Source organism: Odocoileus virginianus, chromosome 4 (genome assembly GCF_023699985.2).
Source record: "Odocoileus virginianus isolate 20LAN1187 ecotype Illinois chromosome 4, Ovbor_1.2, whole genome shotgun sequence".
Classification (NCBI taxonomy): domain Eukaryota; kingdom Metazoa; phylum Chordata; class Mammalia; order Artiodactyla; family Cervidae; genus Odocoileus; species Odocoileus virginianus.
The window spans coordinates 21664833-21736284 of record NC_069677.1 but is presented as its reverse complement, the minus strand read 5'-3'; the positions used below and the strand labels follow the sequence as shown (position 1 = coordinate 21736284).

The 71452-nt window shown below is 45.1% G+C and overlaps 1 protein-coding gene and 1 long non-coding RNA gene across 5 annotated transcripts; one reads left to right on the top strand and one right to left on the bottom strand.

Moving 5' to 3' along the window:
* Positions 1-16512: 16512 nt before the first annotated feature.
* BCL6 (BCL6 transcription repressor) lies at positions 16513-68430 on the bottom strand. 4 transcript variants are annotated; one of them, XM_070466259.1, is made up of 10 exons: positions 68303-68430; positions 30481-30519; positions 29497-29668; positions 27637-27858; positions 25081-26052; positions 24360-24544; positions 22911-23078; positions 21695-21825; positions 21438-21575; positions 16513-17731 (listed from the first exon to the last, which is right to left on the bottom strand). In XM_070466259.1, the coding sequence occupies exons 3-10, from the start codon at positions 29655-29657 to the stop codon at positions 17588-17590; spliced, it is 2121 nt and encodes a 706-aa protein (XP_070322360.1). In that variant the 5' UTR covers positions 29658-29668; positions 30481-30519; positions 68303-68430; the 3' UTR covers positions 16513-17587. The 4 variants fall into 4 exon arrangements, with proteins under 4 accessions (XP_070322360.1, XP_020725719.2, XP_020725716.2 ...); XM_020870060.2 differs by lacking the exon at positions 68303-68430 and adding an exon at positions 41034-41104; XM_020870057.2 differs by lacking the exon at positions 68303-68430 and adding an exon at positions 40831-40974.
* LOC139034738 (uncharacterized) lies at positions 33631-49453 on the top strand. Its single transcript, XR_011487249.1, has 2 exons — positions 33631-34150; positions 35054-49453. It is a non-coding gene; the product is annotated as an uncharacterized lncRNA (long non-coding RNA).
* Positions 68431-71452: the final 3022 nt, after the last annotated feature.

Here is a 71452-nt window from a genome sequence, read left to right as displayed (position 1 = left end):
TTGTCCTCCTGCCTTCAGTCTTTCTCAGCATCGGGGTCTTTGCTGCAGTACTAGTACACTGCTGACACGTAAGGGAAGTGACACATTGAGAAAGAGGTGACAGGTGGTCCCTTTGCTTCGGGAGCTCACAGACCAGAGCTGAGAGTCTCACCAGAGTTGGTGAGACAGAATATAACTTCACATGCTGTGAGAAGCATGGTGATAACATTTTAGATTCAGAAATTTATAGACTTGTTGAGCTCATATTCAGTTCCTAATCCCAGGTAGCTGCTGGGGGAGCAAACTGGTTCTGTGCTGACGGCTACTGCTGCCTCCACTGGTGCTGAAAGAGGCAGGCAATAGGATACTCACAGCTCCCTGATGCCCAATTTAAATACGTTTGAGACTAGCAGGGAACCTGGCCCCATATTTGCATAATCCAAATGAAGGCACAGTCGCTGGAGAGAGGCAGCCTCAGCAGAGAAAAGACCAGGCGACCTGGCGGCTGACTCCAGTTCTGCCCCAAGGTCTACATGGCCTTAGAACTCTGTCATTTCCCACAGTGGCGCTCAGTCTTCTCACCCACACAGGGGAGGCTCTGATAGAAGGGCTCTTCCAGCCATAGTCTGGGCTTCTCAGGTGGAACTAGTGGTAAAGAACCCACCTGTCAATTCAGGAGACATAAGAGACTCGGGTTCAATCCCTGGGTCAGGAAGGTCCCTTGGAGGAGGGCATGGCAACCTACTCCAGTATTTTTGCCTGGAGAATCCCATGGACAGCGGACCCTGGGTGGGCTACAGTCCATAGCGTCGCAAAGTCAGACACAGCTGAAGCAACTTAGCACACATGTACACTGGCTGTAGTCACCTTTCGGTTCTTCAGCCAGGAAATTGGGTCACAGAGTGAAGAGCATGCAGAACTAAAAGGAGCCAGAAGGAAAGCTTTCAGTGTTGAACTCCAGACTTGGTCTTTGCCCTGAGTGCTGTTCACCGGTAGGGTCATGGGAAACACCACTGGAACGCCTCTCAGAGGGGGTCGTGTCCTCTACCAGCTGTGTGCTGAAGACCTCTGACTTGGAGACCTTGACTGAGAGCACTAGAGGGGCCCTTTATTTTTTTTAGGGGTGGGGGGGAGGCCTATTCTTTATTTTTAAATATCTGGTTTCCTCATTGAGCTCCTCATCTCTTCCCTGAAATCTCATGATGCTGAATTAAAACTGCTTCTGCCCAGAAATGGAAATGATTTGGCCAAGGAAATTCCTGGGCTCAGGACTGAGCGGCTCACTCCTCGAAGGAGGTGCTCTTAGCGGTGGGTTAGCAGCCAGGCAGGCTGGGGGTGCCCGGGAGTCCTGGGCACTGAATGACTTGAGGAGCTCGTGGCCCAGCCCAGAGCCATGTGCCAGGAGTTACTCTCTTGAAAATACTGTGTCATTGTTCTCAGAACAAATGACAATGAAGAAAAAACAAAAAGAGGGCAGGATTGTCAGGGTTTACCTGCTTGCTTTTACTCAAATGATGCAATCCCCTTAGGCCTAGAATGAGACTTAATTTGAGTGGGAGTACTCTAAGCAGAGACCAATATAAGTCATCCTCCTGTACCACAGTCCTGTTTTCTCTCAAGAAGAAATGCTTGTGATACAACCAAATGACACCTCACAATTACAACCTCACTTGTCTGCAAAGAGCACTGGGTTGCTCCTGGAGCCACAATGTAAGAGCTTGCTAATATAGCTGTGGCCACATCACACACTGGCAGTTTCACTCTGCATGGTGGCCATATTTTTAAAAAAATGTTTATTGGAGCAGAGTTGATCTACAATGTTATGTTAGTTTCAGATGTACAGCAAAGTGAATCTATTATACATATACATATACATATACATACATCCACTCTCTTTTAGATTCTTTTACCATCTAGGCCGTTACAGAGTATTGAATAGAGTTCCCTGTGCTACGCCATAGATTCTTACTAGTTGTTTATTTTATACGTAGTGGTATGTACATGTCAATCTCAATCTTCCAACTTATCTCTCCTGCTTTATCCACTGTTAATCATAAGTTTATTTTCTGTTTTTCACTTTGACTTCAGTTTTATTCCAACTGTAACTTCCAGAGGGGGAAAAATGATCTTTTTTTTTTTTTTTTCTATCTTTTACATGTTCATACTGAACAGCATGAAACACATCAGGATCTTTGGGGGGGAGGGGAACTTGTACTTCCTTATTAACATAACTAATAAAGTTGACAATAGGTTTAGAAAGAAATATCTCTTTTAGTAGCATTTCCAAAGATTGCCATTACTGATGTGAACCAACTATTGAGACTTACAGGGTTCATAAGATTATTTTTCACATCTGTAACTTTATTTCTGTTTTGTAGATAAGTTCATTTGTACCTTTTTTTAGATTCTGCATATAAGCAAGGTCATGATATTTCTCTTTCTCTGTATGACTTACTTCATTCAGTATGACAATCTTTAGGTCCATCCATGTTGCTATAAATGACAAAATTTCATTCTTTTTTATGGCTGAATAGTATTTCATTGTATATATGTACCACATCTTCTTTATTCATTCCTCTGCCACTGATGGACATCTAGACTATTTCCATGTCTTGGTTATTATAAATTGTGCTTTGGAAAACATTGGTGTGCATGTATCTTTTCAAATTATGGCTTTCTTCAGATATATGCCTAGGAGTGGGATAGCTGGATCATATGGCAGCTCTATTTTTAGTTTTTTAAGGAACCTCTATATTGTTCTCCATTGTGGCTGTATTAGTTTATATTCCCACCAATAGTGTAGGAGGGTTTCCTTCTCTCCACACCCTCTGAGCCATTTATTGTTTGTAGAGTTTTTGATGATGACCATTCTGATTGGTGTGCAGTGATACCTTATTATAGTTCTGATTTACATTTTCCTAATAATTAGTGATGTTGTACTTTTTAACCATCATATGTCACTTTTGGAGAAATGTCTATTTAGATCTTCTGAACATTTTTTGATTGGTTTGCTTTTTTTAATTGAGCTGCATGAGCTGTTTGTATATTTTGGGGATTAATCCCTTGTTAGTTACTTCATTTGCAAATATCTTCTCCTATTCTGGAGGGTTGTGTTTTCATTTTGTTTATGATTTCCTTTGCTGTGCGATAGGTTTCAAGTTTAATTAGGGCCCATTGTATTTTTTTTTTTTCATTACTCAAGGAGGTGGATTGAAAAGTCTTACTGCAACTTATGTCAGAGTGTTCTGCCTCTGTTTTCTTCTAAGAGTTTTACAGTGATTGGCCTTACATTTGGGTCTTTAATCCATTTTGAGCTTATTTTTGTGTGGTATTGGGGTGTGTGGTCTCAGGACTTTATGAAGCTCAGATTCTTAATGTCTCATCACAGAAATAATTCAGTGAGAGACAAAGTGATAGGTAAGAAGTGGATTTATTTAGAAAGAAACACACTTCACAGACAGAATGTGGGCCATGTCAGAAGGAGAGAAATGTCCCCTACTTAGTTTTTAAAAGATAATATAGAAGGACAGGAAAGCTTCCCACCTGGCTCAATGGTAAAAATGCATCTGCAGGAGTCTCAGGAGATTTTATTTGGATTTGATTCCTGGATCAGGAAGATCCCCTGGAGAAGGAAATGGCAACTCACTCCAGTATCTTGCTGGGGAAATCCCATGGAAACAGGAGCCTGGCGGATTACAGTTTTGGGGGTCGCAAAGAATCAGACATGATTGAGCAAGTATCACCCATAGGAGGACAGGAAAATCTTAATGTGAACCGATGCCAGTAAGGATGGGAAAAAAAGAATCTGAAAAATAATTTATACTAGAGAGTAAGTTCTGTGATGATAAAGTAGCCAAAGTTGCAAAATTCATTATAATTATTTAATCTGTGTTGCTCTCTGCACAATTAAATCAAGACCAAGAGGGCGAGGGAACTCTAAGCTTCAATCCAGAATGGCTTCAATGTCCAAGGGGACCTATTGATGTAAACTGGTCAGAATACAACACCAAACTCATGGGTAGCTTCAGTTTCCATATGGGAGTCCAGGTCACTCTTCCAAGAGACTTTACATAATGTAAGAAACAGCAGAAGTCACAAACCAGTTCTTGAGACATCAGGAAACAGCTAAGGAAACAATGAAACAAGAAAAGAAACAGATTATTTCTTCACCTTAAAATCTAGTTGGAAGGAAAATTCTGATTAGCCTTGATTATAGTAAAAGTTAATAGTGACAGAGTGCTTACTTTGCATCATGAATTTTTCTTAGTACTTTACATATGTTAATTAATTTAAACACACAAGAATACTATGAGGTTGATAATATAATTATTATCCCCATATTACATATGGGGAAATTGAAGCATCAAAAGTCTAAGTTATTTATTGGCAGTCACTTAATTGATGGATTTCCCCAGTGGCTCAGCTGTAAAGAATCAGCCTGGAATGCAGGAGACGCAGGAGACTCAGGTTCTATCTCTAGGTTCCTCTCTAGGAAGAAGATCCCTTGAAGGAGGATATGGCAACCCACTTCAGTATTCTTGCTTGGAGAATCCCATGGCAGAGGAGCCTGGTGGGCTATACTCCATAGGCTCACAAGGAGTTGGACATGACAGAAGCAACTGAGCTTGCATGCATGCACTTGGTTAATCAGTGACAGTTCCAAGATTTGGACCCAAACAATCTGGCTTACCAATATGTACATTTTATCTTAAAGAAGCTTTTATCTTAAAGAAGATTGTCCCTAGGCTCAGATTTATTAAAAGTAATAAACTCACTATAAAATGTCAAGCAATGCAACAATATATTAAAGAATAGGCCAAAGTTCTACATTCTCTTCTCCCTACCTCTCCCTGCCCTTCACTATTTTGTCATTATTACTGGTGAAAATTTTACTTTATTTGACTATAAAATGTGTTTGAAGTAAAAAGGGAGTGTAACGATTTTAAGTGTTGTATAGCACCGATGTATTTCTAGTCTGGTATATAATGACTTATGAAGCACAGAGTCTTATTCCCGAGCCTGTGTTCAGACACCCCATCTGGCTCCAGCCACCAACCCCTCAGCTGCAGCGTCCCCTCGAGCCTCGCACATGCTGCTGCCCACAGCATACCTTGTGACGTCATTACAGTACTGCCTCTGTGTAAAAATAGACTATCAAAAGCTGAAAAAAAGTGGTTAATTTGTGATATGAGGTCACCCTTTGACAATCTGTGATTCCAGTAAAAGGCAGCAAGCCTTTGTATACATTTCTTGAGTTTTCGACTTCGGGATTCTCGAAAAGTTCAGGCAAATAGTCTCCGGCAATGTGAAGGGTCTGCTCTTGGCATAAACCTTTCTATGGGGAGACAGAGACCTGGATACTTATCTCAAATTGGTGATAACCTCAGATCGATCACTTTCATTCTTGAGTATCTTCTATTTCCAAATGTCAGAGGTGCCCACCTCCCCAGCTCTGTTCACTGATGAGATTTTGGTGTCTAGAGGCACCATGAAAAGCAAAGTGCTCTCTCCAACCCTAATGCAGATGTCCGGTCCTTAATATTACTGTTCCTACCGACCCGTCTGTGTTTCCATGTGCTTTTGCTTCTGGTAGCCCCATAGCTTCCTCCAGCTTTGTCTTATGGATTCAAGGGACTATAGGTATTGAGATCTATTTTTAAATCCATAAATAGACAGTTATTGATTGACTCCCTGTCAATGCAGAGTGAAGCTCTGAGGCTATTGGGATGAACAAAACACAGTCCCTGCCCTTCTAGATTCAGTCTGAGGCAGCACAGAGGTGGCTTTGTGGTCTTGAAACAATCGTACCTTCACTGCAATGACATTCTATCCATGGACATGTGGCTCTCTTGCTAGAATAAGCTCCTTCTCTTCTTCTCTGACCCATGAATTGTTTTAGGGTTTTGTTGATTTTTTTAAAAATTTACAGATAAATGGGATTTTTCCAGTTATCATTTTGTTATTGATTTTTAACTTAATTGCATTGTTCTGAGAGAATGCAGTCTATAATGGTACCAAAGCTTTGGCATTTTCTGAGGCTGCTGTTGCCCTTTCTTTATTGTACTTTTCTGTATTTAGGCTTTTAAATTTTGTATTGAATATATTTTGAGAGATGGTGTAATATTACAGTTAAAACCTCAAATTCTAGAGCCATATCTGTATTTAGCTCCAGTTCTGCCTGTTACTTGCAGCATAAAATTGGATGATTATCTGTCTCCATGTCCATAGAGTAGGGATAGTACTAGAGACTTTGCAATGGTATTGAGAGAATCGATGAGTTCATGCTTATACAAAGCTAAAAGCACATAGTGAATGCCCCTGGCACATAGTGAATGCTCCACAAATGGTATTTATTATTTCACTATACTATATTGCTATTAGTATGTTCCACTTATGAAACATTCTGAAAATGATGAATTTATACAGATGGAGAACAGATTAGTAGTTGTCAGGGATTAGGGATGAAGAGAGAAAGAGGATAACTGAAGGGGTAGCACGAGGGAGCTTTGTGGTGATGGCACAGTTGTGTATCTTGATTGTGGTGGCCATAAATCTATACAGGAGATAAAATTGCACATGGCTATCCACACACACACACACACACACACACACACACACACACACGTGCATGCACCAATTCGTGTAAAACTGGCAAAATATGAATAAGATCTATGGTTACACCATCTGAGTCACCGTCCTGATTTTGATATTGTGCCTGGTGGCTCAGACAGTAAAGAATCTGTCTGCAATTCAGGAGACCCAGATTCAGTCCCTGGGTCAGGAAGATCCCCTGGAGAAGGGAATGGCCACCCACTCCAGTATTCTTGCCCAGAGGAGGCAGGTGGGCTACACCATGCAGTCACAACACAACTGAGAGACTAACACCTTTATAGTTACATAATACTTTACCACTGGGGGAAACTGGGAGAAGGGTACACAGGACCTCTATGTACAACTTTTGTGACTTCCTATGAATCTATAATTATTTAAAAGTAAAAAAAAAATAAGTTTTTAATGATCCTAGAACATTGTGAATATTCATTAAATGTTATTTAGTATCATTATTATTGTCATCACTGTTTTCCAAATTTTTATGCACTTCGCTTCTATTAATTGCAAAATTAAACACACAGCAATAAATTATTTTTAAAAGAAAGATTCTTAGCAGTTATGAATTGTAATTATGTAGGAACTTTAAGCCCCATGGCAACTGTTAAGTAGAGTTTTTGTAAGCCCCTCTTGAACTGTGACAGTAACAGAAAGCTTGACCAGGGAAGCCCCAAAGCCTGGGTGTGTGTTGTTCTCCTGGATACAGAAAACACTGGGAACAACCGATGAGAAGGGGCCAGCCTCCAGCAATTAGAACTCTGGGGTCTGGATGCCTGAATTCTAGTCCTAGGACGCCCCCAGCAAGAGAAATTACCCATCACTGTCTCTCATCTCCCAGTTACATAGGCTGGAAAAACCAGAGTCGTGGTTTCTTGAAGTGGCTTGGGAGACCATCCTGGACTGTCTTTTCATTTACAGCCAGAACCTGAGGACCAGAAGAAGCTTCCTGACCAAGAGCAAAGACCTTGAGTAAAGGCCAGAGCTGTTTGCCTGGGACAGCACTGTGTGAAGTCCACATCAGCAGGGATTGGCTGATGTCACACCCACACCCACACACACACACACACCTACCCAGGGTCACTGAATATGACTAGGAGGGCACAATTTAGGGCCCCTCACTGGGCCCTCGGCATGGAAAGGGAGCAGCTAGGCAGCCAGGCCCCGCCTGATACCAGGCCCCTGAAGTTCAGGGCCACACTCTGACATGAGGCTGCTGTTGTCAAGTCATGCCATGTGCCATGCCATGCCTCTCTGTTTCCTCTCTGTCTTCTTTAAAAGTTTGTGATTTTACATGGAAGAGACTTCTAGTTCTGAGATCCTGAACTCTCTCCTAGCCTGTGTTGTACAGTCAGAGAAGCCTTGCACATGAAGATAGCACAATGACGCAGAATTTATTTTTACCTCATTACCCAGCACACAAAGGTACCGTCTACGTGAGCAGCCTCCGACCGCAGGTTGGAAGGCAGAGTTTCCACTCCCAGCCCAGCGCTTACCCTTCATGTGTTCTCCTCTCTGAGCCTCAGATTCTTCATCTGCCAAATGGATTTTTTCTTGACTGGCAAGATGGCATTGAAGATTAAGTGAGTTCGTGGAAATGAAAGGTCCTGGTGATCTCTAAAGTTAGTTATTCTTATTAGTGTCAACTCCTATGACCACCCCCCCCTCCTTTCCAAGGAGAACTGCAAAAACTAAACTCAAAGGAATGACTTTCTGAGTGGAAATTTACACTCCCAAGTAGATCTCTGAAGGAGAGATTTGAGAGCCAAAGGACCTCAAGTCACATCCCATAGGCCACCAGCCAATTCTGTTGGATAACTTTGCTGAGGAAGGAGGGTCATAGAAAAGGAAGAAGCACAAAGCGTAAGAGGCCAATTAGAAAAAAACTGCACAGACTCATGTACATCTTGGGGGCTTCCCAGGTAGCACAGTGGTAAAGAATCCTTCTGCCAAAGCAGGAGATCCAGGAGACATGGTTGTCTCTGGGAAGATCTTTTGATCTCTGGGAAGATCCCCTGGAGTAGGAAATGGCAACCCACTCCAGTATTCCTGCCTGAAAAATTCCATGGACGCAGGAGCCTGGCAGGCTACAGTCCATGGGGTCGCAGAGAGGTGGACATGACTTGCCACTGAGATACTCATTTACTCTTTCCCTGGAGCCAGTGGCACCTGTGCCCTTCACGGCTTGGTCTACCCTGCCACCTTGTGGCTCTTTGCTAGACTGCAATAATAGAACTGCCTCATATAATCTGGGTGCCTGGAGAGCTATAAAACCAACTGGAACCCTTAATCACATACTCACTCTTTCAGTCTGCCGTTCAAGAAAACTATACAGATGCTCATGGTTTTCTAGGCTGAGAAAATTCATGAATGCATGGTCTTTAAAGAGTTCCCAGGGTGAGGAAAAGGAGAAGAAGAAAAAAAAAAAAACACAAGCTAAGCAGAGGCTATAACACTGCTTACAAGGACACTGAAGACTGGTATGTTGGGAAAACAATGAATTTCTCCATGAGACTAAAAGAGAGGGAGCTCCAGGTAGGAACAGAGGGAGATGAGGTGTAGTCCCACTCTCAACAAATGCTGTGTGTGAACCCCCAAGTAAAAGGGAGGGACACAGGCCACCCCTGGAATGCAGCTCAGTTCAGGGGTACAGAAGCTGTTCATTCTACACAAAATAGCCTCAGACTCATGTGATCATGCTCTGTCCTCTTTTGAGATTCATAAACAGGCCCATGCTCTTGACTCTTCCCATGATCAGAACCAGTGGGATGGGATCTTAGAAAAATCTCAAGCTTGAACAGGACCTTAGAGCGATTTAGTTCAACTCTCCCACAAGTCAAAGTTACTGCCACCTCACTGTGCATTTTCTGCTTCATTCCCTCAGAAGTGAGCCCAGAAGCTCACCTCAAAGCCCATCCCATCCTTAGACATCTATGTGAAAATCCTTCATTCAATCCAACTGAGTTCCTCCTCTTTATAAATCTTGGCTCAAGTTTCGCTCCTCTCAGGCCACACTGAAGAAGTGATGCCATATAGGAAGACATGGGAAGAAGACAGTTATTTAGTGGCTGCACTCAGGTTGTAGAAATAGAAAATCATGGCAGTGATTTTACTGAAAAGAATACTGGTTTAGCTATTGGGAAAGGTGTGTCTGAGTCCTCCTAGAATCTTTGCTTACTGTCACTTGGCATCCTTTTATGTACGGTGAAGGGGCTGGATGAGAGTCGAGATTCTCACCTCTCACCAGGGAGCGGGCAGCAGTACATTTACATGCTCACGATGGCAGAGGTCTGGATTAGGTCACCACCAGGGTCAGCGCAAACTCTCCAGGACTTTTCGAGATACCACCAACTATAATAGTCTCCTGTTCCTGTTAGGGGACTTTTATCAAACCTGTAAAGATCTGTATACGTATTCTCAGAGATCCCTATTCTGCCGAGATTTCGTGGCTCTCAGAGCTTTCTCCCCTCTGCAAACTGGAAGTGTCCTTACTCACTGAGCTTAGTTACTTTGTTTCCTTGTTCTCTTCTGAGATGAGACACACCTCCCTCCCTCCCCTGCAGCCGCTGTTGATAAGAAAGACAGGTGGTGAGAGGGGAAGAGAAGAGATACTGCCCGACTCCTACCAAGAGGCCCCTTGTCTGGGAGAGGTCAGGTGTGCGCCCCTCCCCACTCCCTGCAGTTCTTTGCTGTGACATGACTGAGGCCACCCTGCAAAGCCCTGTGCCCGGAGTCAAGAAGTCCCTCCAAATCTTAGTTCCCTTCACCTCGGACAGTAAAGAGAAAGTGTAAAGAAGACGCGTGGGGAGAGCACCTCACCACCCCCTCCCACGGATAACTGCTGTCATGCGCTGAATTGCTGCCGCCGTGCTGTATGCGCTCAGTCGTGCCCGACACCTGAGACCCCATGCACTGTAGCCCACCAGGCTCTTCTGTCCATGGGGTTTTCCAGGCAAGAATAGTGGAGTGGGTTGCCATTTCCTTCTCCAGGGGATCTTCCCAACCCAGGGATTAAACCCGTGTCTCTTGCATCTCCTGCATTGACAGATGGGGTTCTTTACCACTAACACCACTTGGGAGGCCTATGGGCTAAAGTATGCATCCCCATTTTTATGTTGAAATCCTAACCCCCAGTACCTCAAAATGTGGCCTGATTTGGAAACAGGGTCTTGGCAGATATAATTAGTGAAGATGTAGTCAGTATGGTGGGTGCTACTCCCATTTGATTGGTGTCTGTATTAAAAAGGGAAATATGGACACAGACACACACACACACACACACACACACACACACACATACACACACAAATGGGGAGAATGCCAGGTGAAGAAGAAGACAGAGATCAAGGTGACGCTTCTACAAGCCACGGAGTCACAAGGGTTTCCAGTAAACTAATGGAAGCAAGAGGAGAGGACTGAAATAAGATTCTTCCTCACTGAGCTGCAGGAGACCCCAGTTCGATTCCTGGGTCAGGACATCCCCTGGAGAAGGGGTAGGCTACTCACTGCAGTGTTCTTGGGCTTCCCTGGGGGCTCAGCTGGGAAAGAATCTGCTTGCAACCTGGGAGACCTGGGTTCAATCCCTGAGTTGGGAAGACCCCCTGGAGAAGGGAACGGCAACCCACTCCAGTATTCCGGCCTGAAGAATTCTGTGGACTGTATAGTCCACAGGATTGCGAAGAGTCAGACACTACTAAGTGACTTTCACTTTCTTTTCACTGAGCTCAAAAGGAAGCAAGCCTGCCAACTCCTTGATCTCAGAGTTGTGGGACAACCCACTTCTGAGTCCAAGCCACTTAGTTTTTGGTGCTTTATTAAGGCATCCCTAGCAAACCAGCCACCTCCAGAGATGGCTGCTATGGGTGACATCAAGGAAGGGAGATCTTCACAGACGGAAGGAGGCACTGCAATCCCACAGAAAGGAGGAGGCCTTCACCAGCCCCAGGAGTGCTTCCATCCTGCCCCAGCTCCACGGGCCGCTACCCTGTGCTGCCCTAAAGAGCAGCTTGCCACTCCCAGCATTTTGGAATCCTCAAAGCTGCACCCCTCCCCCATCCCAAGAGTCAGGAACATCATTTTTTAGCCACAATGGCATGTCTCATGTTTCTTTGTGTTTTACTTCCATGTTTGTCCATGTTTTGTCTTTCCAAGTGACCGCACAATCCCTGGAGGCTGGGACCATGTTATAAACCACCTGGGTGTCAGGAGACCTCTTTGTTAAAAATTCTGGGTGTGACCTTACACTTGTTGCCTTTCCCTTGGTTTTGGCACCCATAGACTAAAATCTGGGCTTCCCAGGTGGTGATAGTGGTAAAGAACCTACCTGTCAATGCAGGAGACATAGGTTCAATCCCTGGCCTGGGAAGATCCGCTGGAGGAGGGCATGGCAACCCACTCCAATATTCTTGCCTGGGAAACCCCATGGACAGAGGAGCCTGAAGGGCTTCGGTCAATAGGGTCTCAAAGAGTTGGCCGTGACTGAAGTGGCTTAGCACGCACACAGCCTAGAATCCCGAGCTTCCTGGGTGGCTCAGACGGTAAAGAATCTGCCTGCAATGCAGAAGTCCTCGGTTCATTTCCTGGGTTGGAAAGATCCCCTGGAGAAGGCAATGGCAACCCACTCGTGTCCTTGCCTGGAAAATTCTACGGACAGGAAAGCCTGGTGGGCTACAGTCCTTGGGGTCACAAAGAGTCGGACACAACTAAGTGACTAACATTTTTAATTCTTTCTTCGGGCTAAGATCCTAGTCTCTAAGGCCCATACAGGCTTGCTATTCTTGTGATTCTGATTCTAAGCAAGCTTGTTATTTAATCAACCTGCCTGTTGCTAGTACTAAAGGAGGAGGGACCCAGGAAACTCATCTCTTAGAGGTGTTAACAGAGAAGTTAGTCTCTTGTGATTACATGAGTCAGAATCATTTAATAAAGGGGCAAGACTCCAGGGGCTTCAGTTCAGTTCAGTCTCTCAGTCATGTCTGACTCTTTGTGACCCCATGGACTGCAGCATGCCAGGCCTCCCTGTCTATCGCCAGCTCCTGGAGTTTACTCAAACTCATGTTTCCATTGAGTCGGTGATGCCATCCAGCCATCTCATCCTCTGTCGTCCCCTTCTCCTGCCTTCAATCTTTCCCAGCAGCAGGGTCTTTTCCAAGGAGTCAGATCTTTGTATCAGGTGGCCAAAGTGTTGGAGTTTCAGCATCAATCCTTCCAATGAATATTCAGGACTGATTTCCTTTAGGATGGACTGGTTGGATCTCCTTGCAGTCCAAGGGACCCTCAAGAGTCTTCTCCAACACCACAGTTCAAATGCATCAATTCTTCAGCGCTCAGCTTTCTTTATAGTCCAACTCTCACATCCACACATGACTACTGGAAAACCCATAGCCTTGACTAGGCGGACCTTTGTTGGCAAAGTAATGTCTCTCCTTTTTAATGTACTGTCTAGGTTGGTCATAACTTTTATTCCAAGGAGCAAGTATCTTTTAATTTCATGGCTGCAGTCACCTTCCTCAGTGATTTTGGAGTCCATAAAGTCTGTCACTGTTTCCACTGTCCAGGGACTTAGGGTTAAGATAGTTCTCTGTGGGTTCCAAACCCCATTGAGTGTTCTTCCTAGACTCCAAGACCCTCCTGCTTCAGCGCCTGCCTTTCTGGAAGGCCATTTCCTTAGTGATGCTGAAGCCTTTCCTCTTTCAGTGACGGTGCCTGACCCTGCAGACTGTGCTGCTGGTGCCCACCAGGGCTTGGCAGCTGCATGCCTTTGAGAAGCCTCCTGCCACTGCTTTGAGGGATTGGAGGAACATAGTCTTTCCATGTGGTTACAGTACATTGGGTAGACAATGCTTTGTATCTTACATGGGAGGGATTACAGCAGTCCTTAGCCTCTTACTGAGAACCCTGAACCCAATCTGAGAGCACTGAATGGTCTCCCTGATGACACACACCTCAAACCTGGGTACATGTGTAAACTGTGCTCTTTTGGTTCCAGGAAACAGGGACTCACTCAAACCAGGCCCAGTGTGATGGGTGATAGAGGAGTAGAGGCAGAGACCTTATTACGAAGTGGTGATAAAAGAGATGGAATCTTCTAGAAATCAACCTGGTGGTGGCAGGGCATTCTAGTTAAAATCCTTGCCCAGGGATCTCATTGTGGTGCCATTAATGACACTCACCTTCTCCCCAGGGGATCAGCTTCTCTCTGCATTAGTTTCCTTTTCTTTCCTTATCCCAATTCTCTTAGAGTTTTCCAAACATATCTCTGATAGAACGTATAGTTTCTAGAAGGCACAAAGTGAACATTTTTATTATGAATGATGACTCTTTATTTTTGTTTATGTTGGAAGAACTATCTCTTGAAAGTGAGTTGATTTGAAGAAAACTAGTACGTAAATGTTCAAGGTATGATGCGATAGCAAAATCATGAAGGTGGATTACATATCACCAAAACTGGAGAAACACTGGACTGGCTGGTTGTCTCCAAATGTCACTGTAAATCCCCAGGATATAAGATTCTAGTGGCCCAACTCATCATTGCCTCTCTCAGGCAGCACTTTGCCTTGGGGTCCCATGTCCATCTTTAGACAAATCAGGGAGGCAGGTCATGTGGTATGAGATGTGGCTACCCACTGGGACAAAGGAGTTTGTTTTTTTTTAATTCTGTGTGCAGGTGCAGTTTGATGTGTTATTATGGCCCCTGGTTTTCCACTGTAACTTCTCGAACTACTGCTATTCTGGAGGTTCTGAGGCGGGTGTGTGTATCCCCCCAATCCCCACCCCCGATACCTCTACTCTGAGGAGTAGTTGAGACAGAATGTGATTGCTGATACCAACGTGCTTTGAAAATCCTAAACGCCTCACAAATGCCAGATGTTATTACCGTGTTTAATAGATATATTACTCTGAGTGACACAGAGAGGCAAATGAACCTATATTCCAAAGGAAACAGCCCATTTTTCCCAAAAAAAAGAGGTGATTGAACGTCCACCAACAAGCAATTGTATGAACTCAGATTAGTTGGCCACATCTTAGCTGCATGACCCTGGACAAGTCCCTGCATCAGCTTTCTCATTTCTGCAATGGGAACATTTGTGACCGATCTTCTTTCCCTCCGGGTGGGGTCAGAGGCGGGAACCTGCCCTCCACTCTCTGCCCCAGTCCCTTCCTGGGTCGAGGACAGATGTCAGCGAGGTGATCCTTACCATCCTTCATCCTTTCCAGCTCCGAAGTAGATTCTAACCAATCTCTCCAGGTCCACCCTCCAACCACTACTCTGGTCCTTAGCAACTTTTCCTCTCAAAACCCCACAGCTGAGAGAAAAGCATCAGACACCCTGATTTAAAAGTTATGCATTTGTGAAAAGTTGTGCCACAGTCACGCTTTGGTAATAAAAAAATCTGTATTCCCTCTGCCCCAGCATAACTGCTTAGAGATGTTTGCCTTTTACCTGTTATTGATTGTCAATTGGCTGCAGTTACTCTTTGATCTTCTGTTTGAACTTGAATGCCACCCACACTGTCTGCCCCAGCCTCTCCTCTCTCTATTAAACAGTAATGATATGTAAACAAACGCGGAGGCCCCTGGGGAGCTGAGCAGCCCTGGGACCAGCCTCCCTCGGGCCTGTGAATTGTCATTCCTGAAGCTGTCTGTTTTGTAAGTTCTTCTGCCAAGTGTCCGTGGGAGCACAGGGATCATTTTCCCCCCTTTCAAAGAGCGGGGTGAGCCGAGGCCTTGAGCTGGCGAGTCCTTTCAAGTCATCTTCAAAGGAAACCTGAGCTGCAAGGCCGGCCATGTGGCTGGCAGAGGGGCGATGTGACTTTCTGAGGTTCCCTCCTGGGCTTTGGGTGGTCAGCTCCCGCAGGCTTCCCCGCACGTGCTTGGAGCCTGCTGCAGAAGCGCTGCCAAGGGACGGCAGTAAGCAGAAAGTGGCCTGAGGGCCCAGGGAAGGCTCTGCCTCACGTCCCCAAACCCCACCGCCACCACCACCCAGCAACGGGAGGGAGCTGTGAGGACTTTCTCCTGGGCAGGCAGCCATGACCACACTTGTCTTCACCATTCTTAGCTCCTGTCAGTCAAACTTGGTTTCTGAGGGGGTTTGAGGTAAAATAAAACCGGGTGCCAAAGTAAGCCAGGGTGAATCATGGAATGGTAAACAATCTAGCTAATCCGATTTCCTCAGGGGTGGGTGGGAATGGGACTCAGAGGGGTAATGGCTGTCACCCAGGAAGAGGCAGCCGACTTCCACCACCGAGTTCTTGGTGCAAAGTATGCTTCTGCAGGGATGGGGTTTGGCTTGGCTCACAGGGATTCATAAAGCTTCGGAGTCTATAGATGTCTGTCCATCACCTAACAGAGAGCAAAAATCCTCCGAAGGCACCAAGGGTGAGGAAGGCAAGAGTTGAAGCTGAGGCTTCCCATACTGTCCTTGGACCCCCAGGAGAGAGAAACTGTCTATGAAGCCAGGAGGCAAGATGAGCCTTCTTGCTTCATAGAATGAGCAAACTCTCCAAGGCCCAGAGGAGGAAAGGACCCACACATTGGTGTCAGAAGGGCCAGAACTGAGATCATTCATTTAAAGTTCAGCCTAGAGCTCTGAGTGAAAAATAAAGTGAATGAAGACAGTTTATTTTTTTGAAGACAGTTTTAAAAAAAAACACACAAAAAACCAGAAAGAGGAGGGAACCAGCCAGAGATAAGAGGCAAGAGGTCCATTCAAAATCCCGGACCTGGGCGCCACAGGAGCAGAATCTGGCATCTGTGGTCCATCCTCCTGCCAAGAGCTGAAGGTGGGCCGCGCCCAGCAACCAGCCGCAAACCTCAGCCTCAGTCTTTCCCTCCATGCGCACCGCCCACCCAGGTGAAGAGCTGGGGAAACAGACCCATTCAAGTCCTGACTCCAGCAGAAGGAAAAAAAATCCAGGACAAACTGACTTGACTTTTCAACATTTTATTCTTGTATTTGTACAGCTATATTTTACAACGCGGTAATGCAGTTTAGACACAGCCAAACCCTGTCTCCGGAGTAGTTATAACACAAGCATGATGCAGAATGTGATGAGACAAACATTCCCAAAGAGAGCTTAGTTAGTGACAACTCCAAGTCCCTGTGTCTGCCTACACTTCCAAAAGGGATGGCGCAGTCGTCCCCTGTTGAAAACTTCCATGAAAAAAGGCACCGTAGGACACATTGTACAGGTATATACAAACCGAAAACTAGAACAAAACTACACGTTTTTTCCTTCTGAAGCTTTTTTTTTGTTCTTTTTGTTTGTTTGTTTTAATACACACTTTGTAAATTGTAAACCTTCACTTGCAAAAAAATACAAATACACTGAGGCATTTTAGACAAAATATTTTCTTACTTATACAGATGCAATACTTAAAATAGTCTCTTAAGTGCTCTTTCTCAATAAAGATTCTCAGATCCGTGTCTGCCTGCAGATACAAAATCGAGCCTTTAACGCAGTTTTATATTTTTAATATATCTTTTTTAGGTTTATATATATTTATTTTATATATATATATATTTATATATTTACAACTCTGCCATATATTCCTTCACCTTTGGTTAAAAAAATTAAAGCCCTCTCTTTGATAACATACCGAAGTCTCTTCTTTTAAAAGAATGCACATTTACATACAAAGAAACATCTGATCCCACAAAACATATACATTCCTCATTTTGCAGACTAAGTCAAGTCAGAACGTTTGCGTACTCCCCCCGCTTTGACATATAAAATGATTTTGCTTTTTGCGGACATGGTTTGCCGTACACATAGGAGAAGAAGCAATATTATTTTCTTAAAGTTTTACGGCAGTGGGGGAAGGGGAGCTGCCTTGGCGCCCCGTCCCCCGCCCCTCCCCCCACCCCGCCCCCGCCAGCTATGATTTGCACTAGTGGATGAAAGAGGCACTACATCATGGGATGAACATTGTAAAGTGTTACAGTATCCTTTGGGTAGATTCTGAAAAGGGGCTCGAATGGAAAGCATCAACACTCCATGCTTCAGCAGGCTTTGGGGAGCTCCGGGGGCAGGTCAGTGGCTGACACGCGGTATTGCACCTTGGTGTTGGTGATGGCGCCGTGCTTCTGGCGCAAGTGAAGACGCAGCTGACTTTTGTGGCGGAAATGCAGGTTACACTTCTCACACTGGGGGAGAACCAGAGGCAAACTGTTAAGTCATCCACTCAGGAAACGTGTTATTACTCGAAGACCTTGAGAAGGAGATTCTCCCTTCCAGGGATGGGGCAGTTCTTCCCTTCCCTCCTGTGGGCAGGTGAGAGCCGGCAGGAATGCTGGCTTCTGCTAAGGACAAGTACACTTGGTGCAAATGTCTCTTCCCTGCTTTCCAAAGTCTTGGTCATGCTCTTCCCCTGCTCGAGATTCATTTCCCTGCTCTAAATCAACAAATTCAAGTCTAAACCAAAAATGCAGTTCAGATGCAAACTCTTCTAATTTTTAAAGTTTTCCTGAATCTCTCTAGGGTGAAAATAATTCCTCTTCCCTTTGGCCTCTGTAAGATTTCTAGCCTTGCCACTTAATGCCAAAAAAGCCTTGGCATCCCAAATTTTACCATCCTTCTCAGATGCTTTGATAGTGGTGACTTCTTCTCACTAACTTCGTAATCGTCCCAGTACCTGTGAATATACCTCTTAGGCAATTATGCAATATATTTGAATATATTTGGACAAATGGATTAGAACAGTCTGAATTCTGTAAATGAAAATTCTGGAAATCTCAGATATGCTTTTAAGAGGCAGTTATATTCCTTTAACTTAGTGTATGCATCTTAGAGGGCTTCCCAGGTGGCACTAGTGGTAAAGAACCCACCTGCCAATGCAAGATACAAGAGATTTGGGTTCAATCCCTGGGTCAGGAAGATCCCCTGGAGGTGGGCATGGCAAGCCACTCCAGTTTTCTTGTCTGGAAAATCCCAAGGACAGAGAGGCCTAGCAGGCTACAGTCCATAGGGTCACAAGGAGTCGGACACAACCGAAGTGATTGAGCACATATGCACACACAGACCTCAGATCAGCTAACAAGGCATTATTAGCAAGTAAAGCTGTTTCTTGTTTTGATTCCAAGAATGGGTGATAATAATTTTAGTGGAAAAGTTCTTTGAAAATAAAGTGGGTGACTAAATGTAATGTGGTACCCGGATGTAATCCTGAAACAGAAAAATGTTTTAGGCAAAAACTGACGCTGCTAAGTTGTTTCTGTCGTGTCCAACTCTTTGTGACCCCATGGACTATAGTCCACCAGGCTCCTCTGTCCATGGGATTCTCCAGGCAAGAATACTGGAGTGGGTTGTCATTCCCTCCTCCAGGGGATATTCCTGACCCAGGGATTGAACTTGCCTTTCCTGCATTGGCCGGAGGATTCTTTACCACTAGCACCACCTAGCGAGCCTAGGTAAAAACTAAGGAAGTAAAAATAAAGTACGGATTCTAGCTAATAATAACATACCAGTATGGATTCATTAGTTGTGGTTAATGTACCCTAGTAATAAGGGGGGAGAAGGCAATGGCACCTCCCTCCAGTACTCCTGCCTGGAAACTCCCATGGACAGAGGAGCCTGGTAGGCTGCAGTTCATGGGGTCGCTAAGAGTCGGACACAACTGAGCAACTTCACTTTCCCTTTTCCCTTTCGTGCATTGGAGAAGGAAGGAAATGGCAACCCACTCGAGTGTTCTTGCCTGGAGAATCCCAGGGATGGGGGAGCCTGGTGGGCTGCCGCCTATAGGGTCGCACAGAGTCGGACACGACTGAAGTGACTTAGCAGCAGCAGTAATAAGGGGAAATTGCATACATATGGTAATTCTCAGTGCTATCTTTGCAACTTTTCTACAAATCTAAAACTATTCTCTAATAAAACTGTAATAAAATGTGTTCATATAGAAAATATGTCTTAAAGTAAAAATGGAAATAAACTTAGAAAAAAGTAAAACAGGTGTGCAGTGAGTAGAAAGAGCCCCAATCTTGGGAGACAAGGGCCCCTCATATCTGTGCCACCCACTGCCATATGCCCTGAGCATGGCATTTCTCTCTGAGCCTTGGATTTCCTTTCTGTAAGGGACTGAGTCAATATACTCTGAAGGTCACTCAACTCTGATAGCCTGTGTATCTAAATGTCCAGCAAATAATTATAACAGCAAGTAGGTACTGGACTCTTACTATGCAGCAAACACTGTTCTGAACACTTCAGGGAATCCATTAATTTAACATGACTGTGAGAAGTAAGCACTATTATCAGGCTCAGATGAGGAAATTAAGGTACTGAGAAGATAATTAATTTGCCCAAGAACAAAAGCAAGTGAGAAGATATTCACTCAAGGAGTGATAAACAAGTGAATGAAAATAACCACCTTTTCAGGTTAACATTTTCATATGGGTTAACCATTCTTCCTTTATTCATCCTTGTGTCCATCACTACCTACAGAGATGTCATAAATTCAGCAAAGCCAGCCTCATCTATAACAGTAGTTTCTACGCTTGTAGGACATGGGACTCTTTTTTTCAAATTAAATGGAAATTGGAAAGGGAAAGAGGCTGCTATATCATTCCAGTCCTGCCCTGCAGGGTTTGAGAACCTCAGTGATTGAAAGAGCATAGTTGGAAACCTGCTCATCTACCTCATTCTCACCATTTCATAGAGAAAGAAGACTATGGCCCAGTGAGAGGGTCAGGGTTTGCCCACAGACTTTTGGTCATTGTCAAAGTCCAAATAAGAACCCAAATATCTCAGCTCCCTGGCCAGTATCTTTCCACTTTACGGCAGAGATCAGCAAGCTGTTTCTGTAGAGAGCCAGACAGTAAATATTTCACACTTGGTGGGCCTGACATTCTCTGACATAACTACTCAGCTCTGCATTGTAGCGTGAATGCAGCCAGAGACATACATCAACAAGTGAACCTGGCTGTGTGCCAACAAAACCTTATTTATGGACGCTGAAAGTTAAATTTTATATAATTTGCATGTCATAAAATATCATTGATATTTTTAGCCATGTGAAAGTATAAATACCATTATTAGCTCATGGAATTTCAACAACTAACCCATAAGCCATAGTTAGTCAAGACTCCACTGTAGAACATTGTGATTCCAGTGGCCCGATCATGGCCTCTTGCTTCTGGTCATCTGCAACTGTCTTTTCTCTATTTTTTTTTTCCCTTATATCACCACATTTCTCTGGTTCCCCTCCTAGTCTGTGACTGCTCCTTTTCAAACACTTTAGCTCCTCTGAAGTAGACATTTAGCCCAGCTTAGGGCCAGCTGGAAGCACTCAGTAAGTGTTTGTAGAAGGAATGAATGACTCTGATGTCTATGTAATCACAGTCCAGACCTCTTTCTTAAGGCCTGGATTACCTAGCCCAATACCCTCACTTTCAAGATGAGCAAACTAAGACAGATGCTGAAGCTGAAGCTCCGATACCTTGGCGATTTGGTGTGAAGAGCTTACTCACTGCAAAAGACTCTGATGCTGGGAAAGATTGAAAGTAAAAGGAGAAGGGGGTGTCAGAGGATGATCTGGTTAGATAGCATCACTGACTCAATAAACATGAATTTGAGCAAACTCTGGGATGTAGTGAAGAACAGGGAAGCCTGGCATGCTTCAGTCTATGGGGTCACAAAGAGTTGGACATGACTCAGCAACTGCACAATAACAAACTAAGACTCAGGCCAACCTCAAGCTGGTTGTCTTTGAAAATCAGACTTAAATCTGGTCTTAGGACCATGAGAGTTCAGCGGTCATCCCGCTGCTCGCCTGAGATTGAAGCGAACAGTCCTGTGGTCCCAGTGCTCCACCTTCCCGCCCCTCCCAGGCCAGCCAGTGGCCCCATGAGGCTCACGTACATGGTAAGGTTTCTCTCCTGTGTGGATTCGCAGGTGGCTCTTCAGAGTCTGCAGGTGCCGGAATCGGGTGCCACAGATTTCACAGGGATAGGGTTTCTCGCCAGTGTGGATGAGCACATGGGCACGGAGGTGGGCCACCTGCACGGAAGAGCGAAGAGCAAACAAACTGAGAGGCTTGGTCGAGGTGGGCTGCAGACCCCCGGAAGCCTCTTATCAGCACACTGGGTGGGGGTCCTTGGCCCACGCCCCCTGCTCACCTGGACAAATCTGGCTCCGCATGTTTCGCATTTGTAGGGCTTCTCTCCAGAGTGAATTCGGGTGTGGGTTTTCAGGTTGGCCGGTCGGTTGAACTGGGCCCCGCAAATGTTACAGCGATAGGGTTTCTCACCTGTTGCAGAGAGAAGAACAGGAAAGCCATAATCAGAGGAAGTCTCCACGGTCCCTGAGCCCTAGATTGCAAAGCAACTGGCCTTTCCTTGTGCCACTTCGGCTTTCCTTCCCTTGGAAGGGGTCAGAGAGAGGCGTCAGGGACCTGCCATCCCTACCTGCCACCCCTCTCTCACACACACACCAGCACACCTCACCCATGACCAGGGTCAAGAAGCAGGCGGTGACATGGAGGGGGAGAGACAATGTCAGGTATGGGTCAGGGAGGGCCTGAGGTCCCAGGAACCAGCTTTGTCATCAGGATGGTCTTACTTCGGGATGTGGACATGTTACTCGCCTTTTCTGGGCCTCAGTTTCCCTCTCTGGCACCCGAGGGGTGAGTTGAGATGACCCAGGAAGGCTCTGCTAGCTCTTCCCTTGGGTAAGGCTGATTCAGTAACCCATTCCTCAGAGAAATAACACTCAGGCTGCTCTAGTTTCTGTCGTTGAGAAAAAAACATGCTTTTCCTTTCTGCTTGCTGCAACTACAGCTGGATTCTATTTGCAAGAGAGGTGGGGCCCGAGTTGGAGTAGATGCTCAGACAGAGGAAACCAATAGAAGGGCCACATTTTCCTTCATGGAAAGTTTCTGGGATAAGGGGCCCATTTAAAATGCCAGGAGAGAGGCAACTTTGGACAACAATCAGGTTATGAGATGCTACCTGGTGAAGGAATGTGAGCTGATAAGGAACAAACCCTTGGAGAGACCTGAGAGGCTTTAGCGTTTTTCTGGTTTATAAAAACCAACCTAGCTCTGCCTCTCTCAGCCAAGGTTCATCCCCTGTACAGTGGGACGAACACTTCTGACCCCAGTGAAGGTGGAGAGGCAACACAGAGCCTCTCAAAGGAAAGACAAAGGGAATACAGAGTGGCTGGGTCACTAAGCCGAGACAGGACAGGGCCAGGCCTACACTCAGGCCAGGACAATCCCTGTTCCCTACCTCACCCCACCGGGCTCCAGAGCCCCACGCTGCTTTCCCCAGAATCCTTGCCCCATCCTGCCCCGGGGAACCCTAGCGAGCTTGGGGGTGGGTTACAGAGCCATACCCGTGTGGACGGTCTTGTGGCTGGCAAGGTTGCCCTTGTAGCGGAAGGAGGCCTGGCAGCGGTCACACTTGTAGGGTTTGTCACTGTGGGTCTGCAGCGTGTGCCTCTTGAGGGAAGCCTCCTCAGAAAAGCGGCAGTCACATTCATTGCAGAAGAAGGCCCCATTCTCTGTTGGATGAGGGGAACACCAGGGTTAGCACCTCAAGAAAGGGAGGTGGGGCTCCACAGCCTCTCTCCTCTGGAGCCACTCCCAGGACCAAACTGAGCCCCCAGTGCCCCATCTGCCCATTGTTCATGACAGCCCAGAGCAAAGGGCCTGTGAGAATTCTCTCTTTCTTAGTTTTTAGGGTCTCAGTCATGGAACCGAGAAAGGAGACGGATTCAAATATTAAGGTAGAAAAGGAAACTCACACCCAAGGTACCCACGTGGCCTGCACCAGCTTACATTCATGCACAGAAGCCCTCGGGTGAGACAGCCTCTGTCTGTGTCTCTATCTCCAAAATCAGGATAACAAACCCCTGTCCTGCCTACCTCAAAGGAGCACGTTGTATAACATCAAGCATCACAGGAATGTAAGATACGAATCAGAGTCAAAAATACTTTGAGGTCATCGAAGGAGGAATTAATGATGACTGTGGTCAACTTTGCACCCATCTAGACTTCATGTCTCCCAAGCACTTCTGAGATAGGGAGACAAAAGATGATGGTGGAAGTAGAAACAGAGGCCCAGAGAAAAGGAACTGGAGTGCAGAGCGAACAGCTGGGGAGCCAGGACGGGATAATCCCCGCTCTCCCAACTATTGGCCCATGGCCCTGTGCCAAGTCTCTCAGTGTAAGGAACTCATCTCTTTTTTTGTCTTAACAATTTGGAAATGACATATCATGGTGACTTACCCCTAAAAGAAGTATTACTGGGCCACCCTACTGGAGCCAGAGCTGGAGGAAGAGGGGAAAACTGGGGGTGCCAATCACAAACTATCCAAAAATGTCAATTAACCATCTGCTCAGTGAATCAAATTCAGCTAATATTAACTGAGTGCCTACTCTGTGCTAGACTCATTAGGCCCTGTGGAAAACACAAGCATGAATAAGGCCAGATGCTTCTCCTTCGAGAATGTACAGTCTAAGCAAGGTGAACTAACATGCATGCCATCAGTTTGGGTCCAGAGGGCCTGAGAAGGCTCTGGAAGCTAGTGGTAGCCAGCCCCATAGCTAGTTTTGCTGGAAGGAAGCTGAGTGAGCTGTGTGGTCCTTCTCTATTCCCCAAGAATAACTCAGATTCTTCATCCCTTGCTTTCGTCAGTCTCATTCCTTACATGAGGTCTCCAAGAGTGGGAATCTGGGCTGGTGATTTAAATGCCAATGGACTTCCAATGAGGGGCTCCTTCCAATCAGTGAATGGACAAACAAACTTCTGGAGCAGAGGCCAGGGCAGGGAAGGGACTCACCGCAGCTGGAATCTGAGTACTCAGACTGGGTCTCTCCCAGCTCCTCGGGGAACGTGGGGCCAGCGGCATGCAGGCACATCTCCGCGTGCTGCGGGGACTGCGAGCCGCAGGACGTGCACTTGGGGGGGTGCAGGTAGAGCGGTGAGTGGCTCTCGCTGCTGCTTCGGGGCGAGCCAGTCAGGGACCTGTGGGCAGGAGGAAAGGGCCTCAGCAGATGGAGCAGGGCAGAGCCTCCCTTGGCCTCCATGCATCCCTCTTCCCTGTGCTCAGGGCAGCCCAGAGGCCACTTGAGATCAGGAACCACAGAGTTACTTATCCCAAAGCCTCCCTTCAAACAGCGGACACACCGAGATGGGGGTCACACGGAGCCCAAACCCCACTCCCAGGCTCAGTCTCTCCCCGCCCCCAGTGCTGCAGTCCACAGCCACCCTCCTGTCCAAGACAGCAGGAGGATGCCCTGTGCCATACCGAGACCAAGACTGCAGGAGCTTGGGATTCTTGGAATGCTCATCTACCATGGAGGGGAAATTCTCTATGAAAATACACTGAAGCTTAAGGACCTTCCTTTCTTAGGCAAATTCAGTCAGTAGGCTTTAGCCCACACCTCCAGTACACTCAGCATTTCAGACAAGAGAACACAGTCTCTGTATCCATCAGAAGTGAGTCCAGAACCCTGCTCAGATAAGCCCCGGCCCCAAGTCCCAACTGCCTCTGAAATCACCTGTTGACGATGTTGTTGAGCCGGCTGGCCTGTGGGATGGTGGAGTCCTCCCCACTGGTGCTGAGCTTAGTTGGGGACTGGAGGTCAAGGGTATCAGGCTCCATGGGTGGCTGGCAGGCTGGTGGGGCAGCATAGGCTCGAGGGGAAAGGCGGCCCAGCTCTGCCTGCTCAGGCCCCTCCGGTTTGGCGTTCTGGTTGAGACTGTTGAGCACGATGAACTTGTACTTCTTCCAGTTGCAGGCTTTGGGGTCGGTGGGGCTTTTGGCCGGCGGGGACCCAGAGGTCTGGAGGATGCAGGCGTTCTTGCTGCTACAGGACTCCGTGGGTGAGTTGGGCTGGCAGTCAGACTTCTGGGGACTCTGTGGGCTAACCAGACCTTTCCTGTTCAGGGGTGCATTGGGGGGCTCGAAGTGCAGGGCAATCTCATCCTCCGAGGAGGGCCGCTCTTCCGCCTTGCCGGCCTTGTCACAGGGGAAGTATGGGGCGCTCCGGGCTGAGGGCGCGGCAGGCTTGGGGCCCTCGGCCACACTGTAGTGCATGTCACTCCGCGCCTCCTCAGGAGCCGCCTCCTTGGGCGAGTAGATGGTGCTGTGGCACACGCCGGGGGAGATCTCCATGGCCGGCCGACTGTACTCACTGGGCACTGGCCTGGCACTGTCGCAGGGGAGGGCCCGATCCTTGGGGAAGGGGTTGGCTATAGGCATCCGGGCATCCCGGAGCTCCTCATCAGAGAAGAGGAAGCTGCTGACGGGAAGGTGGCCGTACACAGGGTATGAGGCTGGCGGTGTGGACAGGCCGTTGTACAAGCCAGGGGCAAAGGCTCTGCTCTCACACCCGGGGGCGTTCCTCAGCGGCAGGCTGTTCTCCACCACCTCCCGGCCCCGGTAGGCCATGATGTCCTGGGGCATCAGCATGCGGCTGTTGAGGAAGTCTTCACGAGGAGGCTTGATGGCAGGAACCATCTCTGCTTCACTGCAGGAGGGAAAGAGAGAGAAGACCCCGGCCTCCTAATCAGAACCTTCCAAGTGACACTGGCCTATGAGACCCACACAGGCACGGCAGTCAGCTAGACATAGGCAACGTGGCCCCGGACTAGGGAACCACTTGCAGTTACAAGGCAGTTCTGCTAAAAGTCTAGCAAGCCAGCCCAGAGAAGCCAAGTGAGTTAGCCACACAATCAGTGACTGTTCAGACGTGATTTTGTGTAAGTCCCACATGTATGTATACGTGTGAATCGCTAATTATTCCCCTATTATACAATGGAAAGCTTTTGGAGCCCTTATTTCATTTCACCCCTACAGAATCCTGCAAGGAAGGTTGCGAAGGCATTATTGTTTCCATTTTACACAGGTGAAACCTGAGCTTCGGGGAGGCGAGTATTTATTTGATGCTGGTGTCACATGTTCGGAGGCTCATTATCAAACTGGAGCTTGTGAAGAAGGAACTCACCCTGTAGGATGCCTGGAGTCTTAGGGAAGTTTCCTTTTGGAGAAGAGGCAGCACGTGCCAGGGTGGGAGGCCCTGGCTCTACACCAACAGGACCTGGTTTCTAGTCTCTGTGGTGCCACTGAGCAGCTCTGTGACCCGCAGCTAGTTACTGAACGCTCCCAGCACCAGGCTGGACCCAGGGAAAGCACTTAGAAATGATCCTGCCACCCTTATCACCCACAGGAGACAAAGAGCTCAAGCTGCCTATACTTGAAAGGACATTACATGGGTGAAGAATGGGCCAGCTCCGTCTGATTGCAGTTAACAGAGCTAGAACCAAAGAATGAAGGTGAAAGAAGCCAGATTTCAACTTTCAAACTGTCCAAGGTAGAACTGCATGGTTCTGGGAACAATGAGTTCCTTGCTCCTGGAGATGTTCAAACAGAGGCTGGAAACCTTTCTGTTGGAGAAGGGCTGCTATCACCCTAGAGAAGCTGAATCAAGTGATTCTACAGAAGTCAAGGCCTAGTGTCTGTTCTACTTAGCAAAGCTCTTCACTTTTTTGGCTCTCAGGTTTCTCATCTTTCAATGATGGCCCTATCTCACCAGACCCCAGGTGGGGGTTAGACCCAGTGAACCAAATGTAATTCAATAAATGTTCTCTCGTTTAGGAGCAGAGTGACATAAGAGATGAGTACAGCAGTCCACAGTCTGGTGGGGGAACTAAGTATGTAAATAGTTCCAGTGGAAGCCTAAAGGAGAACTAAAACATGCATGCAAATAGTGAAATAGAAGCAAAGTCTAACGGGAACACAAAGGGCTTTGGGACACAACTGAAGAGCTGTGGAAAGAGCAAAGTGATAACTGCACCAACATCAATGAAGAAGTTGGCATCCAGGCGTGGTCAACAGGATGGGTGGGAGGAAAGGGTCAATCAAATGAATGGACGGAAGCAAGAAGTGGGGATGCATGTGCCATATCTGAATAGCAGGAGTGTGCAGAAGCAATGGAAAGTAGGCTGTGATGTATCACAGAGGATTATTTTTTCCACATGCTTGCGTTATCAAGGGTTACTGATCTTTTGTGATTCCTTCCATCTCCAAGGCCTCCATCCAGGTGGCAGCTCACCTGGCCTTGATGAACTTCCGGCAAGTGTCCACAACATGCTCCATCTGAAGGTACATAGCTGTGGCCATCACGGCCATGATGTTGCCTTCCCGAAGATTGAGCCGAGATGTGTACATGAAGTCCAGGAGGATGCAGAACCCCTCCGGGTTGATCTCAGGATCCAGATTGATCACACTGAGGTTGCATTTCAACTGGTCTGTGAAGATGCTGTAGAACAGGCCACTGTAAAACAAAGGAATGTCTCACTATAGCAGACATCAATTACAGAAACTATCAATTGTTTCAAACAATCAATTACAGTCATCAATTATGGTTAGCAGGGGTGCTCAGCCCCTTTTTCCTGGACCTAGCTCTGGACCTTCCATGCCAGTTAACAACAGCTGCTATTTATGGAGAGTTTACTCAATGTCAGAGCGTCATTAAGCACTTTACATCTACTCTCCTGTGTTTCTCACAACCTTATAAGATAGATTCTATCCTTCTCTCCCATTACAAATGGGGGAACTAAGATCAAAGAGGTCAAGTAACTTTCTCAAAGTCACAGAACCTGTATTACTTTTGGTCTTCACTGCACAGATTACCAGAGTTAAATTTAGCATTCATTCACAGTAACTATTTTTAGTTTACATCTTTGGGATAAGCATTTCCTTTCTTGCTCCACCACATTATCCTTATTCTAAAAATCTTATTGTATTTTTTAGAAGCAAATTGGGTATTGATGACAAACAAATAAAATGATACCTATTTCTACAGTTTACTGATTTTCTAAAAGTCCATAGATTGTTTTCTAAAAGTCCATAGATTATTTTCTAAAAGTCCATCACAAGGTCAATACTCCCAGGAGAGCCAAGTCAGTGTCAAGCTATACCTCCTGGTACCCATGATGCCAGGTTCAGGAAGGAGCATGCAGTGAGAGACCAGAATTCTGGACTGTCATCTGGATTCTACTCTTCCCGAGTGTGTTGCCAGAAGTGAGCTAGATTTACTAGACTTTAGTAAGTAGCTATGAAACCTTGGGTAAGGGACTTCACTTCTCTGCACCTTGGTTTCCTTATCTGCAAATCAGGAATGACAGTGTTTCCCTTACACAGTTGTGGCAAGAATGAAAATGTAAAGGGGGCAAATTGATGCCTGAACACAGTAAGCATTTGGTTAGTGTCATCTATTATTTTAACTCTCTATAAACCTTTCCACTATTTTTTTTTAAAGGTGCTTGTTGTAGATGTTCTATATGTCCTCTACTTATAATCAAGATTCATGACTCTACATCAGCTCACCTATAAACGTCTTAATCTTATCATCTATAAAATAGAACTAATTGTGCCATCCATAATACAGGCCACTTTGAAAATCCAGGGAGGTGATGGAATGTAAAACTGCTCTGAACATTTGAAATACTTGACAAATATGACAAATTAGCCAGCTCACTTTCACCAACTCACATATTCTCGGAAACACCCACGGAAATATAATCATAGTATAAATAAATACAATCACAGAAAAAAAGAGCAAAAGATCTCAAATTAACTTGCTAGAAATATTTAAAAACTCGCTTTCACTTTTCATTTTTTTCCACTGGTTCACTAAAGTCATTCTGTTTGCCCCAAACACATCTCTTCTGGAGACAGCCTCTGATTTCTTCTCCCTCTATTCCCACAGAATGGAAAGGCTTTCTTTTCTAAAAGTGTATTCATTCATTTGCTGCCTGGGAACCCACTCTGCCAGGCCATGTGCTAGGGACCTAGAGACAAATGAGATGTGGCCCCAAACACTGCAAGAGGCCCCCACCCTCCACTCTGGCAGCCAGCACCATCGCTCCCCTTATATCCATCATCTGCCTTCCACTTCCAGACCCCTTACCTGCAGGCCATGAGGACCGTCTTATGGGCTCTGAACTGCTCCCGGCTCACCACTATAACCACATCAGTCAAGATGTCACGGCTCCGGAGGCGATTAAGGTTGAGAAGAACATCACTGGCATGACGGGTGAACTGGATACAGCTGTCAGCCGGCGAAGCCATTTTTTCTTCACCTGAAAGAAAAGGTCAAAATCCTGTTAGTCCTCTAGAACCTGTTTCCTTCTCACCAGGAGTGTGAGAGCAGATGACTCAGCCTGCTCCCTTGTGTTTGCTTTTGAACAATTCATGGCCCACCTCTAGGCATTTCTCTTCATGTCTGTACTAGAAGATTATCATCTTTGCCTGACTTGTTAATAGAAAACCCTATAGGGGAAAGAGGAAGGGAATGAGTATTTGTTGAACGTTTTTTCCACATACCAAACACGCCGCCAGCATTGAGAGGCAGTGAGTGAGTGACAGGGGAGAGAAAGCATGCTTTGAAGGTTAGCACATGGGCCATACCTTTCGCAGGCTATGTAACTTCGAACAGGTTGTTTTACGATTTCTGGGCTTCAGTTTTCCCAAATGAGGAGTACTAATTCCTCTGTGGTGGTAAAACTTAGAGATATGTGCCTGGTCCACACTAGATTCTCAAAAAACATAGCTATTCTCATCAGTATCTCATCTCATCATCCTAGCCACCATCTGTCTCTCCCCTGCTAAACTTCAGAATTGTCAGAATGCAACTGTCAGAACTGCTGGTGCATAGTAGGCAGCAAAATTGATGTGAACCAAGCAACAAGTAAGGGAAGCCCTGGTCACAAGACAGTGTTAAGCTAGTCAAATGCAAGGGCAAAGGGGTGGGGGGGTGTGATGGAGAGGCAATCAGCTGTCCTTTATCTCATCTAAAGAAAAGTGGCACTGTTCACAGAGACACATGCACTGGCAAATTCAGAAGAAACAGTTTGTCCACAAAACTGTAAAGCGTATAATTCAATTTACTTACCCAGTGCCTTGATTCACAGTCCAAAATTTTGCTTAAAACCTGCAGGGAAGAGAAAAAACAAGCAGAAATTGATTTAATGAATGTGAGATTGTCCACTATAGTCTTATTTTAGGACACACATATTTAGTTTTACTCTGATAGCTGCAGCCTGCCAGCTGGTGCAGTTTTACCACAAGTGAGCAAACACTTTATCCAGCTTGGCTCCTACGGAAACAACAGGCACTCGAAGCTATGCGATAAAAATGTTTTTACCTTGAGTACTCAGAATACGATTTCATACATTAATTACATACACATATACACATTTACTTCCTTTTTCAAAGTAAAAAAATGCATGCCATCCAAAGGCCCTTGAGTTTATGGGAAAGAAAAAAAATAAGAAAAGTGATTCTTTCAATATTAATGAACTGATCCTTCAGGGACCTAAAAACTCTGGATGTTTTTCAAAACCTGCTAAAATTCTATCTTTATAACTTAGACTAATTCCACAAGACCAGCAAGGTCAGTATCTTCATCCTTAGTACACAGAGGACAAATTGAGACTTGGCTTCAAGTGGCTTGCCCAGGACAAACAGCCAGGCAGTATTTCCTGACTGTCTGAAGCACTTAAGACTAAATAAGGAATCTGCAGAATCCAACCTGAGATGGTTTATCTACTCTTTTGTTCTTTTTCAAAGTTTCCAATCCCATCTCTCCTGGGTCTAAGATCAGATATAGTGCCACAAACTACCAAGTTTGTGCTTCCCCCTGCTGGTGAGAGATTTAACTGTGTGGTTTAGCTGAGAATTGGCTAGGGAGCGCTCAAGAAATACGGACCCTCTCCAAACTGGTTTCTCCAAAACAAAATCATTTAAAGTCTAGGTGAAAAACTAAGACTCATTTATGATCACAAGTGGGCTGCAGAAACAAAACAATATCTGAACCCTCCCCCAACTCGTCTCTTTTTAAAATGCAGCTTTTCAAAGCTATTTTCCGAGTAAAGGGGCCCGAGGCCAAGGAGGTCATATTGGGCCACATAAATGGTGAGTGACCCAGCCCTAGGTCTTCTGGCTCAAATTCTTGTCCCCTTTCCAAATCAGCCTACGTGCTGTAGAACATGCAAGACAGCACCCTGATGTGGGTGAATCTCATTTTTAAGTTCCTTCCCCCACACAGACACTTTGCCCCCATTCCAGGCTGCTGAGTCTTACCAAATGAGCACTCTAAAATGAGAGGTTTCCTTGAGTCTGTAACCAAACACTCTGACATTTCTCTGTGGTCCCAAGTGCCAGTCACTCAATCTCATCAGCTTCAAGGTTAATGTGTGCATGTGAGTGAGTGGAGGCAGGGAAGGAAATGGGGGAAGGGAGACGATAGAAAAAGACAAAAGAACCTATTTCCTCCTCTCCCCATCCAAACTTGGATAGGCAAAGAGAGATACACGGAATAGGTCCTAACCAAAGTTCCTTGGAAAAGGAATGCTGCAGACACATGTGAGGTTTATTTATAAACCTTCTCCTCTTGCCCTATGGAAGAGATCCCTCAACAACTCTGGAATACTTAAGGCTGTCCTTTAACCAGCTTAAACCACCCTCTCGCTTGTGGATTTCCAGTCACACAGACTCTAGGAACCACAGGAAGTGCAGATTTGCCATTTCACCTTTATAAGTGGCGATGACTCACTCCTGATGCGGAATGAAACAAACAAACAAAACAATCCCCCCTGGGTGCACTGTCAGTGAGGCTGTAGGCTGGGCACTTTCCACTGTAAACCTCTCGGCCTGACTTGACCAAATAATGCACATACACTAAGGCCCCTGTCTTTATTAAGTCCACTCCTTTCCAAGCTACCTTTATCTTAGGAACCCCCCAAAACAATGAGTAAATAGGTCATGGTGGGTGTGGGCAATGATGCCACCCTCTAGATGCTGCAGGTGTGGGAGCACCACTAGCATTTGATTTGCTTTTCACAGACCACTCAGCTGTTTCTCATCCATTATTGTGTCTGATCCTTATTAACAGGCCCCATTTACTGGGAGGACAGTGAGGCTCCAGGGGATAAGACTTGCCCAGGATCTCAGAACTAATTCCAAGCAAAACCCAGAAGAAACCCTGCCTACTAGCTTCAGCCATCCCACCAATGTCAGCACAAGACTCCTTCCACAGAAACAACCAAGAGAGCAGAGGTGTCAAGAAGAAGCTGACATCTGCAAGAGCCCAGACCTTTCCCGACGCCATCCCAGCCCCAGCCGCAGGGACCGCCAAGTGAAAGTTAGACTGGTCTTTTTCACCTCCATACACTTTGTCTCCTTTGGCGTTTTCCCTATGTAAATGAGGCACCTTGAGAAGGCAGACCCTTTAAAAGATTTGATGAAAAACGAGGGAATTCCCCTTGTAAAAGGTTTTGAGGGGGTCAGGTAAAGCAGACGACAGAAAGACAGGGAGAGACAAGGGGTGGGAAGGGCGAAGCCAGCCTATATGAAAGATCCCATCCTTTTCCCCCCACCTCCTTCTCTTGCTCACACGCAAGGGCACAAACTCGAGCCCTGCTGCCGGGCAAGCCGGCGCAGATCGGCAGATTGGCCCACCCCCATCACACCGTACCTGTCTGCTAGGGACCGCCCACCCCCGGGCGTGTTGCCTGCACCGCGGCGCGTCCACCTCGAAGCCCCCCGCAGGCGCGGCGGAGCCCCGGCGACAGCCGTGAATTTGGTTACATTCAAATAAAACTTTTCGTGCACCTCGGTAGCTAACATTGTGTGCCTTTTTTTTTTTTTTTTTCCTGTTACGCCGTCAAGGCAGGGGGCAGTGAGGGGAATGGCACAGCCCTCTCATTCCCGGAACACAGTCGATCTCAACTCAGCGGATTTCACAGAACACTCTCTGCCTATCGCCGGCTCCAACGAGAAGTAACTTTCCAGGAAGCTGCCGGCCCCGACGGCAGCCAGGATCGCTGCCTGCGCCGCTCGGGCCGCCGGGGATTCACCCGGCGGAGGGGGGGCCGCCCGGGGAGGCTCGCGGGGAATACGGCGCACTTTCCCCTAAATCCCTCGTCTGTGCCAGGTCCAGGAGTCTATTAGGGTTCACCTAGTCCAACCCTTCCCCCACAATAATTTTATAAACGGGGAAAGTCAGGCAAGTTAGCACAGCCGGCTCTAAAAGCCAGGATTTCGCGTTCTATCCCAGGCTTGACTTCAAGTTGCCCCATTACGGCGTTTGTTTGCCTGGTGCGTCTTTTTCTCTCTTTCTCTTTGCTTGCCCCTCCGCCCCCGTCCCCTCGTTTGAAAGGCAGTGGCCGGTTGAGGCCTCAAGGTCAAAAAGATGGGAGTCCCTAGAGCTGAGGGTCTCCATCCAGCGCGCCCCAGCCGAGCTGGAGGAAAACTAAACCGAAAGCCCCTTCCGCCTACGTTGGCAAGAAGGAGAGCCCAGCTCGGCTCGATTTCCGCCCAGAATAGAAGCTGCCAGGCCGAACCTGGCTAGATTTCGAAATTTCCGAATCCGATTTCTCTGAAACCATAGATTAAAAAGGTCAGGATTCGGCACAAGCCTGGACTCAAACTCGAGCGTGTTCATGGGCGCGCTCCAAGGTTGCCTTGCCCTCCCGGGGCCTTCCTCGGAGTTAGAACTCTTGGGCGCCATCTCCTAATCGGTCTCAGCATCGGACTCCGAGAGGCACCTGCGGGACCCGGGGGTAGGGAGTAGGGGACGAGAAAGGTGCAGCCTCTTAGGCCGCAGCCCAGTCCTAAAACTGGCGGGTAGCGTCACACTGCGCCGCACAGCACCTCAGCAGCGGGGGCGGGGTCAGTAAAGACTGGGCCCCTTTGGCCTCATAAAATCCCACTTTCTCGTCCCTTCGCCCGGTAGAATAAAGGTGAAAGCGAAGGCTGCAATTTAATGCGGGATGGGGTGAGAATCTAGGAAGGGAAGCTAAAATTCAGTAAATGCATTTATTGGAAATTAGGAGTCCCCGTGGTTCCGGGAGCTCAAACCTAATCCTGTTTTACCGCTGCCTGACACTAGAGAGAGCCCTCCATCAAGGCTTAAAACAGACTCCTCCTTGTCGCCCCGCCCCTCCTTCCCATTGACCTAGTTTAGATTGAGTCTCCGGATTTGGAGAAAGACTTTCCCCCTCCCCCCCCTTCTCTATCCCGGTCGGGTTTTGGATTATTGGTAATCTAATAACTCCAATAACTGGTTGAGAAATCTAGAGGAGAATCTGGAAGTGCCAAGCACTCTTTAGAGACAGGGACGAGGCATTTTAATAAGGCCGGAGCCGCCGCAGTGGAACCCGCATCAGGGCTCTGGCCGCCTGGCTCCCTTTCTCCGCAGCGTCTCAGCTAAGGAGCCGCCCGGGTCGCGTTTCGGGGGTCTGGCGGTTGGGGCGGGGGGTGGGGGTAGGGTCAAACCGCCGAGTTGTTTTTGTTCTGAGGGAGAAACACCCCCTCGCGCTTTTGTCTGGGGGGCGAGAAGGTTCGGACACCGTAGATGAAAGTGAATTTGATAACGCGGTGGCCTCCGCAGTCGCTTTGGGTGACCGAGGTGTTCAGGGACATGATGTCCTGACTTTCATTTCTATCATACTTCCTGCCAACAGCGCTCTTCCAAGCCTGCAAGCTTCTAGGAAATGCAATAAAATAGAGGGATGTGTTTTATCATCAAGATCTGAAGAGGAGCTGCAGAAGGGACACTCCCCGGGCTCCCAGCTCGCGACTGCCTTCCAGAAAGGGCCATCAGTCAATGCCAACAGACCACGAGCAAAGATATTTTGGCCATCCTGGCTGGAGCGGGCTCGGCCCTTGCAAAAAGGCTGGCGGGGGAGGGCAGAAGCGTGATCTCCCCGAGCAAACAATGCCTTTAAAAATCCGATCTGGACAGAAGTCAGCCAAGGTCTTTATTCACGTTAATGAAGATGGAAGGCACTAACTGTCCTTGGAAAACGATGAGTCAAACTTGACCGCTCTTCAAACACGTCCCCAGATTCGTTTCCAACCCGAACAGAAGCGCGTTTCTCCAACGCGGCCTGAAACAGCTCCCGCAGTGGGAGAGGCAGAACTTGATTCCTGCTGACCAGGGCGGTGGAATCTACGGCTTCTCCCGCGGGTGTGCGCGCCAGTGGTCGCTAGGGGCCGCCAGGACGCGGATGCGCGTTTGCCATCTTAAGTTTTGAACTCCAAGCGAGAAAACTTGACTGAGAAGCTGTTGCGGATTACACTCTGCCTGTCCATAGGACCCACGCACACAACTGATTTCTCGCCAATCCCACTAATCAAAGTTTGTAAGTGGGGCGGGGGGGAGTGGTCAGAGCTATTTCAGGATCCAAATGTGAGCCTCCGACACAGTGAGGTGCAATCTCTGCGAGTTTGGGGACGGAGCTTTAATCACGCCCTAACACGCGCACAACCCCCTCCCCAAGATCTGAGGCTCCAACCCCTCAGCGCTTCAGTGGGCTTTTCAAAGTCTGTTACTGAAAATCTTGGGCCATACTTTCTAAACAAGTTCCTCGGAGAAATCTGGGTAAGGAGCCCTTTCCCATTACGGTTACCCAAGAGGTTAAAATTATGGCTCCCTCTGACTTCTGCTGCTTTTTCTCAGCTACCTCGAAGGGGCGGAGACAAACTCGTCTTTGACTTTAAGTCACTGACCTGGAATTCAGAAGCTTAAAATCTGGTTCCGGTTAGGTTACTAACTCACCATTAACCCTCACATCAAGCCTGTTTCCTCACTGTAAAGAGCTGTATGTCCTAAAGCCCTTGTGCTATCCCTCCACTGTAGACTTTGCTCCGGGAAAGGCCACAGCGACTGGGAGGCAGTGTTTTCAAAGGGGGTGCTTTTTGGTTCTCTAAGCAGATGCAGATATCTGCCCGTCGCTGAGCGACAGTGGATGGGGTAAGCATCCTCAGGCCTTCTAATTTTCATCCGCCTTACCAAAACTTTGGAGGTCGGGTGTCATCCTCATTGGAGGGTGCCCTCCATCAGTCCTAGCACCTGGTTGAGCTACTTGGGGACCCGAAGGTGACGCGGTCTAATGCCCAAAGCGGGGAACTCGGCCAAGACCTACCACTAGGTGGCGGACTCAGTCCGTCCGAAAACCGCCGCGCGACCACAGCCTTCCACCCCTGACTGCCCCCCACCTTTCTGCTGTTGTGATGTATTAGGGGGAGGAGATTGCCTCCATAGGGCAAAGCAGGAAAACATTTTAATTTACAGAAGGTAATTCGTTTTTCCCCATGCTCACACCTCTAGCAACCACAATGCAATATCTGAAGCTGCGTGCGTGTATTATACGTAGATTTTTCCAGCCCTAAATGTATTGGGAACAGAAAGAAAGAATGCACTTGTCTTTAAAGAGCAGGATGGCACTCGGCAGTATTGGCAGAGGTTCCTGTCGACCACCAAAAAAGTCGGGAATAAACTGATTCCCACGGAGAAAAAGGACCCTGGAGGCCAAGGGCAGAAGAAGGGTCCCACCCAGTCTCATAGCGTTTGGCTAAATCGGGGATGGGAGAGTGGGGACGAGTTGGTCTTCTGGTGGGGCTGTGGTCTCGGAGTGGGAGGCGGGCAGGTTAGGGAGGAGCCGTTCTGGCTTCCAGTGGGGCGAGGAGAAACCGGCCAGCTTTCCCACAACCCAGCACTCTCGCTCCGATCACTGCGGCAGCTTTCCCACTTGTTGCGCAGTGCAGGAAACTGGCACGCGCCACACTACTTTTAACTCCCAGAGGTCTCCAAACCGGCTGCAGATCAGCCTGCCACTGCCCCTGGCAATCCACAACCCTCCCTCCCCAACCAACCCCCACAGACACCATCTCCACCGCCAGCAAAAACTACAGGACTTCCACTCAGTATTTTTTTTTTTTCACACCAAAACATTCCTCCTTATCTCAATATCAGACAGGCAGCAGAATTCGGGTGCCCAGAGAAGTCAAGTCGGGGGGGGGGGGCTACTTCCGCCTGGAAAACTTGCCTACTTAAAGCCAACCAGGCAACCCTCCCCCCACCACACACACACAAATACACACACACTCGAACTACTTCGCCTATTTTGACACCATCCTAGCTGGAAAACCGTTTTCCTCCCTCCTTTTGAGAAATCAACTTTTTTTTTTTTTAAAGCTAGCTTTATCTCTCCTTCCTAAAGGGAAAAAAAAAAAAAATCTTCATAAGGTCATTTCACAATATTTTTCAAATATTTGACTTTTGCAAATAGATAGTTTCATCCACCGAGGGGTGGCGCTGCCGCACCACCTCCTCTGAATCTCTGAATTTTTCACAACAAAGTGGGTTGTGAGTGTGGCTACCCAGCAAAGGAGAGAGGGAAGGAAGAATTTTGACATCTAGTCATGGCTACCATTTACTCAACCAATAACTGGAACTCTTTAAGGCTCAGCTAACGACAGCTGAAGAGTTTAGAGTCCCATTCCTGTCCCAAACCCAGAATAAAAATGGGACATTTGTTTTTCAAGAAAGCAAGGGGTAGAACCCTTAGAACTGAGCATAGAGGAAATAACCAGTTGGAGAATTCCCACTTCTATCTGCTTTCTCCTTCAAGTTGCTCGGTTTTTACAGATAGCCTTATCATCACTATCAACAGACCCTTAAAATCAGTCAATGCTTAGGCCTGCAGTATTGGAAAGTCTTCCAAGTAGGATATTGGAAACTTCTATTTATAAATGGGGAGAGAGGGGACTATTTCCCATCCAAAGGCTTCTATTTTGGCCTGAAAACTCGACTACAGTCATTTTAGGAAGGGAATGCCCATCTCCTGGTACTCCCTTTCCATTTCCTCCTCCCCCAGAGACACATTATCTTTTCTCCTTAAAAAAAAAAAGCATATATTTTAAAGCGAGAATGTGATTTCACCTCGTTCCTTTGAGCTCATGTTTGCTACCTCCAGGAATAGCGTGTGGACTAGGGCCAGATGAACTTCAACTTGGGCTGCAGATTTACGAGGTTCTGTTCAAGTGCCAAAGGCTCTTGGTAGTAAATAGTGAGCAAAATAGATACCTGTCTCCTGACGGATCTTGCCGGCCCCCCTCTTAATTTTTTTCTTAAGTTATTTATCAAAACCACACACACCTTGCAAAGAAAAAGGGAAACTGGCAGTCTCTGTAGAGGAAGCCAGTGGCATCGCTCTGAGCCACAAACTGTATTTCTAAACAGCCCTTTCCCTGGTTCCTTCTCTCCTGCTCCATTTTTTTTTCTTCTTCTTTTTGACAGTAAAAAAATGCATCTGCTGATATTCACTTTACTTTAAAAGGGGAGGGGATAAAGCATTACAAGATTTTCTCCTGAAAACTATAAACTGATTGAACAAAAAACCCGAAAGGATTAAATCAGTTTCCTGGAGGGGATGGCGAGCTCAGAGAAGAGGTCAGGGACCCAGTAACAGTTCTCGACTTTGAGCGCCTAGTTTGGGGCCGCTCCTTCGGCTGAGCTGTCAGGACCCCCACCACCAAGACAAACATTTCGAGAAAGGGCACAACATAAACAGGATCTTTTTCAAGCTTTTTTTTCCTCTCTCTCTCTCTTTTTTTAATTTGTAGGATTGTGTACTTCTTTTCCATGGGATAGCTTTTAAAACTCAATTATCGCAACACGAGTTCCATTTTTGGCCAGAGTTCCAATAACACGGCATCATAACGGCAACGCAATCTACAGTTCTCAAGACATTTACCACGGTCACTACATCCGGCAGCGGAGTGGCCCCCTCGCTCCCGCGGCTCCCCAGCGCAGCCGATTTCCGAGGCTCCGACTCCCTACCGGCTCCCGCCCCCGGCCGCCGCCGCCACCGCCTTCCCCCATTCCTACTCCCTCGAGGAGAGCTACAGGTTGCAAATCCAACCAACCTCGCAATCCATTTCTGCAAAATCACTCACAAAGATCTCCCCTTCGCGCCCGCGCCCCCTCCTCCCGCGCCAGGTCCCCCAGCCAGGGCCACAAAGTGCCCTTCTCTCCTCCCGGGTCTTGCACGTAGGAACGCGGGCCGGGGCTGTTTGCTTTTTCTCTCGCCCTGTGCAAGGACCTCGGGAATCTGAAGCCTGACGTCGCTACTCTCCGACCCGCAGTTTTGGTTTTGTTTGTTTTCACAAAGCTTGCACCATGGGAAAAATTAAAATTTAGGAAAGCGGGGAAACAGCCATTGGGAGCTAACACCGAGTCACGCAGCGCCCAAAATACAAACACCGCGACCGCCAGAAATCCCGCCACCTTCCCGCTTGGCTGGGCCGTCCTGCGAAGGTTCCCGGAGTCCCCGCACTCTGAACAGCACCGCAGGTGCAAACGCGCACCCCTTTCCCACCCCCACCCCCAAATCCCCATCCCGCCACAAGCCTCTCTCCCCAGGACCGGGAGAGGGAGCGCGCGGGGGTTCCCGACTCCCTAGACTGCAACCAAGAAAGAATAATTTCTAAACTATTCAACATCCCCGCCCCCAGGCAAGCTAAACCTCCCCCAAAACGCAGGGGAAGGGGACACCAAAACGCTCGGATCTCGTTAGGAAGATCGCGGCTCAGAAAGGAAACAGTAGAACCCATACTTCATCTGGGTTTATGAAGGGAAAAAAATAAATAACCACGAGGAGTTCGCTTGCATTTCTCCTCCAAAATCTCGGCTTGGAGGTGGGGAATCTAGAGGACCGAGGCCGGTGGAAGGGAGCCAGCGGGGCGAGCGAAAGGGCAGCCTCCCTCCTCGCCTCCCGGAGTGACCGAGGAGGACGGGAGAGGGGAAGGAAGGAGAGGCGAGGGAAAGAAGAGGGAGGGAGGGAAGGCGAGGCTGGAGCGAGGGAGCAAGGAAGGCAGTTTGCAAGCGAGAAAAGAGGGAAAAAAACACAGCCGCACGAATCCAGCGAGATCACAAGCCGTACGCAAGCAGCAGCATAAAGAGCGAGAGCGCGAGCGCGCGTCCTCTCCGCCGTCTGGGGCCAGACAGCCCCCAGACTTGCCCGAATCACCCCCCAAGCACTGTCTCGTCCTTTCTGCTCCGGCCGCCCCCTAATTCCCCTCCTTCCTCTCCTCCACCTCCTCTTCAAAAACCAAAACAACACAAGGGAGGGTGGCAAAAGCCTCCCCAAACCGGCCAATTCACTCAAAGACAACAAGAATAAAATAATAAAAATATAAAAATCTACATCCTAGAGTGGGAGAGACATGGGACTAATCTTCGGCATTTATTTTAACACCTGACAGCTACAATAAATAAATATATACATTTACATCAATAGATACACATAGGAAACTTGGAGCCAAAGCATTTGGCAAGAGCAGAAAAAAAGAATTAAAAGGTAAAATAATGATCATGAGCAGCGGCGGCGGCAGCGGCACCAGCGGCAACAGCGGCGGCGGCAGCAGCAGCGGCGGCAGCAACAGCAATAATCACCTGGTGTCCGGCCTTTCCTAGAAACTTCTTGCATCACCACTTCTAAGAACCCCAGTTCTAAGAATCAACAGAGCTCAATTCTCGGAATTTGAGCTGGGGACTTTACCACTGCTACGTGGCAGGGGAGGACTCGGTGTCAGCTCTCTGCGACTTTTGCCTCCTCTGGGCCATAAAAAGCCCTCCAAGCCAAAATATTTTCTCACTGTCAGGCAGATTTCGGGGTCCTCACAGGCTGGACGTCTCCGGTTTGGAGGTTTCGGCGCGAGGGTCGAGGGGCCGGAAGGTGGCCCTCCCTCCCCGGCCCCCGGTCGGTGGTACAGCCTGCTCCGCCACCGTCACGTGGGCGCCCCCTCTGTGACGTCGGCGTCTTCGCTGTAGCAAAGCTCGGCCTCTGGAATTCTGAGAACTAATTTGCTATTCGGTGACATAAGAGGGGGAGTGCGCTTCGCTTTCCCGGGGTCTGGGGCTTATTTCTCCTCTCTTCCCCATAAACTCAGCTCCTCCGAGCTCAAAACACAAAAGGAAGCGAGAGGTTCGAACCTTTGGGAAAAGTCTGTTATATATAGTAGGTTTCGGGGCGAGTAAGAGCAAAAAAACAATAAACACCACAGCTCTTTCCAGCTAGAATATTAGGCACCACGAGAAAAATATTTGCCAAGCAGTTTTCGGTGGGTTCATTTGCTTTATTTTTATTTGGGACAGTTTGGGATTTTTTTTTTTCTTTGTTGGTGTGGTGGTTTGGGATTTGGGGTGGTTGTATTATGATGGTTTTCGTATTTTTGCTTCTGATTTTTGCCTTTTGCAACTTTGTGATGTTACGTAAATCGTAGGATCCCGCATCGGTTGGATTTTGTTTTGTTTTACCCCTATGAAATCTCTCAAGCGAATTAAGGAAGACGTGTTATTTTAATACTGATAGTGTTGAAAGAAGGTTGAATTTTTGGTCGTATGTAACAATTCCAACCCCCACTTTTTTCAGGGGGGCGGGGGAGGGTTTTCAATTTTCCTTTTCCCCTTGGACTTTTACTGAGAGAACGCTCTCCTGCACTTGAGAGAAATGTTCAAAGGATTTGTTTGGGTTTGTTTCTTTCCAGGACAGCAAGTGGTGGGTTTACTCTTTCTGTTATTGTTGACTCTTAGGAAAATTCTTGCTGCAAGAAACGTGTGTGTATGTGTACGCGTACGCGTGTGTTCTACAAAATTCTGTGAGCCAAATACATGTTTGTGTTTTGCTTTTTCTTTAGGTCTTGTCTCCCCCCCGCTCCCTCCCAGCTCGTTTCAAGGTCGTTGTTAAAAATCTCTCCTGTCTGTGTTTAAAGAGACCAGCCGGAGGGATTTCTAAAGGCCTGCGATGCCAGTATCACAGATACTGCGTGGATTTAAAACAGACTGTGCTACAACTACAACGCGCTTCACGCAGCACAGTCCTCTTAGCTTTAGAGCTGAGTTAGGAGGAGGAGGAAAAGGGGGGAAATCTTTCTTTCTTCCTTCCTTCCTTTCTTTTTAAAGGCAAATGCAGTGCAGAATCATTTCACTGTGGGCCTTGGTTTGTTTATTCAGAACTGCCAGTTTCCCTATTTAAATGTTGGTTGGGGTTTTTTCCCCTCCTACTCATCCCTGAATGAGGGAGACTCTTGTTTCTTTTATGTCTCTCTCTTAAAAGAAGGGTGTGAGGGGAAAATAATATTTCAGATTCCTCAAGTATTAACCCAAAATGTTTGGACCAGAAGCAGCTTTCAAAGGTCAGGCTGTTCTGAGCCTTGGCTATGAAAGTCCTTCAGGCGGACTCATTAAATTACAGACGAGTTCTTAAAGGTTCCACAAAATTTCTGCACATGTTAATTTCCAATAAAGATATCTCCCCAAATAATCTACCTCTCCAGATTTGGGTTTATATTGGAGAACTGAGCAGAGAGATTACTGGCTGTTTCCTGGGGTATTTGGGGATCTCTTTCCCAGAAGTCTGTAAGAAGTTTAGATCTGTTGCTGAAAATGTCAGCGCAGACCCCCTTTTGAAAAGGCTGTGTGGGAGTTTTTAGAACCAGGAGAGATCCAAAGGGGTCTATTATTTTCCACAAGGGCTGGAGCTTAGGAAAAATGCCTAAGTGTGTCTGTCCCTTTGAAATCTGAATATTTTAATACTTATTGACAGATGGATTACTGCAGTTTCTGCAGAAAAGCCTGTCTTGTGAAGGATTTTTGAAAAATATACATAGGCCTAATCCTGTCATCATTGTCGAAATGAACGTTTTACCCCCGAAGACACACTTTATCGTTAAGTGCAGATTCATTTTGCCAGGAGGCAGACTGTTTTTTAAATTGTCCCCTTCCCCCTGATTTCCAAAGAGTTTTAAAGGCATCCCACCGGATTCTAAGTGACACCGATTTTGCTGAAGCGATCGTCTTTGTGTATTTCTATGGGTGATCATTTTTGTATTTTTTATGAGTATGTTTCTCAGGTGTATCTGTGTGGTTTGGAATGTGAATTGTGTGGTTCTGCCCTGCTACTGATTCTGCAATGTGATAACTTTTGTGATGTGGGGTCCCTTTTCTTGTCAAAGTTGCCATCCAGCCTCCTTGGGTCCTCCCCACCACCACTTTAAACACAGCCTGTCCCTCTCGCGTTCTGTTTGCCACTCCAATCTTAGCCCCGTGGGGGCGCTGCCGAGCAGAGGGAGATCTGCTCTCTCTAGCCGTAGACCCAACCAGAGTGGGGGCTGGGAATGAATTCACCCTTCTAGTGCCTCAGCCCTCTGATTCTCTGCGAGAAATCCTTGAAGGAAGACCCCACCAGGGCTGGTTTATAGATAATTAATCCCACCACCAGGGTCCTCAGACCGTTTCTGGGGCCAAGTGCCAGAAATTAACCAGGAGATGTTAAAAGAAAAAAAAAATTATTGAAAATATTTTAAAGGTAAGGATTTACATTTTTGTAGGTCCCCTTCTCTTTTCCAAATGAATGGTGAGGAAAACTGTACACCCACCTCTCAATCTCTTCAATTACTAGGAAAGTAACTATCAAACTTTTTATGGAATTTCTTCCATAATGTCCTGCCTTCTCTCATTTCTTGATTTCTCCCCATTAGTAACCAGTTGGCATCACTCTGTGAACCTCCGTCACCCCAGTAGTGATAGGATTAAAGAAAGGATTGCCTTGAATATATTTAAATTCTTTCAAATCATCCATAAGAAGCCCTGAAGAGAGATTTCATGTCTGGGGTCTTATGTGTGATTCTAGTGAACTTGGAGGGTTATGTATCAAACCAGTCCTATGATTTAATGGCTTCTGGCTATTAATACTCAGAGTAGAGGATCAAGTCAGCCCGTTTGCCTGGTGGTTTGGGCATGGTAATAGGTTCTTAATCACAGGTTCTGGATAAATATAAGCTTTGTTGCAAAATAAAATAGCTTGGTCTTAATATTACATCTGTTTAAAGAAAGGAACAGATTTTGCATCCAGTTCCCTCACAAACTTCCCCACAATACAGTCACAGCTGAAAAGGAAACTATCCTTGGAGTAAACACTGTCTTGCCCTCTTTCTAAGGGGACTCCCAAGAGGAAATTGGTTTCACCTGTCAGGAACTTCTGGCACCTTGGTAGGTCTTGAAACTGTCACATAAGAGAATTATAGATTTTAGGACTGGAAGGAACTTTGCGGATCACTCACTCAACTCCTCGAGGCTTCCTTCTTTCAAGAGGACAGGAGGGCCATCACTGGAGGCATGCGGGACCCCGAGACACAACTGAAAACAGGTCTTTGTGATTCTATGGTCCTGTGTTAGAGAATCAGGGAGATCTGACTACCTGGGCTTTGAGGTGGGTGTCTTGTTTTCCGACAGAATTGAGGAAAGCAAGGCTGCTTTGGGCTCTGTGTGAATTGTAAACTGGTTCTCAAAACAAACTCCAAGTCACGATGAATATTGAGTTTTGACGGTCATTTGGACTTGGTGGTGCTTGTCACCTGTACTGTGGGACTCAACAACTACTTTTGACGGGTATGGGAGATTTTCTGTACCCATTCATTTTATTTCAAATCCTTCATTTAGAGCTATTGTAAACAAGCACCTTATATTATCCTTGGAGAGAAAAAAGCATTTTCTTGGTATGATTTAGAGAAATTGAGCAGAAAGTTTTGAGACATTTTTTTAAAAAGATGATTTCCAGTCACTACCTTCAGAAAAAGAAGTGTCAACGTTTAATTTTGATCCATATGCTGCCTGCTTTCAGCCTGTATTATTCTGAGACTTTTTTTTTCCTTTAGAAACCTTTTCAGCCTAGCTCAGAGTTTACCCCCAAAACACTGATTTTTTCCATACTTTTCTCACTAATTTAAAATGGAAATAAATATCGGGAGCTTAAAATAGAGAAGTGATTGGGGGTGCATAATCATTTGTTTATTGCATTCAATCACTGTTTTGAATAACAGGGTTTTCACTTCCTTTGAAACCTTAGCATGAGGGAAAGCAACAGCTGGACCAGGAGGGGGTTGGAGGGAGGAAGGCACTGGAGTGTTTGTAAACTCAGGGTGGCTGGCCCACCCTGCCACCGGCTGCCGGCTGCAGTGCTTAGCTGTCTTTACTACCTAAGGCTAGAAGTGGAGAAACTTGATTTGCGTGTTGTGCCTGCATGTTGTTTTTTTTTTTTTTTCCCCTTCTCCACACCGCCCTCTGCACACCTGACCATGCCAAAGCCTATTTGAAGCCGGCTTGATGGCAGGGAGAGCTGGAGAGCAGAAGAATGTGCGGAGGGGGAGGGAGGGAGTACTCGGTACTTTTCCATTCACATCTCCACAGTGGCTTTTCTTGTTTATTTCAGCCTCCACCCGCAGAACCCTTTTGAGCTGCCTGAAATCCGAGTCATTAAACTGTTCCCTGAGGTCAGACCACAGATGCCCCGTGCATGTTTCGTCCATGTCAACGTCTATGTAACACATGTACATACAGAGACACACGCAGAAAACTGTGTGACTCTGCAGGGGCACAGTGTGAGGTAGGGGAAGAAACAAAACAAAACTGGATTTGTTGCCAGAAGACCTTGGTTTCTAATTACAGTTCTGCCAGGAACTCCTTATCTGATGTGGAACAGAACCACTTGTCAGGACTCAGTTTCCTTAACTGTGTGAAGGTATAACCCAAGTGTTTGCAGGATATCTATCAGTTCTAAATTTGATACCTTTATGTCTAAATATATATATCTGTAACTTTAAGATGGAGAGGGGAATGGAAAGGAGCTGAGTATATATGTGTCCCTGGGGTGGGAGAAAGAGTTAAAATGTAAACTTCTAAGTAAAGAAGGCAGTCCCAGAATCCTCACCTCTATCAATTTTTAACCAATTGTAGACCAAAGTCTGAGATTATGCTGAATAGGTCCAAAAGCCAATTGAAGATTTCAAATGTTAAGAGCTGGAAGTGCCAGTTCTGAGACCTTGTACCTTTGATCTGCATTCCTAATCAGATGTGACAGTTCCCAAGTGTCTTTTCTGCACCACAGTCTGTCCCGCCCCACCACTACTTCTGTTTGTTTTTGGAATCCATCCTACTCAATGACAGGAAGGAGTTGACACTTGTAAACCAGGCACACTTTAAGCCACTGGGTCCCATGTGGATGTAAAAAATACGTCATAATATTCATACAGAAGGAAGAGAAAAAAAAAAAAAAAACCTAGATAGAAATTCCTGGTAAGAAACAGAGGTAGCTCAGCCATCACTGCATTAAAAGCAATTATTTGAAATCAGAGGAAATAACAGACGAGGAGTTTGACTTTACCAAAAAAAAAAAAAATGCCTTCCTCTAGCATAACAAACTTAAAGGCAATGAAAAACATACTTTCTACCAATATTTCCTATACTTCTATGATCTCCATTCTTTTAAAAGAAAGGTCTAAAGTTTCTCAGGCCTGATTGTCTAAAGCAAAAGGCCTTTAACGGACCTTGGTATCTTCAGGAAATAATTTTAAAAGTAACTCCTATTTATTAACAGTGACCTCCCCACCACCACCATGCCTCCATTTAAACTTTTTGAAATATTGATGCCTGTTTACAAGGAGAGATGGAGCCAGTTACATTCTCTCAATGGAAAACTATTGAGAGTTCTAATAGGCTAGCACTGGGAAGTGAAAGTGAGTCACACAGTGGTGTCTTGACTCTTTGGGACCCTATGGATTATACATTCTGTGGAATTTTCTAGGCCAGAGTACTGGAGTGGGTAGCCTTTCCCTTCTCCAGGGGATCTTCCCGACCCAGGGATTGAGCCCAGGTCTCCCGCATTGCAGGCAGATTCTTCACAGCTGAGCCACCGAGGAAGCCCAAGAATACTGGAGTGGGTAGCCTATCCCTTCTCCAGGGGATCTTCCCGACCCAGGAATTGAACTGGGATCTCCTGCATTGCAGGTAGCTTCTTTACCAGCTGAGCTACCAGGGAAACCCTCTGTCCTCAGCAATTGTTCAATCCCACACAACTGATTTTGTATCATTGGAAACTGAGGCCCACACAGAATGTATTTTCCATACACACTGGATCAGGCTGAGTCAGATCCAGAACTTTGATGTCCTGGTTCTAAATCTACTGTGTTTTTCCATAGCTTATCATGAGAAGAGGCTAAGGGGTGGGCAGACCTGCTAAAGAGCCATTTTCTGTGGCCTTACATTTTCTGTGACCTTCAGAGAAGTCCCCACTTTTGGATTCCTGAGATGATCTCCACTGAGGTTCTACATCAGTCTTAACAGGACCATGAGAGTCTGCATGTGGGTCCCAGTGTAGGGCGCCCTATAGGAGTCCCCACAGTTTCCTATGGTACTGTGACTTATCACTGTTAATAAACCTGTAATTGTCTTATGAGTAGTGCAGTTGCATTGTAATTGTGTGTACGTTGGTGTTAAAAATGTAAAATTTAATATATTTTTGGCCTAGAAACAATGATGCTGCAATAGCCAAGGGCCCGCCTGGTGCCCCTTCTTGATTTTCGATCCCTTTCTGAAGCAACAGAAAGCAAGGCTCCTCGGAGAAATGGCTGGTTCCAGGCTAGGGCTGGGGCACGAAGTATATACGATATTAGAATGGAATGATATAGCACTGTAAATAAGGAATTGCTGAAAAACAAACAAAAATTGCATCCATGGGGGTACTTCAAAGAGACCGGAGTCACCTGAAGAACTCCCAGTGGCCAAAGCTGGAAAATTTGGAGCAAGAAAAAGAAATCAAATAATATTGGATCACAACCCAGAGTATAAAAGAAATATCCATTAATCCACACTGAGCTAAATTAATTACTAAATAAATTAGCAAATGGGAGAAAAGAGACAAATCTCTTTTGCAGAAGAATTCCGAAGAATTTGTGTAGATATACTGCTGTCAAGGATGGGAATAGGCGGGTATATAACTGCTTACGCCTCAAATGTGAGCTATGGGTAACGACTTCCTTCCAAAGAGTACAATTTAGGAAGGGACAGGGGAGGAAATAATTTTACATGAAGAAATCTGGCAAACACTACACCAGCCACCTCATCAAGATCAACATCAATTATAAGCCATGTTGACTGTGTACCTTTGATATGAGGAATCTGAACATGGCTCTTTAACTCTGTGGTCTGTCTCCCATACCCCAGACTATTTATGAGAAAGGTATCAGACAGATTTCACAGAAGGGCACCCTACAAAAGACATCACCAGTGTTCCTCAAAACTATCGAGGGAAGTCTGAGAAATTGCTACAGCCAAGAGTAACCTCACACAATATGACAATATAATGTAGAGTCCTTGGTGGGGTCATAGAACAGAAAAAGATAAGGTAAACTCAGACAAATCTGAATAATTGACAGATTTTAGTTCATAATATTTTATCAGTGTTGTTTCATTAGTTGTTACAAATGTTCCATTGTAATATAAAATGTTAATGATTATGAGAAAATGATTACAGGGTTGTTCTATCTTCTCAATATTTCTGTTTAAAAAATATTTAGGAGGCATATCTTTTTTTTTTTTTTCTTCAATATGAGAAACTTCCAAAAATGAGCTAGGTCTCTTGAAATCTAGGAGATTTTCTTCTCACTCAGTCATCCCCCCAAAATACAGTCAGGAAAATGAGGGAACCTGCATGTATTCTTCAGTTTACTAAATTAAAAGCAATTTAGCTAATTTCTGTATGTCACCATCTGGACACAGAACTGTCAGAACACTGGAGAAAGCACCGAAGAGCAAGTGTTGTCATGGTGGTGGATGACTCAAGCCACCTCATTAATCTACTTATTCTACATTTCTTTCTGAAAACCCTCCATGGAAACAAGGTCCTGAAAGATCTAGCCTTCAGTCCATACAGGACACACAATACTTAGGAATTCACCACTGAGGTTGGGGGAGCTCCAGGACCTTCCAGAATGTCTGCCATCTCATTGTACAACTCCAAAAGATCTGTGAATCTCATCATAGTTTAACTCTGGGTCTAGAGAAGAATGATGGTTGGACCCCATAACTCTGGAGTTTGTCTTCATTATCTGACTATGACCCCCTTACCTAAACTAGAAGAATCCAGAGAGAGAAATGGTTTGCCAAGACCACCCCACAAATTAGTGGTAGAGTTGATTCCCATCAACCAACCTACCCTGAATAAAGTGTTTTTGCTGCAGTATTCTCTTTAGTAAACTGAGGACTACTATTGCATTAGTATATTAATACATTATTTCAGAAACGCCACATTTATTTCTGTCAGTTATCAGTGGTGTCCAATTCCGATACTGCACTGCATTTTAAGCATCTCTTCCTTCTTTCCCTGTTTTCTCACCTTCTCCCACTTACATCGACCTCTCTGCCACGTGATTATAAGATCCTTGGACCAACATCTATACTCACTATGGAGGCTGATATTTAAATACTTCTTGGTGAAATGAGATGAGACTAAATGCTCTCACAGTCCAATTTGGGTAGCATGACTCTCAGCAATCTATTTCATGTCTCAAGAATCATAAATGTAGCCATGCCCTTTGACCCAGTAATTCTACTTCTAGGAATCTATCTTCAAGGCACAATTCAACATATAGGCGGAAAAGAAATCTTTGAATGAATATATGCATCCAAGCATTATATCTAGCAACAAAAAGGTTGAACAATCTGTATGTGCCATTATGATGGGTTGAAGGAAAGGGATTGAACATAGAATGGTTAAATATAAATGCAGCTAATTAAAAAAAAAAAACAGGATTGGAAAATACCTGTGGTAACAGTTAAAGTGAAAAGAGGTAAAATGTATATGTAGTGTATTTATGCGTGGGTACATGCTAAGTCACTTCGGTCATGTCCGACTCTTTGTTATTCTATGGACTGTAGCTCTCCAGGCTCCTCTGTCCATGGGATTCTCCAGGCAAGAGTGGATTGCCATGCCTTCCTCTAGGGGATCTTTCTGACCCTGAGGTAGAATCTCTGTCTCTTATGTATCCTACATTGGCAGGCAGTTTCTTTACCACTAGTACACAAGGCAATGGCACCTCACTCCAGTACTCTTGCCTGGAAAATCCCATAGATGAAGGAGCCTGGTAGGCTGCGGTCCATGAGGTCGCTAAGAGTCGGACGCGACTGAGCGACTTCACTTTCACTTTTCACTTTCACACATTGGAGAAGGAAATGGCAGCCCACTCCAGTGTTCTCGCCTGGAGAATCCCAGGGACGGGGGAGCCTGGTGGGCTGCCGTCTATGGGGTTGCACAGAGTTGGACATGACTGAAGTGACTTAGCAGCAGCAGCAGGAGAAGTACACCTGGGAAGCCCAGTGTATTTATAACTCTGTTTAAAAATACTATACATAAAAAATAAACTAGATATAAATAAAAGTATACAATTACAAAAAAAGAAACAAACCCCCCAAAACAAAAATCTATTTACCTTGGCTCTCAAGGTAGTAGGGTCATGCATACTTTTTTCTCCTTTGTTTTTTGTCTTCCAAATTGTATAATGTTTATATGTCAGTTTGATAGCTATCTATCTCATAAGCACATACTCAAGACCATGAAAAGCCCTGAGTGAAGTGTTTTAAATGCAAGCAATTAGTCCTGTAATTCAGTTTTGAATGTTTGACCTAAAGTGGAAGCCTCCCACATCTTTGGGGCCTAGAGCAAAAGTGAGAACTGCCTACTCAGTCCTGGAGAAGACCTTTCACTCTGGGAGACACTTGTCTCCACACCAACAAAACATCACCCTTTCTGAGCACATTGACCATAAAGAGGTTGAATGGATCCTGTAAATCTTTGATCTATCTCCGCCCCCTGGGTCTTGGTGTGCATATCTGGTTTGTTGGTGTTTCATAGCATTTGCAAATGTCAAAGGGTTTCCCGGTTGCTTCACTGTCTCTATGAGGCCACCCAGAAAATCTCCTGGTAAAGAGACCTTCTTTGAGATCCTCCTGGGACTATGGGAGATCTGTTTTTAATTCTTATAACCTGCTTGACTAGTGAATTCTAAGGAAAACAATGTAAAAACAAACTCTATCAATTTTTTTTTTCTTCAGAGAATCAGTGTTGTTAGGAAATTCTGGGGGGTGTATGGTTACCGTCGTTTGAATCTCTGGTTCTCAATAAAGGGCATGGGGGGAGATGGCAGGATCTAGGAGGTGAGGTAAGGACCACGTTCTGTTAAGCCCTCTTCCCTTAGACCACTGATCTAATTCCTCATACTCAAGCACATTCATTCACTCATTCACACAACACACAGTTCATTGGGAGCCTTTTGTGGAATAGACACTATTTTCACTGTATACTGGGGAAATAAATATGAATACAATAGGAGACTTTGGCTCTAGGGGACGCATAGTCTACTGAGAAAGCAAAGGCCAAGAATGGTGCAAAAGCTACTCTAGATCATGCAAAAGATAGTCCCCATGCCAGGTTGGGCCCCAGTATCCTAATTCTGAGCCAAATAAAACTCTCTGGCTTCTTCTCAGATGCTGTGTCTACCTCCCACTCCAAACCAGTGCCAGGCACTGACTGCCTCCTTGGGCAGCTTCAGCCTCTGAGTTTTTCATTCAGTATTGATGAGGACAGAATATAACTCAGCTGCCTCAGTGTACCATCCAGCAGTGGTGGGTGCACTATGCAATGCACCCAGTACCCAATGCAGAGAAATCCACAAGAGCCTGAAGCACATGCAGCTTCACCACCCCCAACACCAGGTCAGCTCAGCCTGCAGGCCAGAGCTTTGCCTGGGCTGTGATTTTTACATATTTGCATGCCTGACCAGTTCAACGATGAACACAGCCTCATGCTATTCCAAAGCACACAGCCTTAAGTAACGTCCACAGCCTGGAATCCAGAACCCAGTATCATATCTAACAGGATTTAAACACCTAATAGATCCTGATGCCTTCTCAAATAAGTCTAAGTTTGCCCCAACCCTCTGGGCATCCTGGACCTTTGGGTAATACACTAACAAATTCTAAAACCAGGTACCGGTCCTGCACCCAGACCACTTTGCATAGTACGCTAGTTGCCAAGGCTCAGCCTGCCTGAGGGTTGGACCCATGTCCAGGAGTCATAACCATTTCCTTTCTATGGCCAGGCAAGGCTGAGTTGGTTATAAAGATGGCATAAGAATTCCTGATACAATTTCAACAATCTTCAATTAGGGAAGGTGCATGAAGCAGCAGCTTGCACCTCACCCTTTGGTGGCACTGGCACTGAAATGCTGGCAGAATGCTCAAAAGAAAATAGGACAGAAAAAGATTAATAATGACATTAATAAAGGTCATAATTTGGAAATCTATATTGAGAAGGCTTGACGATGGTGATGGTAAATCAATAACCAAGCACTTTAGGCCCGCAAACTTCTTCCCAGTCTTGTCTCCTGTAACTGTTTTCTACCCCAGACTCTTAGCATTCTCCAAGGACCCAGACACTTACCTCCACTCCACACCCAGGGCTTGATCACTGCCTTTGATAGGCTAGAAGCTCCTCAAAGACAAGAATACCTCATTTTTGTTGTATTGAACTTATGTCCAACACATGGTACTCACTTAGGAAATGTTGATTGAATTCAAGTAGGTAGAACTGAAAGAGAATTTGATGCAAAATCTGATGATCTGGGTTCCAGTTAAAGTTCCACAACTGACTAACTTCTGTGAGTCTCAGTTTCTTGTTCTCTAAAATGGTAATTTCTGTTCAGGGACAACATCACAGGATTCCCATGAGAGTCAAGTACCATGGAGGGGAAAGTACTTTGGAAATTATAATGCATAATTCAAAGTAGTTGTTGACTGTTGAGTGAATGGACAAACTAATGAGCGAATCATCACAGTGAAGTGAAGCCATCAGGTTATTCCATAACCGATTTTGTGATTCAGATTATATCTGGGGAACAATGTGTGTGCAGTGTCCTGCCTTGACTTTTAACCATCCTTAAATATGGTTATTTCACTTCCCAAAATAATTTAACTCTTTCAGTACAGGAAGACATAAATTACTGCAGAGGATTCATACTCATCCATAGAGAATAAAAAAGATCATCAGAAAGTCTTTATGTTCTTGAAATGCAGAATTGGAAATGACCCATTTCCCAGTAATGGGAACTGAAATCCAGTATTAGATCCTCCTTTTCGATACCTTCTTCCTCTTCCTCCTCTTTCTACCTTGGCCCCTCCCTACCCCTCCCTTGCACCCAAATGGAATAAGTCTTTTGTTTTGAGCTAACTTCAGTCTTAGAGGAAGGTATTAACAAAGCACAAATCCATCAGGGCTGTTTTCTAGGAGCAACAAGTTGGATTTCTATAACAGTTTTTAAGTTCTTGAGTTGATGGGTGAGTTGCTGAAACAGGGAGGTAGGATAACTTTCTACCAAAGGCCCAAAGCAAATGACAAAGAGAACCTTGGACCACCTCTGTCCTGTAAGAGAATCCATGCATCTCTCTATCCCTTCTGCCTCCACAACAAACGTAGAACAGAGTTCATGGATGTGACAGTGAATATAAAAAAGATTTAGGAACAAGTGGGTCTTGATAAGGAGGAGGAAACAACACATGAACGTGGGTGCCAGAGAGAAGGCAAGGGCTTCGCTCCAGTAACAAATCAAGGCAATGTGTAAGATAAGCAACAGACCTTTGTTAGAATTAAAAAAGAAAAAAAAAAAAACTACTCGAAAGTCTAGACCCTACTTCTTAGAATCTAGTACAATAGGTACCTAAAAGGAATGAAATACCGGGTGGACTCAGGGGAAATAAAATGACAGTCTTCAAAAGGGCCAGGATGTGTGGCAAGAGAAAGTTCCTAGAACTAGGACCTCATCTGCCCATATTTGCCAGTTTTGCCAGCACCAAACCCATGATGAACAGCTAACTTATTTTTGGATTCCTAGAGGTGGGAAGAAGAGAATACTGGATGTATATGGCATTGAAAAAAAAAAAACCTCCAATGTGGGAGGGCTGGGACGATGTCCAAGCTGTTCAAGGGCAGCCACCTCCTCCATATGGTTCCTTTTTTCCCCTTTCTACCCTTCCTATTCCCAGCACCTCTAACCCAAGCATACCTGTGAAGTTGCATTCCTGCACAAAGCTAAATGTGTGTGTGTTGTGGTGGGTAGGAGGCGGGGGAGGGGGATGGCCCTGGGAGAAAGCAAAGTAACGTAAAGATACTTCCCTTTTCAACACTGAAAGCTGGGAAGGTTCAGAAGAAAATGAAGGAGTGCTGTAAGATTCTAGGAACTAGAAACTGAGAAGATGGAGAAACAGAAAATATTCAACTGTATTCCTTTATTATTCATTTGGTTGGACATTTTTCAACATGGAATAAATATGTGTTGATATTTTCAGGTCTTACCAGTTTACAGCTACAAAAGTAATGAATTGAGCACCTATGCTAAGTGCTAGGCTACACTTTGCACACACAAAGAACAGCTGCAGACCTGCCCTAAGAGAAGCTTGTAGTCTAGTCAAGGAGACAATCATTATACTAGCAAATCCACAGATGAATATACATTATAAATTATGATAGCTGAAATACAGGCATAGGTAAGGTGCTCTGGCATGGGAGAAGGAGGGAACTTACCTAATGTACAAGCCTTTCTATTAAGGTCAACTTTAAGCTGAGATCTGAAAAAAGAGGATAGGTTAGCCAGGTCAAGAATGAGGAGGAAAGTATACTGGGAAGAGGGAACAGAGATCAACAGTCCTAAAGCAAGTAGAACCATGGCACATTCAGAGATCTGAAAGAGGCCAGCATGGCACAGAGAGAGTAGTAAAGATGGATTTGGAGGGAGAATCAGGAGCTACGCTATGTAGGTCTTTGTAGATGATGGTCAGAAATTTAGAGATTAAGTGTGGTGAGAAGTTATTTAATATTTTCAGGCAGGGTGATGCCATGATATGGCTTATATTTTAAGAAAAGCACCCCAGCTCTTGTGTGGAAGGTGACTTAGAAAGAAGCACAAGGAGATGGTCAGAGTCCCAGTGAGAGATGAAAGCAGCTGGGACTGTAGAAGTAGCAGTGTAGGTGGCGAGGTATGGGAAGGTTTGACACATACTTTGATGGTAGAATTGACGAGATTGAAAGAAAGATTGGGTTGAGTAGGAGTGGGTGGTAAAGGAGAGAAGGGTATCAAGAATGAATCCCAAGGGTCTGGTTTAAGTAATTGGGTGAATATATTTCTATTTACTGAGTTAAAAATACTGGGAAGGGGGAGCTTGCTGGGAGATAATTGCTGGAAATCAAGAACTCTGTTTTGAATGTAGTATATTTCAGAGTCTCTGGAGTAGATGTCAAAGTAAGCAGGTGGATATTTAAGATCTGATCTCAAAAGAGATGTCTGGTTTGGAGATATCAATTTTGGATCCATCAAAATAGAGCTAGTATTTGAAGCTAGGAGAAAAAATAGGTTTTCATATCAGACCAGGTGTTGAAAAATAGAATAAAAAAATAGCAAAGGTGGAACATGTCTTAGAAATACTCCAGTCCAAACTCATTTCTCAATTGGAAACAAAATTGGGAACTAAAGTGAAGCCATTGGTGGAAATGGAGTTAACAAGAGACTGGGTCTCCTTTTTGGAGCATCACGTTTTTTTATTTTACAATGTTCTGTCAACATCTGACATCAAAATGATGTAGACTGAGAGACTGTGTGAGACATAATTCTATAGGTCTGGCTCATGGTGTCATATCTCTGTCTCTGCTGGTTCCCTACTTACTGAAAAGACAGTCATCCCAAACGAACATGCCTGACAATTTGCTTAGAGTGGGTACCAAGCTGCTAAAGCCACATTCCTGTGTAGCTCTGTCCTACTCAGCTTTGCACCTGCGGTCCCTGCAATTATTTAGGAACAGGACCATCCCTCCTCCTGAATGTGAGTCCCTGAAGATCAGAAGCTACTTTTACTTTTCTTGTTATATATCTTAATCTCACTCTCACACCTGCAATAAGTAACTTACTCATCTAATACATGTTTTGAATCAGAGGAACCCGATGAATGGAAACCTTCCATCAGATTTAATGCACCTTTTGTTATCTTTCCATTCTTCCAAGGAAATACATTTACAGAGCACATGCTCTACGTCAGGTATGGTGCTAAACGTTACAACTGTGTTCAGTCTTTAAATATAGGTATCATGTTATAGTTGTGATTAGCTTTTGTCCAGTGTATTTAGGCTTATTCATCTGTACGCATTTGTATACCTTCCATCCGATTAGATGAATATTGTGCATCAACCGTGTGTATAGAGTTGAAAAGCCTCTGTCACTCAGGGCTATTAGGCCAGTGCAGGAGAGAGACATACTGGACACTAACAATGTCGAGGGCCATCTCTGAGTTGCAACCAGTGTCCTTGGTTAAATACATGGGAGCATGATTGTTTCAAACTGAGAGATCTAAAAATGTTTCTTGGCGGGATGCAGTTTGAACATAATAATAAAGTAATGTAAAATAATGAACAGATCCTTGAAATAAATATTGAACTAATAAATCTCTGAAATAGTAAGGGTTAACACATATGTGGGACTTAGTACATACTCGTGTAAGTACTTTACATTTGTGAGTGTGTTTAATCCTCACAGCAATCTTTTTTTTTTAAGATTTTTTTTAATGTTTGCCATTTTTAAAAAGTCTTTATTGGATTTTTTATAATACTTCTGTTGTTTATGTTCTGATTTTTTGGCCACGAGTCATACAAGATCTTGGCTCCTCGACCAGGGATCAAACCCACACCTCCTGCCTTGGAAGGTGAAATCTTAACACTAGATTGCCAGGGAAGCCTTCAGTCCTCACAACGATCTTCCTTAATTGGGTGGTGCTATTATTGTTACTTTAGAGACAGGAAACTGAAGCACAGACAGTAACTTCCCTGTGGTCAAATAGCTAACACACAGCAGGGATAGGGATTTGAACCCTAGTGATGGAAGTCTCATGCTCTCCTGCCTTATGAATGAAAGGACTTCAACAGCCAGGTTCAGAAGAAGGGGTGTGGGGAAGGGGAGCATTTCAGACAGAGGAGAACTGAAACAAATGCACAGAGATTAGGTATAACTTAATAATGCGTTATTTTGCCTAGAAAGCTGTCTAGTTTGTAAAGAACTTTCTCAGTCAGTCTTTAATATGCTTGTCCTTGTGACCCTGTGAAGTGTGACGTGATTATTATTCCAATTAGAAAGATGAGGAAATTGGGAGCCAGGACGGGAAGGGACCAGCTGGGCTAGTGAGATATACCGTGAGAGGCAAAACCCAGTCTTTTCTCCTCAGACCAGTGCCCTTTCCCATGTTGTAGTGTAAGCAACTAAATATATTCAGTGTTCCCCTTCCTAAGCAGGCCCCATGCTAGGCTTTTCTTTTTTTAAAAAAGTTTTTTTTTTTTTAAATTTCATATTGGAGTTCAGGTGAGCCTGGCAGGCTGCAGTACATGGGGTCACAAAGAGTTGGACATCACTTAGTGACTGAGCACGCACGCATAGCTGGTTAACAAGGTTGTGATGGTTACAGGTGAATAGCAAAGGGACTCAGCCATACGTATACGTGTATCCATTCTTCCCCAAACTCCCCTCCCATCCAGGCTGCCACATAACATTGAGCAGAGTTCCCTGTGCTATACCGCAGAACCTTGTTGGTTATCCCTTTAAAATATAGCAGTGTGTACATGTAGATCACAGGGGGTTTCCCAGGGGGCTCTGTGATTAAGAACCCAGCTGCCAAGGGAAATATGGGTCCAATCCTTGGGTCGGGAAGATCCCTTGGAGGAGGAAATGGCAACCTACTCCAGTATTCTTGCTTGGAAAATCCCATGGACAGAGGAGCCTGGCAGGCTACAGTCCCTACGGTTGCAAAGACTTGGACATGACTGAGCGTGAACACACACACACAGATCCCAAACTCCCTAGCTGTCTCTACCCCCCATTCTTCCCTCCTGGCAACTGAAAGTTCATTCTCTTTCTGTATATAGTCTAATTTCATCTCCACAATGCCCCTGAGAGGTAGGTGTTATTGCATATTTCAACTCTGCCTCTACGTCTTTTTTTTTTTTTTTTTTGAGAATACTAATGATTCCCTACAAGCATGTTGAGTTTTGAGTTCATGTTTTGTCTACTCTTTGGTCCCTGGGAACCCCTGAGGCTGGAGTATTACCCGTGTGTGAGCCCAAGCAGTGTCTCTAAAAATGGAAAAATCCAATTCATCTCTTTGCCAAAATCTTCCAGTCACTCCTTGCATTTGGCCAACCTTTCCTGTGTGGTGAAAGTCAACATTTAAATATGAATCCCAGCTCAGTTTCCCAAAAGTTTAATTGCATTATTAAGAATTAGTTACACCTGGGCCTTGTGAATCTCTGAGGGGAAAGACTAGGAATGAGGCTGACCAAACCCTCAAGGCTGGCCAGCAATTTGGTGCAATCGTTGAAATTCTTGACGTAATCTGCGTCTGCACTGGTTCGTGGGGCCATTCCATCTCCAGTACCCTTTGTGTAGGCATAGTTCTAGGCCCTCTGGGGAAATATAAATTAGTGGCTAGAGAAAAAGACTGACTGTACCATGGATCCGGTGACAAGTATGTCAAATGCCAAAGAAAGCCGATCAAGCAAGAGCTGGTAAAACTTCACAGCTAGCCCCATGGCCTGAGGCAGCAAGGGCTGGATTCCTGAGCACCAACTTTGTTTGTGCATGTTCAGCTGGAGAATCAGGTAGGGAAGAGGAAAGACTCTGTGTTCACTCCTGTTGCCTTCCAGATTTTATGAAGGCTCTAGGAGAGTCATGATCTCAACCTCGAAGGACAACGTTGAAAAAAGACCAGAAAAAAAGGAGAGATAAAATGGCTAGAGCTTTTAATGCAGGGGTGTGTGGGTGGGGGTGGGGGGGTATAGGGGGTAATGGATAGAGTGAAACTTGCAAGTTTTCACTTGATTTTCAAGGCCAACAATATAATGAAGGGGTTCGTTTTTTAAAGCTGTTGTCATGCCTTTCAAAAGAGTCTTTCCAGCAAGCCGGATGCCAGACCAGAGGTCTAAGATGTCTCTCCTGGTGCCTCTGGCCTTGGTTTGCTGATTTATAAAAGAGGAAAGCAACTGCTACTTCTCAGGTATTCTTTTGAGGATTAAATATGGTAAAGCACAGTAAATGGCTCATTAACATGAATGTGTAGAAAATAGACTGATACCCTGTCCAGCTATCCCATCTGGTGAAAAGCACTAGACAGTTTAGTCTCATTTAAGAGAGACTTAGAAATCATCTGATCCAATACCTGAATGCAGTAGATGAGGAGGGACAAGGCAGTAAGTGCCTTGCTTGAGGGTTAGGCACTTGCCTGAGGAAGTTAGAGGAAGTTAGAGGGGGAGGGGGTGTGGGGAGGAGTGAGCCCCCTGTGACATAATCTAATTTTATAGTGACAGGAGACATAGGCAGGGGTCTTCATTTCATGTCAGACCAGAGGTTCCAAGTGGAAATAGCCTCCGTGAGATCAAAGAGCTAATAAGCAGATGAGGGGGTGGTTCAAAGCCTGGTTGAGTTCAAACTAAAGCCCATGGTCTTGACCTTACACCATCTCACCAGGTTTTCTGTATCCTTGCATTGAAGGAAGGTTTCCATAGCACCTTCAGAAAGCACTGGTGGCTAGAGAGGGGGTTGTTCTTAATTTTTTAGAAGTCTGTCTGTGAATCACGGTGTAACCCTACTTTATGCAGCTCAGTTTTATGGTTTAAATTGTCCAAGTGCACTAGCTGCCCCAGGCCTCTTTCACCCCTAACACTTTAATTGGTGCTTCACACCAATCAGAAAATGGTCCTCCTTAGCCTCCAAATTCAAGTAATTCTTATCTATAAAAATAACTTCTTTAAAATCGTCTCCATATGTTCCTTTTTGTTACCTGAGGCCAGCAAAGAGACATGCCTCTTACTTCCTTCCACCAGTACCCAGTAGGTGCTTAATATACTTTCGGATGCATATGCTGGTAAAGCAAACATTAATTCTAATAGCATCCTATATACTGTAACAGATTTTTTTTCTTTTCTTTTCATTTTTTTGTGTTTCTCTGACCTGAGGTTCCAGTATCCATCCATCTGTATGTCCATTATCCATCCACATGAATTTACATAGATAATTACCAAAATCACACCTACTATATACATGGCATAAATGTGCATGGAAATGCCTGTATATATTCAGTGGGCATTGATTAAATCCCATATGTTACCTAGCTTGAAGTGTCATGGGTTAAATCTAGACTGGATTGTTAACTATCTAAAAAGTCTTTTCTTATACTGTCACTTAAAAAAAAAATTCTGGTACTTAGACCAGAAGACATTGCTATGGGCTATATTATTCTTATGCTCTACTGAAAAATTAGCTCAAAATCCTGGTCTCTTCTTAATTGTTACCATGTACTGCTGCCACACATAGCACGTTCATAGCACAAGGAAGTGGCCTAGAGAAGGGTTTAGATTCACAGGTGGCTCAGGGACCTTCTTTTTCACTTTCTGAATTATGTTTAACAGCATAGTCTATTATCTGCCTGGACCCCTGATGTTAAACTCGTATATTATTCACTTGACCAAATTCAGGAGACTAAGGCAGCGCTGCTGGTTGCTGAATTAGCTGCATCTGGATCTCTGAAAAGGCAGCCCGTGGAAAGAGCACAGGCTCTTTAAACAAAGCTAGTTTCTTTTGGCTCTGACACCAAATACCTGTGTGACCCTGGACAAGTTAACTTCTCTGAGTCTCGGTTTTCTTAGCTCTGAAAAAAGGAGGAGTAGTACCCCACTCACAAATGTATGTAAAGATAAATAGAAAAGTAATTTCCAGAACCTGGTATATAAGGGCTAACAGGAGTCAAGCGTGGTTCCAAGTCTTTTGGCCTGAGCAAGGGTAACAAATGAAATTGTCATTTACCAGTAGCACAGGGGGTAAATAGCACTTATTTGAGCACTGTCCTTGTCTTTAAGAAGGTACGTCTTCAAATCCCTTTTTCTGTGTCCCTCCCATATCTTAAAGCCTTGATAAAGGACTTCTGAATTCATCACCAGTATGGAGCCCCACTTTCCTAGCCACTGAGGTAGCTAATCTACATGTGAGTTTGAGTGATTATTTCAGTGATACTCTCATGCATTCCACTAATCCCCTGCAGTCATCCTGCTTTCAGAGTGTAAAGCACTTTCCCATCCGTCACCTCATGTGATCTTCACAGCAGCCATATCAGAACCCAAGCCAGTGGTATGATATTTCTTTGACAGATGAGCAAGCCGAGGCTTAAAGAGGTTAAGTGACTTGTCCTGGGTCACACTTCTAGATACAGGTCTTCTATGGCTCTGAATTCCATCCGTGAGTTTTCTATTATACCAAACAGTTATGGGATTTTTGCTGCATACTAAAAGACAGACAGTAGGGGCTTCCTTGATGGTCCAGTGGTTAAGAATCTGCCTTCCAATGCAGGGGACTCAGGTTCGATCCCTGGTTGGGAAACTAAGATTGTATATGCTTTGGGGGCAATTAGAGAAAGCCTGTGTACCACGAGGAGACCCAGCGCAGACAAAAAATTTTTTTTCATTAAAAAAATGAAAGGACAGACAATAGATCTTCTGGGAGAAATAAAACCACGAAAGAATAGACTGACAGAGAATAATTTCCTTAGACTGGTGCTCCCCGAATCTGGCCCTTGCCCAGTGTTCCTCTCTCCCAGTCACTCCTTTCTCTGTCTCTGGTCACTCAGGTCCTCCCTGTGGTTCAGAGCGTCACTTAAACCCATGCTCCTCCACGAAGTCTGTGGCCAGCCACCCACTCTATTATCTAAAATATACTGAACGCTGGACACTGTGCTCTGCTGTCTTCTAGCAGGGTGAAACAGACAATAAATTCAAGGTAAACACGTACATTGTGTTGTGTGTTTTGTCGCTCAGTCGTGTCTGACTCTTTGTCAGACTACAGCCCGCCAGACTCCCCAGTCCATGGGATTCTCCAGGCAAAAACACTGGAGAGGGTTGCCATTTCCTTCTCCAGAATATGCACACTAGCTTGGATGATAATAAAAGTTAAAAAGCGAAAAAAGCAGGGAAGAGGGATAGGGCATGTGTGAAGGAGAAAGATGCAAAGTGAGAGAGGCTGCTAGTGTAGATGTTCTCAGCAGGTTACTAGAGGCTGAAAGATGAGGGAACAGACCATTTGGTTATGGGGTAAGAGCAGCAGGCAGAGGGTGCAAGACCTCGGCCCTGAACCAGCGTGTGTGTGGTGTTGGAGGAACAGTGTGGAGGCTGGTGTCATGGGAGCAGAGCAGAGGCTGGAGCAGTGGGAGAGGAGGACAGAGAGGAAAGAGAAGTACATTTGTGCACATCCCACTGGGCACTGGAAGGACTTTCTGTGACTCTGGATGAGATGGAAACCCATTGAAGAATCCGTCTGGAGGCTCTGTTGAGATGGGCAAGGTGGAAGTATAGACACTATTTAGGAAGCATTACAATAATTCTGGAGAAAGATGATGGTGGCTTGGAGAAGGAAATGGTGAGCAATGTTCAAATTCAATTTTTTTCTTAAATGCAGAGCCAACAGTATTACTGATAGTTTGGCTGTAGCTCATGAAGAAAGAGGAGTCAAACACAGCTCTAGGTATTTTGACCTGAGCCACTGTAACAAGTGGAATCATTATTTACCAAAAAAATAAAGAAGGGCTGAAGGTGGAATAGATCTGAAACAGCTAGGGGCACACAGGGAACCCCAACTTGGAGGTGTTCAGCCAGGGAAGCCAAATATACAGGCAAAGGTTAATGACTGACTAGGCAGCTGGATTTTGGAGTCTGGAGTCCCAAAGAGAAATCAAAGTGGAAAATAGAAATTTAGGAGTTGTTGCTGTTCAGATTTTACGAAAACTGCGAAACTGAATAAGGTCCTCAGGGAAGTGAGCACAAACAAGAAAAGGTGCCTTAGGACATTTTCTGGTCAGAGGTTTGGAAGAAGTTCACCAGCCAAGATGAATGTGGAATGGCCAGGGAGATAGGTGAAAACCTTGATATCCTATCTGTGGAATCCTGAAAAAAAACTTGTCTACCCTCTTTAACTCTTGCTTTATGTTCCTGGGTGGAGGCAGATTCAGGCATCTTTAGAGTGAAAGCCACATCACTTCTCCACAGTCCATGATGTTCAGCACCTAGGAACCCTTCAGTTAGAACACAGCTGGCTGGCTGGCTTACAGCTGAATCACAAAATGACTGAGCATAAGGGACCCAGGAAATCATCTGGTTCTATGATTTCCCAACTGTATTCTTTGGAGCAAGTCAGAGAGTTTTCTTTCATCATTGGGAAACCTATAAAGCTGCGGCCTCTCTTTTCCTAGAAGGGCTAATAAAAGAAACAGCATTCTGGCAACTAAAGGCCTCACCCTTTTCTTCTAAGAAATATTTGAGATTTCCATCAGACACTTCAGAAAGCTCCGAGAGCTTGGATCTAGTCAAGAACATCCACTGGTCAGAGGGGCTAAGAAGAAACATACTGTTAGACTCTGGCTTCGTTTCATATTGATTTGAGAAGGAGAGACACTATCTGCCATATTCCTTCCTCTTAAGACCAGTTGTAGGCCCAGGATCCTAGACAAGATCATAGAGATCATCTAGTCTAACCATCTCCTTGAAAGATGAGGTCCTTGGGCCTAGAAAGTTCCCAGCATCTTGTTCAAAATCACATACCAAGTGTGTTGGAGCCAAGATTAAAAATCAGTTCTCAACTTGAAACTTTTTGATCAGAATCAGATTCAACTAAGCTCTAAGAGCATTTACTATATGCTTGGAAACATGCCAGGAGCTTTTACAAGTTATTATTCTTCATCCTTACTGCCACCTCTAAGACGGATCCTGTTACCCACTCTTACAGGTGAGAGTTGATGCTCAGACTGGAAAGTGACGTGTCCGGGGTCACATGACTGGAGAGTTGGAAGAGCAGGAATGGAGGCAATGCTTGTTTGACTTGGTGTCCAGTGCTCACCCAGCACACCTGCTGCCTTTCCCGGCAAGTCAGTCTCACAAGGTTATATATTCTGACAGTATGACTGACTGCCCAAGACCCTGCCTTCCTATCTATTGGTGACTCCCCTCCAGCTTGGTGTGTTGGAGAGTGACTTAACTTTGAGTCCAGAGTATGAATTCTGCAACCGAACTGCCTGGACTTGAATCATGACTCTGCTACTTACTAGCTATGCAATGTTGGGCCATAGCACTTCCCTAAGCCCCAGTTTCCTCATCTATGAAATGGGAACAATAGTATATTTACCTGCAGGGAGTTAAGATTAAGCAACAAAATATATGTAAGTCATTTAGCACAGTGTCTGATATGTATAGCAGATGTTCAATAAATGTTAACTGTATTAGTCAATAACTGATCTTTTAGAAAAAAAAAAAAAAAAAACCCTGGAGCTGTTTTGAAACATACTGTCTGAAGCTTCAAAATTTATTTCTGAAATATGTCCAGGTGGGGAAGTCAATACTAAAATCCAAACCTGACAGGTTTTAGGAGTTTCAGCATCATGCTCTGTATCAATCTGGATTCAACTAGGAAAGAAAAGTAATATGGAATTATAGGAATTAGCTCTCACACAACTGATAGGAAACCAAAGGTGTATATTAAGATAAGTCCTAAAAACCTCTTTGAAATACCAATGAAAAGATAAAAATAGAGAGTATGCATGTGTATGTATAGAAGAAACACTGGAAGGAAACTCATCAAACCGTTCATAGTGAATATTTCTGAGTAATGGGAGAGTGAGAGGTTTTAACTTACTTTCATCTACTTGCTTTCTAATTTTGTACACTGAACAGGTATTCAGATAAGAAATTATTTAATTGTTAATTATTTATTGTTCACTTCTTTCTTACCTAACATTTTTTTTTCTTTAAAAACCACAAGATAAATTATTGGAATCACATATGATTATAACACTAATGAAGGGGAAGAGACAAGAAGACGGAGTTAGAATGGACATAGAATAGAAATGCAGGGCAGATAGTTACTTGAATTTGATTTAAGTTAAGAAGTATTTCCTCAGGATTCTAAAAGTCATGAACAGAAGATACTATCATATCCAAGTGAGAGCTTTAAAGAGGAAAATACCAAGCATGATGGTGCCATGAAATAAGCACTCAACTTGGATGTCAATGTGTCTGGGCTGGATCCTAGACCACCTAAGGAACTGACTGTCTCACCCTCCCTGTGACTCCCTTTCTCTTCTCTAAAGGGAGAGCCCTCGGCATAAAGGGATTCCTGTCATGTCTGTGTGTTTTATTTGCCCAAGCCTAAGGTCACTGGGAAGGCTTCCCCCGTGGCTCAGCAGTAAAGAATCCACCTGCAATTCAGGAGACAAAGGAGACGCAGGTTTGATCCCTGGGTTGGGAAGATCCCCTGGAGGAGGGCATAGTAAGCCACTCCAGTATTCTTTCTGGACAAATCCCATGGACAGAGGAGCCTGATAGGCTGAAGGTCTATCAGGCTGAGTCAGACCAGACTGAAGCGTGTGTATGAAGCACATACACAGGTATCCACAAGGTCACTGGCAGATGGAAGGACTAGGGAAGTTGGGAGGTGAGTGTTGGGTGATCACAGTAAGGCCTCTGAATACTGTGGGGGGTAATGTGCTGCTTCTGTCCTCTGTCACCCTGGCAACCCCGAGAAGAGAGAGGCAAACCAAAGGCAAGAAGCTTGAGGATCTTTAACATTCTCTGTGAAGCAGGTCTGGGCCAGAATCTGATATTCTAGATAGAGCCAAAGAATTTCAGGATTGGAAATGTCAAAGGCTATGTAGTTCAATCCCTATCTTTAAGACAAGGACACTGAAACCCATAAAGGCAGATCACTTTGTCTAAGACCATACAGAGCCTGGAGAGAAACAGGCTCCTAGTTGAGTGCACTGGCCACCATACCTTGACTTTTCCAAGGTCCCACTCATGGTTGATTTAATGATGCTGATCGTGACTGAGAGAGAAGACAGCAAGAGCCGTTTAATCTTAGCCTTCCTTGGTAGGAACTGGAAACTTTCTCCCATGGTTAGCCACCCTAAATTGGTTAGTTTTGTTCAAGATCTCAGACTGCCCACAGTAGCAGACACTGGGCTCCAGTGAAATGTCTCACCCAGGGTCACACATCTGGCAGATACAGCAGCATCAGAGTTTCTGATTAATAACTGCACTCCTCTCCCCAGTGAGAGGTGTGATCCAGGTGTGGTCCAGGTGTGATCAGTCTAGACTCTGCTAGACAAAGCTCCTGGGTCAACCAGCTGAAAGTGTGCTCTGTATCAGGTCCCTCTCCCTGATAACACAAGTGGATCTGCCTAAATTTGCTCCTGAATCTCAACAGAAACCACAAAACCAGTCATTGCTCCCAGAAAACCTCCCTACCTGTAAACTTGCACATAGCTGGCCACTCAGCTAAGACAAGTAATGAGCCAAGAAAAATTGAAAAGAGTATGGTTTTGATATACAGGATTTTGTTATTGGCATTAGTCAAGTAATCGTGGGCCAGCAAATTTTCAAAGCAGTCTTAAAAAAATAATCCCTTCCCTTGATTCCCAGACACTGAGCAGAGAAAGAAGAATGACAATATAACCTTCAGAAAGCTCCTTTTTTTTTCTGAGTCCTTTTTAGTAACTCCATGGACTCAGCTCTAGAGTTTAAAGACTTTATTTTAAAAGATTATTGTGTAGACAGAGGCAGAGAGATGTAGTAAAAAAATCATACTGAACCTAAAGTCCAAAAAGTAATTTTTTTTTTTTTGGCTATGCGATGCAGCATGTGGGACCTTAGTTCCTCATTCAGAGATCAAACCCACACACCCTACACTGGAAGCACACAGTCTTAACCACTGGACCACCAGGGAAGTCCCAAAGTGATGCTGTTTTGATGTTTCTATCCGTCAGGTGTATGACCCCGGGTAAGTCATTTCACTTTGGGGCCCTGCTTTTCCCAGAAACCCGGGGTAATATTCGTACTTCTCCCTTCAAACTCTGGTGTGTTGTTCAGAGGACCAACACAGTAGGTTTAAAACTATTTGAAGACTATTGTTTCATTAATTATAGTTTTAGTTCTAGTTTTCAACAGCATCAGGCCTCTGCCCAAAATGAAATGGGTCTCCAGGTATCAAATGTACATGTGTGTTTCTGAAGGGATTGAGAAAAGAATGTAGAAGGAGCAATTTTTTCTTTTTCTTTTTTTCCTAGAAAGCTCTGTTGTTTAATTTTCTTCTTGGAATAAAAAATCCCAACCACACTGTAGGGAATAGAGCTTGGCTTCTCTGATGTCACCCTCACCCCATAGCCAGTCTCACTTCCCCTTTCTCCCCAACTGATTCAAACCTTTATGTTTGGGCTTCTCTGGTGACCATGTTAAATGTTTAAATCCCCTTGAATGATTATAATAACCTAAACAACTGAAAGGAAGACAGAGGACAAGGAATAGGAGAGAGGAGAAAGAGAAAGGTTGGGTTGTATTCTTTGGAAGGAGGGTAGCTAATGAGACCTATATTTTCATTTTGAGCCAAACAGTTTTTTTTTTTTCCCCCAAACACAGAAGGCTAGAGCAACTCCAGACAGGAGTAGGCAGGAGCAGAAACATGAGCCCTGACTGCTCTCCTGCTAGTGATGTTACCACCCATTTGTGATTCCTAAGACAGAACAGAGGAGCAAGCCAAGCCTTAACACCTGCCTTGCATTAACAAGCATGGGCCTGGCCTGTCAGGTACAGTCCATCCAGGGATGGGCCGCTCCGCTTCATCTTGGATCCTGCCTGAGGCCAGGGTGAGTCCTATAAAGATTCAGAACCCTCTTGATCCACACAGGCCAAGCGGCCAGGCCTTCCAGTGTTGGATTGCACACCTCCTTCATCCAGCCAGCAAATCAATGCAAACTCAAGGTAAGGCATGCGAATCAGAAAAATTTACGGGGGGGCACAGGCGGTGTAGAGAGCCCAAGAAAAGAGTTAGAGCAGGAAACCTCTTCAAGTGACTCCTTTTCCAAGCCATTCTTTAACTCCTGAGTCACTCTCCACACCCCGCAAACCAAGACTCAACCGCCTTACCAGTTCAGGGTAGATGCTGCAAACACTGCCTCCAATGGCTATGACAATTCGACACGGTCTTCTCCTAGTTGCCTTTTAGATCTTCACATGCCTCGTTTTTCTCCAGTGGTCAGTTCTCCGCTGGATCAAGGAAAGAACAGCCTGGTAGAAAGCAAAGCCAATGATCACTAGCCAGTGTTGTGCCTTGAGCAATGCATGTGTAGTTATACTAATCAGTTGATTGATGCAGATTCAGTTGGGAAATGCTACACTTTAAGGAAGTGCAACCTTTTAACTTCTGAGTTGAAGCAGGCAGCATGCCAAGGGAAGGAGGACTGAATTAAACAGAAGAGCAATTTTTTGAAGCATGGACATTGAGCTGGGCACAAACCAAGCTGGCTCCTGGGATTCTCAGAAGATCCAGGGAGAAGTGGGCTGGCAAGTAATAGTTGAGCATCACGGCAAATACCAGCTAGGTGATCATGCCCACTCTTGTGCGCCAAGTCCAGGTTTGGGCATGTCAGTTTCCTCTACTGAACTTTTTTTGCACAATGCTGCCTTTCGTATTTAATCAAAATTTATAATTCATGGCTCAGAAACTTGGAATATTGATGTCTTTAGTGTTAAAAGACTCAGTTATCCCATGTACAGCATTGGCCTCGCTTCTTCTGTAGGGTTAAATAGCTCTGTTCTTTAATATAAAGATAAAACCCATTACCCACCTTCCAGGATTAGCCTGATAATATTAGGTAGAACCCAAAAATCATAAAATTGTTGGGTTCAGAAGGACTTCAGAGATCACTCCATACCTGAATCTTCTACATGATACCCCTAACAAAATGTCCATCATGCTCCTTCTTAGATATCTCCAGGCTGGGAACTTTCTGTCTCCCAAGATGGCCCATTCTATGGTTGATCAGATTTAGAAGTTAGATGTGTTAAACTTGGACTTATTTATTGAGTCAATTATAGGAAGTGATTAATCACAGCAAGATAGCACTCACCAAAGATTTTTGGGGCTGTGTGTAGGTTGGTGACCATAATGGATGCAAACAGGATCCATGATCACAGACTATACCCCACATTCCAACCCATATGTAAGCCTTCAGTCAGCAGAGTGAACAGAAAAATATTGGCTGCTGTACACAATGCCAGGGATAGTGATATACTTCCAAACGACAGTCTTAGGTATTTGTGATAAAGCTTGTGTGAAAAGTCTTCATTGGTCACAGAGAAGAACTTGATCTAATCGCCTTTGACTTTCAAGAGAACATATGAAATTCAGGCCAATAGCATAGTTTTTCAGACACCAATGGACATTTAATATCTCCCATCAGATTAGTCATTTCCACAGGCTTTCTTCCTCTAAGACCTATACCTAGGTAAGAAAAATTACAGATTTGGGTGCCTAATCCAGTTTTAGGACTGGAAAATTCCCAGAAGAAATCTTATCTGAGGTCTCTATCTTAAAACTAAGAAGCAAAGGCCCAGAAAGAGGAGGCATTTGACCCAAGATCACAGAGTCCTTTTGAGATGGAGTCAGGACTAAATCACTGGTCTCCCTACTCCTAGTAGAGTGCTCTGATCTTCATTATCAGTGGTGATGTGCTGAGCATGTACAAATAGTGATGCTGTCTCCAGTGTGCTTTGGGTCAGGCTCTATAGAAAGTTTTATGGAGTCTAAGAATGAGCCAACTTCTCTCAAATCCCACTGTGGCAATCTCATGGAAGTGGCTAACATACCTTTGAAAATTATCAGTACACAGCAACGACAAAATACACTGTGAACACCATCTACTTGTATCTGCATGTAAATGTATCAAAATAATCCTCATCATAAGACCTGCTAGCTATTTGTGCATCTACTATGTTCCCAGGTGGCCCAGTGGTGAAGAATCCACCTGCCAAGGCAGGAGATGTGGGTTCAATCCCTGGGTATAGAAGATACCCTGGAGGAGGAAATGGCAACATATGCCAGTATTCTGGCCTGGGAAATCCATGGCCAGAGAAGCCTGGTGGGCTACAGTCCATGGAGTTGCAAAGAGTCGGACACAGCTAGAGACTGAGCATGCACACACACTCTGTTTCAAGCACTTTAAATAACTCATTAGCTGTAAGCCTTCCAACAACTTTGTGAGGTTGACGTTATTATGATTGTTTTTCATGCGAATAAACTGAGGCTCAGAAGCCACATAGCCAGTGTGGCATAGCCAAGATTTGGGACCTAGTCCTCTTGGCACCAAAGTCTGCTATTTTCACCATAGCCACTACCTTCTCTAGATTATCTCAAACCTTCGCCTGTGCCTCACCCACTAAATTAGCCCCAAAGATTTTCTATGACTGGTGCTAGTGTGGAATGAAGTTGAGATTTTTTTTTTTAATTCCTAGACTATTCAACTAAGTTATCCCTTCAGGCAATTTGGGAAGTCTCTTCCTCTTTTACTGGTGTGTTCTTTTATTTAAGGAATCTTGTAGAAAACAGGGCAAACTAAGACCCTAGCATCTGGTGGTAAGTTGCAATGTTCAATATGTAAACATAAATAAATAGAAACAATAACATCCTGAAAAAATTTATTCACTGGTCATAAATTTAAAAACTGTTGTTTGTACTAAAACATATTTATATGAAAAGACTGTGAAATATAAAATGGGAATTCTTTTTTCTGTAGAGTTAGGTCCAGCATCTGTTTGTAAATTCCTTACATAAATGAAAAAATTTTCCATAATATATATGTCTTAAGATATATATTTGATATTTTAAATGGAAAACAAATATAGGGATTATATCAGCACTTGCCTTAATAAAGAAATATCTACTTTTTAGGTTAGGGTAACATTTAAATAGCAAAAAATAGAACGTGGATTCCAATAGATGTAGTGTTCTGGTAAAGCAAAAGAAAATATAATTGTGTAACTCTGGCAGAATTGTCCTACGCTCCTCTTAAAGTCTTGGGTTAAAGTTCACAAACATGAAACATCTACTTATAGCTTTGCCACATAAGAAACTGCATGGCAGTTTAGAGAAGCCAGCCCCTGGGGCAATGAGAGTACTGTCATCTTAGGAATGAAGTAGTTATAAGGTATTGGATGTGTGATTTATACTCCTGATTCATACCCAAGTAAAATATAAACATCCTCTCTTCCTTTGAAAATTCACTAGGGGTTCTTCGA

What these genes read in the sequence shown, in the direction of transcription:
- BCL6 (XM_070466259.1), bottom strand. Translation starts at nt 29,657, where the DNA reads ATGGCTTCGCCGGCTGACAGCTGTATCCAGTTCACCCGTCATGCCAGT. An exon ending in CTCAACAACATCGTCAACAG is followed by an intron (nt 24,545 to 25,080) that starts GTGATTTCAGAG and finishes TCCTGCCCACAG; the next exon opens with GTCCCTGACTGGCTCGCCCC. An exon ending in GTACTCAGATTCCAGCTGCG is followed by an intron (nt 23,079 to 24,359) that starts GTGAGTCCCTTC and finishes CTCATCCAACAG; the next exon opens with AGAATGGGGCCTTCTTCTGC.